Source organism: Oncorhynchus masou, chromosome 14 (genome assembly GCF_036934945.1).
Source record: "Oncorhynchus masou masou isolate Uvic2021 chromosome 14, UVic_Omas_1.1, whole genome shotgun sequence".
Classification (NCBI taxonomy): domain Eukaryota; kingdom Metazoa; phylum Chordata; class Actinopteri; order Salmoniformes; family Salmonidae; genus Oncorhynchus; species Oncorhynchus masou.
In genome coordinates this window covers 35,160,813-35,232,901 of record NC_088225.1, presented here as the reverse complement: position 1 = coordinate 35,232,901, position 72,089 = coordinate 35,160,813, and the positions used below count along the sequence as shown (strand labels likewise).

General features: G+C 42.7%; 2 protein-coding genes across 2 annotated transcripts in view; both read left to right on the top strand.

Moving 5' to 3' along the window:
* LOC135554797 (NACHT, LRR and PYD domains-containing protein 3-like) overlaps nucleotides 1-1,426 on the top strand; it is a 133,373-nt gene extending 131,947 nt beyond the window's left edge. Inside the window, exon 12 of the mRNA XM_064987235.1 lies at nucleotides 1-1,426. This exon is cut by the window's left edge and continues 479 nt beyond it. Coding sequence (XP_064843307.1) covers nucleotides 1-42 — 42 coding nt within the window. The 3' untranslated portion in view covers nucleotides 43-1,426.
* A 21,280-nt stretch (nucleotides 1,427-22,706) lies between these two features.
* LOC135554800 (NLR family CARD domain-containing protein 3-like) lies at nucleotides 22,707-64,200 on the top strand. The gene is made up of 11 exons (XM_064987237.1): nucleotides 22,707-22,790; nucleotides 23,336-23,434; nucleotides 44,909-45,007; nucleotides 48,186-48,302; nucleotides 56,698-56,782; nucleotides 56,912-57,140; nucleotides 57,515-59,285; nucleotides 59,549-59,722; nucleotides 61,868-62,041; nucleotides 62,399-62,445; nucleotides 63,558-64,200. Exons 2-11 carry the CDS (start codon nucleotides 23,352-23,354, stop codon nucleotides 64,085-64,087), a joined length of 3,309 nt encoding a protein of 1,102 aa, XP_064843309.1. The 5' UTR covers nucleotides 22,707-22,790; nucleotides 23,336-23,351; the 3' UTR covers nucleotides 64,088-64,200.
* The last annotated feature ends 7,889 nt before the right edge of the window (nucleotides 64,201-72,089 follow it).

The window sequence follows — 72,089 nt, the reverse complement described above, 5'->3', positions numbered from 1 at the left end:
CCAGGGTGTTGTGTTGATTACAACTCCTCAGTGTCCCTGTAAATAATAACCTGACACACACACACACTAGACAAAAACACACACACTGGACAAAGACACACACACTGGACACACACACACACAGGACAAATACTGGATTCACACACAGACATACACACACACACACTGGCTGGACACACACACTGGACACACTCCCTCTGTCAGTGATACACACATACACACTGGACACACAATGGATTCACACACACACTGGACAAACAAACACACACACACTGGACAAACAAACACACACACACTGGACAAACAAACACACACACAGTGGACACACACACACACAGGACAAATACACACACACACACACAGAACAAACACACACACTCTGGATACACACACACTGGACAAACAAACACTGGACAAATACACACACACAGGGCAAATACACACACACACACACACACACACACTGGACAAACACACACTGGACAAATACACACACACACAGTGGACACACACACACACACACACTGGACGAACACACACTGGACAAATACACACACACACAGTGGACACACACACACACACACACTGGACAAATATACACACACACAGGACACACACACACACTGGACAAATACACACACGCACACACACACACAGTGGACACACACACACACACACACACACACACACACACTGGACAAATACACACACACACAGGACACACACACACACGACACACACTGGACACACACACACACTGGACACACACACACACACACTGGACACACACACACACTGGACACACACACACACTGGACAAAAACACACACACACACACACACACACTAGACAAACACACACACTGGACACTGGACACACACACTGGACACACACACACACACTGGATTCACACACAGACATACACACACACACATACACTGGCTGGACACACACACACTGGATTCACACACACACACACTGGATTCACACACACACACACACACTGGACAAACAAACACACACTGGACAAACACACACACACACTGGACAAACACACACACACACACTGGACAAACACACACACACACACTGGACAAACAAACACACGCACACTGGACAAACAAACACACACACACACACACACACACACAGTGGACACACACACACACAGGACAAATACACACACACACACACAGAACAAACACACACACTCTGGATACACACACACACTGGACAAAAAAAACACTGGACAAAAACACACACACACACACAGTGGACACACACACAGGCCAAATACACACACACACACACACACACTGGACAAACACACAATAGACAAATACACAGGACAAATACACACACACACTGGACAAACACACACTGGACAAATACACACACACACACACAGTGGACACACACACACACACTGGACAAATATACACACACACAGGACACACACACACACACTGGACAAATACACACACACACACACACACACACACACACACACACACACACTGGACAAATACACACACACACAGGACACACACACACACTGGACACACACACACACTGGACACACACACACACTGGACACACACACACACTGGACACACACACACACACACTAGACAAACACACACACTGGACACTGGACACACACACTGGATTCACACACAGACATACACACACACACATACACTGGCTGGACACACACACACTGGATTCACACACACACACACTGGACAAACAAACACACACTGGACAAACAAACACACACTGGACAAACAAACACACACACACACTCGACAAACAAACACACACACTCGACAAACAAACACATACTGGACAAACACACACACACTGGACATACACACACAAACAGGACAAAAACACAAACTCTGGATACACACACACTGGACAAACACACACTGGACAAACACACACTGGACAAACACACACACACACACACACACACACACACACACACACAGTGGACACACAAACATAGGACAAATACACACACACACACACACACTCTGGACACACACACTCTGGACACACACACACACACTCTGGACACACACACACACACACTGGACACACACACACACTGGACACACACTCTGGACACACGCACACACTCTGGACACGCGCACACACACACTGGACAAACACACACTGGACAAATACACACACACACACACACAGTGGACACACACACACACAGTGGACACACACACACACAGTGGACACACACACACACACACACACAGTGGACACACACACACACACAGTGGACACACACACACACACACACAGTGGACACACACACACACACACAGTGGACACACACACACACACACAGTGGACACACACACACACACACACAGTGGATACAGTGGACACACACACAGTGGACACACACACACACACACACAGTGGACACAGTGGACACACACACAGTGGACACAGTGGACACACACACACAGGACACACACACACTCTGGACACACACACACTGTACAAATACACACACACACACACATAGTGAACACACACACACACTGGACACACGCACACATGACACACACTGGACACACACACACATGACACACACTGGACACACACACACATGACACACACTGAACACACACACAGTGGACACACACACACTGGACACACACACACACTGGACACACACTCTGGACACACACACAAATACTCTGGACACACACACTGGACACACACACACACACACTGGACAAACACACACTGGACAAATTCACAAACTCTGGACACACACACATACACAGTGGACAAATACACACACACACACTCTGGACACACACACACTCTGGACACACACACACACACTCTGGACACACACACACAATCTGGACACACACACACACACTCTGGACACACACACACACTCTGGACACACACACACACACTCTGGACCTACACACACACACGCTCTGGACACACACACACTCTGGACACACACACACTCTGGACACACACACACACACACACATGCGCGTCTTTCTATAGTTGTGAGGACCTCTTACAACAACACTGTTAAAATACCAATGTGATCATGTGTTGTCTTTAATGTTGAAAAACAAATTGTATAATTATATACAATTATATATGGACATACGCTCCATAGTTGCACAAGTATACAAGGATATATTGTTTTTTTTATTAATAAAACATCTATGAAACAAGTAAAGCTTGTTAATTGTGAAAACAGTTTGTTTATTGATTTTACGTTTCCTCTGTCAGGGTTTTCCTGTGGTGAAGTAGAGGAGGACCAAAACGCAGCGTGGTTATATTGACTCATGTTTAATTAAAACAGATAAACATGAACACTACAAAACAATAAACCTGGAAAACCAAAAACAGCCCTATTTCTTTTTATAAAAAATAATTTATTATCTTCAAAACCATTCATTCTTTACAACTCATAATTTACATACATACTCAAATAATGGTATTTTAATTAAACTAATTAAACTAAACATAAACCCCAAACAAAACCTCAGGGGAGCATCTTCCCTCCCCGTCACCCTACAAAACACCTTTCCCTATCTCCCCGTCCCTAATCTATCCTCTTACATACCTTAAGGGAACATTTCGACAATCACCGTATAGTTAGTGAGAAAGTCCCTATTGGAACTGTACGGTCCCTTACTAGACGTCCGAAAACATTTTAGAAATTCGGGGACGGCGTCGGGCCGAGCGGTAGGGCCAGACCTACCGGGAAGTCATCAAATGAACTTTGTCGGACATTCGGTTTTCGTTTAATAAAATAAACAAATTTTAGCCCATTTTTGCGCAATGCCGAAATATCCCACAAGAGGGCATAAGCAATCATATTGCTATTGGACAAAACATCACGAATCACGACGTGCCATATCTCGGAAACCGAAAATATTTCGAAGCCGAAACTTGGTGAGCGTAGGTTTGGCATTATGGGAAGATGGCCCCGAACAAGATGGCGTCTAGGCCTCAACGGTTTTTGAGTTATGGCCATATTTCTGGGATTAAAGGTCCAAAATGAAAATAGAGAAAAGATTTTTTCACTTCACGTCAAAGTCAAGGAGCCTCCGGTGTCAATAAAAAAAAATCGGCCATTTATCTATCGTCATTTACGAGAAATCGTACGTTGACCAGATCGTGATGTTCAGATATAGGTGTTTTTTTTTCAACGGTTACAGATCCAGTTGCAGGGTGTTCATACGAGTATTTTTAAAATGTGCTGCGGAGCTCTGCGACATTTCTGTGATTTTCTATGATTTTCTGAAATAACACACACTCACTAAACCCTCCGTAAATAACTCAGTTCTTAACGTAAAGACTTAAAACTCAGGATTCTGTAAAGGCATACCCCAATGAGGATATGAGTTTATTTATAGCTTCCTGTGCCAACCGGAAGTGCCATAATTGGTGTCTCAGGGGCTGTTTGGAAGGGTTAAAAAATCAGATCTGTCCAAAACTTCATATGTGTGATTAGACAACACCCATGAACTGTAAATCAGTCATTTTTCCCAACAGATGTCAAAGAAAAGCTCTCACACACACACACACAGCAAGGATGGAGTGACAAAGCGTGGTGTTTAAAGACACAGAGAGCAGGCAATGGCATAAACATAATCCCAAGGCAGGGCCGAGTCCAACGAGGTGCCCCGCTTGACCGTAGCTCACTCGGTCTGAGCGCAGCGACCATGAGAAAAATAGGCCCACAATGAAGCCTGCACCACAATGTTATTTGATTTTGGGTGACAGCGGCGGAACCGTTAGGTTTAGAAGGACAATTCAAACACAGGACTGTTCCTAAGGTCCTCCCGATCTGTGCAAGCCTAACCTTGACTGTGTGGCATTAACCTTTCACAGTTAAAAGAAGGTGTTTACAAAAAAACAGTGTGCATTGACTTCTCTCCCCATAGGAATACATTGCCTGCTCCCCTAAATACAACCTGGGGTCTTTATGGGTTATGAATGCTGTATGAACCTGTCTTCTATGACATTCCATCAGACCACTATGAGGTCTACCTGTGTCGATTCTAAGCTTCCTGGAGCAACCGGAAGTGGTTAAATTGACCCAAAAGTTATTTGGATGTACATCACCTCGAAAGGTGCCGAGGCCTCTGCATTATTCAACCCTGTGTAGATCAGTCAATTCTCAACTTAAAGACTTAAAACTCAGGATTCCCTAGGTTTCTATGTCAGTCAAGACATGTGTGTATTTATAGCTTCCTGTGCCAACCGGAAGTGCCATAATTGGTGACTCAGGGGCTGTTTGGAAGGGTTAAAAAAATCAGATCTGTCCAAAACTTCATATGTGTGATTAGACAACCCCCATGAACTGTAAATCAGTCATTTTTCCCAACAGATGTCAAAGAAAAGCTCTCACACACACACACAGCAAGGATGGAGTGACAAAGCGTGGTGTTTAAAGACACAGAGAGCAGGCAATGGCATAAACATAATCCCAAGGCCGTGCCGAGTCCAACGAGGTGCCCCTCTTGACCGTAGCTCGCTCGGTCTGAGCGCAGCGACCATGAGAAAAATAGGCCCACAATGATGCCTGCACCACAATGTCATTGGATTTTGGGTGACAGCGGCGGAACCGTTAGGTTTAGAAGGACAATTCAAACACAGGACTGTTCCTAAGGTCCTCCCGATCTGTGCAAGCCTAACCTTGACTGTGTGGCATTAACCTTTCACAGTTAAAAGAAGGTGTTTACAAAAAAACAGTGTGCATTGACTTCTCTCCCCATAGGAATACATTGCCTGCTCCCCTAAATACAACCTGGAGTCTATATGGGTTATGAATGCTGTATGAACCTGTCTTCTATGACATTCCATCAGACCACTATGAGGTCTACCTGTGTCGATTCTAAGCTTCCTGGAGCAACCGGAAGTGGTTAGATTGACCCAAAAGGTATTTGGATGTACATCACCTCGAAAGGTGCCGAGGCCTCTGCATTATTCAACCCTGTGTAGATCAGTCAATTCTCAACTTAAAGACTTAAAACTCAGGATTCCCTAGGTTTCTATGTCAGTCAAGACATGTGTGTATTTATAGCTTCCTGTGCCAACCGGAAGTGCCATAATTGGTGTCTCAGGGGCTGTTTGGAAGGGTTAAAAAATCAGATCTGTCCAAAACTTCATATGTGTGATTAGACAACCCCCATGAACTGTAAATCAGTCATTTTTCCCATAAAAATTCAAAGGAAAAATTAATCACACAGATACACAACTTGGATGGAGGGACGTATTGGGGTGTGTAGAGACTGACAGTGCCTCCAATAGTTAGCTTTGTTCGAGCTAAAAAGAACCGTCAGACCTAGAGTTCCGAAACTTTAGAATCCTGTTCTAGACCTCAGGTAGATAGTGCGTGGTGAGTTACGGCGCTCTAGGAGGTTCTCGGACCGAGAAACAGCGTCGAACATTTGCAATGACTTCAATTCATTTTGACCATTACGAAAATGGCGATATTTAGAAATGTCCCAGAGACACAAGACTAGGTGCATTGTGACCGTCTCGGCCCATAGAGACAGAACCCAACATCTCGGTCCGATAGCTCATTCAAGGACCCCGTAGCAAGGCATTGAAAAAGTGGATTTTCAGCACCAATTAGGCTTTTACTCGGACACCAAATGACCTATCGGGCCGAAACTCGGGATTCGGGGTCGCCTCACATAGGACTACACATAATGTCCGAACTGGCCCCGCAGCTAGAAAGTAACTATGTGTTTTATGGTTTTTTAATGTTTTGTACCGAAGGCCTTGTGAATTTTGGGCCAGCTCTGAAGTATGTTATACTTGGCTCCTAAATGAGTTGGGAAAAGTGGGTTTGGTGTCAGTTTGTATCAGTTTGGTGTCAGAATGATATCAAATTGACTGATGGACGGTGACTTGCAGGTGACTCTTGTCCATTAGCAATATGTTTAAGCGGTGAGGTACCATCACCAAAAGCGACATTCTGAAATCAACCCAAACGAGCGATGGAGAGGTACCAGTATCACTGCCCAGACATCCCTATGTCATCGGGCCAGTCAATTTGGCATTCCTGCATGATTTTTATGGCATGACAAATTGGTAATGGTGACTGCCCAGTTAACCATATGGCAAATGCACAGTGACTTTGAAAGAGTGAGAAAAATCACCAAATGGACATTCTGGAATCAACCCTAACGAGTGATGGAGAGGTACCAGAATCACTGCCAAGCCATCCCGACTTCATCGGGCCAGTCAATTTGGCATTCCTGCACAAATTTTCAGTGACTTTGCAAAAGTAAGGAACATTTGCAATATGTTTAACGGTGAGGTACCATCACCAAAAGCGACATTCTGAAATCAACCCAAACGAGCGATGGAGAGGTACCAGTATCACTGCCCAGACATCCCTATGTCATCGGGCCAGTCAATTTGGCATTCCTGCATGATTTTTATGGCATGACAAATTGGTGATGGTGACTGCCCAGTTAACCATATGGCAAATGCACAGTGACTTTGAAAGAGTGAGAAAAATCACCAAATGGACATTCTGAAATCAACCCAAACGAGCCATGGAGAGGTACCAGTATCACTGCCCAGCCATCCCGAGGTCATCGGGCCAGTCAATTTGGCATTCCTGCAAGAATTTTTAGTGACTTTGCAAAAGTAAGGAACATTTGCAATATGTTTTAACAGTGAGGTACCATCACCAAAAGCGACATTCTGAAATCAACCCAAACGAGCCATGGAGAGGTACCAGTATCACTGCCAAGCCATCCCGACTTCATCGGGCCAGTCAATTTGGCATTCCTGCAAAAATTTTCAGTGACTTTGTGACAAAAGTAAGGAACATTTGCAATATGTTTTAACAGTGAGGTACCATCACCAAAAGCGACATTCTGAAATCAACCCAAACGAGCCATGGAGAGGTACCAGTATCACTGCCCAGCCATCCCGAGGTCATCGGGCCAGTCAATTTGGCATTCCTGCAAAAATTTTCAGTGACTTTGCAAAAGTAAGGAACATTTGCAATATGTTTTAACAGTGAGGTACCATCACCAAAAGCGACATTCTGAAATCAACCCAAACGAGCCATGGAGAGGTACCAGTATCACTGCCCAGACATCCCTATGTCATCGGGCCAGTCAATTTGGCATTCCTGCATGATTTTTATGGCATGACAAATTGGTGATGGTGACTGCCCAGTTAACCATATGGCAAATGCACAGTGACTTTGCAAAAGTGAGAAAACATGACCAAATGGACATTCTGAAATCAACACAAACAATGGCATCACCATAGTGTCCAGACTATGCCGAGTCCAACGAGGTGCCCCGCTTGACCGTAGCTCGCTCGGTCTGAGCGCGGCGACCATGAGAAAAATAGGCCCAATATGAAGCCTTCACCAGTACGTCATTTGATTTTGGGTGACAGCGGCGGAACCGTTAGGTTTAGAAAGACAATTCAACCACAGGACTGTTCCTAAGGTCCTCCTGATCTGTCCAAGCCTATCCTTGACCGTGTGACATTAACCCTTCACAGTCAAAAGAAGGTGTTTACATAAAAACAGTGTTCATTGACTTCTCTCCCCATAGGAATATATTGGCTGCTCCACTAAATACAACCTGGAGTCTATATGGGTTATGAATGTTGTATGAACCTGTCTTTGGTACCAGTCCATCAGACCACTATAAGGTCTACCTGTGTCGATTCTAAGCTTCCTGGACCAACCGGAAGTGGTTCAAATCGCCCTAAAAGTGTATACCCATACACTGCCTGCAATTTGATGGACATAGTGCATTGAACCCTGTGTAAATCAGTCAGTTTTCATGGTAAAGACTTAAAACTCAGGATTCTCTAATGGAATAGCCCAATGAGGATGTATGTTGAGTTACAGCTTCCTGTGCCAACCGGAAGTGCCATAATTGGTGTCTCATGGGCTGTTTGGAGGGGTTAAAAATATCAGATCTGTCCAAAACTTCATATGTGTGATTAGACAACCCCCATGAACTGTAAGTCAGTCATTTTTCCCAACAGATGTCAAAGAAAAGCTCTCACACACACACACAGCAAGGATGGAGTGACAAAGCGTGGTGTTTAAAGACACAGAGAGCAGGCAATGGCATAAACATAATCCCAAGGCCGTGCCGAGTCCAACGAGGTGCCCCTCTTGACCGTAGCTCGCTCGGTCTGAGCGCAGCGACCATGAGAAAAATAGGCCCACAATGATGCCTGCACCACAATGTCATTGGATTTTGGGTGACAGCGGCGGAACCGTTAGGTTTAGAAGGACAATTCAAACACAGGACTGTTCCTAAGGTCCTCCCGATCTGTGCAAGCCAATAACCTTGACTGTGTGGCATTAACCTTTCACAGTTAAAAGAAGGTGTTTACAAAAAAACAGTGTGCATTGACTTCTCTCCCCATAGGAATACATTGCCTGCTCCCCTAAATACAACCTGGGGTCTTTATGGGTTATGAATGCTGTATGAACCTGTCTTCTATGACATTCCATCAGACCACTATGAGGTCTACCTGTGTCGATTCTAAGCTTCCTGGAGCAACCGGAAGTGGTTAGATTGACCCAAAAGGTATTTGGATGTACATCACCTCGAAAGGTGCCGAGGCCTCTGCATTATTCAACCCTGTGTAGATCAGTCAATTCTCAACTTAAAGACTTAAAACTCAGGATTCCCTAGGTTTCTATGTCAGTCAAGACATGTGTGTATTTATAGCTTCCTGTGCCAACCGGAAGTGCCATAATTGGTGACTCAGGGGCTGTTTGGAAGGGTTAAAAAAATCAGATCTGTCCAAAACTTCATATGTGTGATTAGACAACCCCCATGAACTGTAAATCAGTCATTTTTCCCAACAGATGTCAAAGAAAAGCTCTCACACACACACACAGCAAGGATGGAGTGACAAAGCGTGGTGTTTAAAGACACAGAGAGCAGGCAATGGCATAAACATAATCCCAAGGCCGTGCCGAGTCCAACGAGGTGCCCCTCTTGACCGTAGCTCGCTCGGTCTGAGCGCAGCGACCATGAGAAAAATAGGCCCACAATGATGCCTGCACCACAATGTCATTGGATTTTGGGTGACAGCGGCGGAACCGTTAGGTTTAGAAGGACAATTCAAACACAGGACTGTTCCTAAGGTCCTCCCGATCTGTGCAAGCCTAACCTTGACTGTGTGGCATTAACCTTTCACAGTTAAAAGAAGGTGTTTACAAAAAAACAGTGTGCATTGACTTCTCTCCCCATAGGAATACATTGCCTGCTCCCCTAAATACAACCTGGGGTCTTTATGGGTTATGAATGCTGTATGAACCTGTCTTCTATGACATTCCATCAGACCACTATGAGGTCTACCTGTGTCGATTCTAAGCTTCCTGGAGCAACCGGAAGTGGTTAGATTGACCCAAAAGGTATTTGGATGTACATCACCTCGAAAGGTGCCGAGGCCTCTGCATTATTCAACCCTGTGTAGATCAGTCAATTCTCAACTTAAAGACTTAAAACTCAGGATTCCCTAGGTTTCTATGTCAGTCAAGACATGTGTGTATTTATAGCTTCCTGTGCCAACCGGAAGTGCCATAATTGGTGTCTCAGGGGCTGTTTGGAAGGGTTAAAAAAATCAGATCTGTCCAAAACTTCATATGTGTGATTAGACAACCCCCATGAACTGTAAATCAGTCATTTTTCCCAACAGATGTCAAAGAAAAGCTCTCACACACACACACAGCAAGGATGGAGTGACAAAGCGTGGTGTTTAAAGACACAGAGAGCAGGCAATGGCATAAACATAATCCCAAGGCCGTGCCGAGTCCAACGAGGTGCCCCGCTTGACCGTAGCTCGCTCGGTCTGAGCGCAGCGACCATGAGAAAAATAGGCCCACAATGATGCCTGCACCACAATGTCATTGGATTTTGGGTGACAGCGGCGGAACCGTTAGGTTTAGAAGGACAATTCAAACACAGGACTGTTCCTAAGGTCCTCCCGATCTGTGCAAGCCTAACCTTGACTGTGTGGCATTAACCTTTCACAGTTAAAAGAAGGTGTTTACATAAAAACAGTGTGCATTGACTTCTCTCCCCATAGGAATACATTGCCTGCTCCCCTAAATACAACCTGGGGTCTTTATGGGTTATGAATGCTGTATGAACCTGTCTTCTATGACATTCCATCAGACCACTATGAGGTCTACCTGTGTCGATTCTAAGCTTCCTGGAGCAACCGGAAGTGGTTAAATTGACCCAAAAGGTATTTGGATGTACATCACCTCGAAAGGTGCCGAGGCCTCTGCATTATTCAACCCTGTGTAGATCAGTCAATTCTCAACTTAAAGACTTAAAACTCAGGATTCCCTAGGTTTCTATGTCAGTCAAGACATGTGTGTATTTATAGCTTCCTGTGCCAACCGGAAGTGCCATAATTGGTGACTCAGGGGCTGTTTGGAAGGGTTAAAAAAATCAGATCTGTCCAAAACTTCATATGTGTGATTAGACAACCCCCATGAACTGTAAATCAGTCATTTTTCCCATAAAAATTCAAAGGAAAAATAAATCACACAGATACACAACTTGGATGGAGGGACGTATTGGGGTGTGTAGAGACTGACAGTGTCTCCAATAGTTAGCTTTGTTCGAGCTAAAAAAGAACCGTCAGACCTAGAGTTCCGAAACTTTAGAATCCTGTTCTAGACCTCAGGTAGATAGTGCGTGGTGAGTTACGGTGCTCTAGAATGTTCTCGGACCGAGAAACAGCGTCGAACATTTGCAATGACTTCAATTCATTTTGACCATTACGAAAATGGCGACATTTAGAAATGTCCCAGAGACACAAGACTAGGTGCATTGTGACCGTCTCGGCCCATAGAGACAGAACCCAACATCTCGGTCCGATAGCTCATTCAAGGACCCCGTAGCAAGGCATGGAAAAAAGTGGATTTTCAGCACCAATTAGGCTTTTACTCGGACACCAAATGACCTATCGAGCCGAAACTCGGGATTCGGGGTCGCCTCACATAGGACTACACATAATGTCCGAACTGGCCCCGCAGCTAGAAAGTAACTATGTGTTTTATGGTTTTTTAATGTTTTGTACCGAAGGCCTTGTGAATTTTGGGCCAGCTCTGAAGTATGTTATACTTGGCTCCTAAATGAGTTGGGAAAAGTGGGTTTGGTGTCAGTTTGTATCAGTTTGGTGTCAGAATGATATCAAATTGACTGATGGACGGTGACTTGCAGGTGACTCTTGTCCATTAGCAATATGTTTAAGTGGTGAGGTACCATCACCAAAAGCGACATTCTGAAATCAACCCAAACGAGCGATGGAGAGGTACCAGTATCACTGCCCAGACATCCCTATGTCATCGGGCCAGTCAATTTGGCATTCCTGCATGATTTTTATGGCATGACAAATTGGTGATGGTGACTGCCCAGTTAACCATATGGCAAATGCACAGTGACTTTGCAAAAGTGAGAAAACATGACCAAATGGACATTCTGAAATCAACCCAAACGAGTGATGGAGAGGTACCAGAATCACTGCCAAGCCATCCCGAGGTCATCGGGCCAGTCAATTTGGCATTCCTGCAAAAATTTTCAGTGACTTTGCAAAAGTAAGGAACATTTGCAATATGTTTTAACAGTGAGGTACCATCACCAAAAGCGACATTCTGAAATCAACCCAAACGAGCCATGGAGAGGTACCAAAATCACTGCCCAGCCATCCTGAGGTCATCGGGCCAGTCAATTTGGCATTCCTGCATGATTTTTATGGCATGACAAATTGGTGATGGTGACTGCCCAGTTAACCATATGGCAAATGCACAGTGACTTTGAAAGAGTGAGAAAAATCACCAAATGGACATTCTGGAATCAACCCTAACGAGCGATGGAGAGGTACCAGAATCACTGCCAAGCCATCCCGACTTCATCGGGCCAGTCAATTTGGCATTCCTGCAAAAATTTTCAGTGACTTTGCAAAAGTAAGGAACATTTGCAATATGTTTAAGCGGTGAGGTACCATCACCAAAAGCGACATTCTGAAATCAGCCCAAACGAGCGATGGAGAGGTACCAGTATCACTGCCCAGCCATCCCGAGGTCATCGGGCCAGTCAATTTGGCATTCCTGCATGATTTTTATGGCATGACAAATTGGTGATGGTGAATGCCCAGTTAACCATATGGCAAATGCACAGTGACTTTGCAAAAGTGAGAAAAATCACCAAATGGACATTCTGGAATCAACCCTAACGAGCGATGGAGAGGTACCAGAATCACTGCCAAGCCATCCCGACTTCATCGGGCCAGTCAATTTGGCATTCCTGCAAAATTTTCAGTGACTTTGCAAAAGTAAGGAACATTTGCAATATGTTTTAACAGTGAGGTACCATCACCAAAAGCGACATTCTGAAATCAACCCAAACGAGCGATGGAGAGGTACCAGAATCACTGCCAAGCCATCCCGAGTTCATCGGGCCAGTCAATTTGGCATTCCTGCATGATTTTTATGGCATGACAAATTGGTGATGGTGAATGCCCAGTTAACCATATGGCAAATGCACAGTGACTTTGCAAAAGTGAGAAAAATCACCAAATGGACATTCTGGAATCAACCCTAACGAGCGATGGAGAGGTACCAGAATCACTGCCAAGCCATCCCGACTTCATCGGGCCAGTCAATTTGGCATTCCTGCAAAAATTTTCAGTGACTTTGCAAAAGTAAGGAACATTTGCAATATGTTTAAGCGGTGAGGTACCATCACCAAAAGCGACATTCTGAAATCAACCCAAACGAGCGATGGAGAGGTACCAAAATCACTGCCCAGCCATCCCTATGTCATCGGGCCAGTCAATTTGGCATTCCTGCAAAAATTTTCAGTGACTTTGCAAAAGTAAGGAACATTTGCAATATGTTTTAACAGTGAGGTACCATCACCAAAAGCGACATTCTGAAATCAACCCAAACGAGCGATGGAGAGGTACCAAAATCACTGCCCAGCCATCCTGAGGTCATCGGGCCAGTCAATTTGGCATTCCTGCATGATTTTTATGGCATGACAAATTGGTGATGGTGACTGCCCAGTTAACCATATGGCAAATGCACAGTGACTTTGCAAAAGTGAGAAAACATGACCAAATGGACATTCTGAAATCAACACAAACAATGGCATGACCATAGTGTCCAGACTGTGCCGAGTCCAACGAGGTGCCCCGCTTGACCGTAGCTCGCTCGGTCTGAGCGCGGCGACCATGAGAAAAATAGGCCCAATATGAAGCCTTCACCAGTACGTCATTTGATTTTGGGTGACAGCGGCGGAACCGTTAGGTTTAGAAAGACAATTCAACCACAGGACTGTTCCTAAGGTCCTCCTGATCTGTCCAAGCCTATCCTTGACCGTGTGACATTAACCCTTCACAGTCAAAAGAAGGTGTTTACATAAAAACAGTGTTCATTGACTTCTCTCCCCATAGGAATATATTGGCTGCTCCACTAAATACAACCTGGAGTCTATATGGGTTATGAATGTTGTATGAACCTGTCTTTGGTACCAGTCCATCAGACCACTATAAGGTCTACCTGTGTCGATTCTAAGCTTCCTGGACCAACCGGAAGTGGTCCAAATCGCCCTAAAAGTGTATACCCATACACTGCCTGCAATTTGATGGACATAGTGCATTGAACCCTGTGTAAATCAGTCAGTTTTCATGGTAAAGACTTAAAACTCAGGATTCTCTAATGGAATAGCCCAATGAGGATGTATGTTGAGTTACAGCTTCCTGTGCCAACCGGAAGTGCCATAATTGGTGTCTCATGGGCTGTTTGGAGGGGTTAAAAATATCAGATCTTTCCAAAACTTCATATATATGATTAGGCAACCCCATGAACTGTAAATCAGTCATTTTTCCCATAAAAATTCAAAGGAAAACTAAATCACACAGATACACAACATGGATGGAGGGACGTATCATTGGGGTGCGTAGAGACTGACAGTGCCTCCAATAGTTAGCTTTGAATGATATCAAATTGACTGATGGACAGTGACTTGCAGGTGACTCTTGTCCATTAGCAATATGTTTAAGCGGTGAGGTACCATCACCAAAAGCGACATTCTGAAATCAACCCAAACGAGCGATGGAGAGGTACCAGTATCACTGCCCAGCCATCCCGAGGTCATCGGGCCAGTCAATTTGGCATTCCTGCAAAAATTTTCAGTGACTTTGCAAAAGTAAGGAACATTTGCAATATGTTTTAACAGTGAGGTACCATCACCAAAAGCGACATTCTGAAATCAACCCAAACGAGCCATGGAGAGGTACCAGTATCACTGCCCAGCCATCCTGAGGTCATCGGGCCAGTCAATTTGGCATTCCTGCATGATTTTTATAGCATGACAAATTGGTGATGGTGACTGCCCAGTTAACCATATGGCAAATGCACAGTGACTTTGAAAGAGTGAGAAAAATCACCAAATGGACATTCTGAAATCAGCCCAAACGAGCGATGGAGAGGTACCAGTATCACTGCCCAGCCATTCCGAGGTCATCGGGCCAGTCAATTTGGCATTCCTGCAAGAATTTTTTGTGACTTTGCAAAAGTAAGGAACATTTGCAATATGTTTAAACAGGTGAGGTACCATCACCAAAAGCGACATTCTGAAATCAACCCAAACGAGCCATGGAGAGGTACCAGTATCACTGCCCAGCCATCCCGAGGTCATCGGGCCAGTCAATTTGGCATTCCTGCAAAATTTTCAGTGACTTTGAAAAAGTAAGGAACATTTGCAATATGTTTTAACAGTGAGGTACCATCACCAAAAGCGACATTCTGAAATCAACCCAAACGAGCCATGGAGAGGTACCAGTATCACTGCCCAGCCATCCCGAGGTCATCGGGCCAGTCAATTTGGCATTCCTGCAAAAATTTTCAGTGACTTTGAAAAAGTAAGGAACATTTGCAATATGTTTTAACAGTGAGGTACCATCACCAAAAGCGACATTCTGAAATCAACCCAAACGAGCCATGGAGAGGTACCAGTATCACTGCCCAGACATCCCTATGTCATCGGGCCAGTCAATTTGGCATTCCTGCATGATTTTTATGGCATGACAAATTGGTGATGGTGACTGCCCAGTTAACCATATGGCAAATGCACAGTGACTTTGCAAAAGTGAGAAAACATGACCAAATGGACATTCTGAAATCAACCCTAACGAGTGATGGAGAGGTACCAGAATCACTGCCAAGCCATCCCGAGTTCATCGGGCCAGTCAATTTGGCATTCCTGCAAAAATTTTCAGTGACTTTGCAAAAGTAAGGAACATTTGCAATATGTTTTAACAGTGAGGTACCATCACCAAAAGCGACATTCTGAAATCAACCCAAACGAGCCATGGAGAGGTACCAGTATCACTGCCCAGCCATCCCGAGGTCATCGGGCCAGTCAATTTGGCATTCCTGCAAAAATTTTCAGTGACTTTGCAAAAGTAAGGAACATTTGCAATATGTTTTAACAGTGAGGTACCATCACCAAAAGCGACATTCTGAAATCAACCCAAACGAGCCATGGAGAGGTACCAAAATCACTGCCCAGCCATCCTGAGGTCATCGGGCCAGTCAATTTGGCATTCCTGCATGATTTTTATAGCATGACAAATTGGTGATGGTGACTGCCCAGTTAACCATATGGCAAATGCACAGTGACTTTGAAAGAGTGAGAAAAATCACCAAATGGACATTCTGGAATCAACCCTAACGAGCGATGGAGAGGTACCATAATCACTGCCCAGACATCCCGAGGTCATCGGGCCAGTCAATTTGGCATTCCTGCAAAAATTTTCAGTGACTTTGAAAAAGTAAGGAACATTTGCAATATGTTTTAACAGTGAGGTACCATCACCAAAAGCGACATTCTGAAATCAACCCAAACGAGCCATGGAGAGGTACCAGTATCACTGCCCAGACATCCCTATGTCATCGGGCCAGTCAATTTGGCATTCCTGCATGATTTTTATGGCATGACAAATTGGTGATGGTGACTGCCCAGTTAACCATATGGCAAATGCACAGTGACTTTGAAAGAGTGAGAAAAATCACCAAATGGACATTCTGGAATCAACCCAAACGAGTGATGGAGAGGTACCAGAATCACTGCCAAGCCATCCCGAGTTCATCGGGCCAGTCAATTTGGCATTCCTGCACAAATTTTCAGTGACTTTGCAAAAGTAAGGAACATTTGCAATATGTTTTAACAGTGAGGTACCATCACCAAAAGCGACATTCTGAAATCAACCCAAACGAGCCATGGAGAGGTACCAGTATCACTGCCCAGCCATCCCGAGGTCATCGGGCCAGTCAATTTGGCATTCCTGCAAAAATTTTCAGTGACTTTGCAAAAGTAAGGAACATTTGCAATATGTTTTAACAGTGAGGTACCATCACCAAAAGCGACATTCTGAAATCAACCCAAACGAGCCATGGAGAGGTACCAGTATCACTGCCCAGACATCCCTATGTCATCGGGCCAGTCAATTTGGCATTCCTGCATGATTTTTATGGCATGACAAATTGGTGATGGTGACTGCCCAGTTAACCATATGGCAAATGCACAGTGACTTTGCAAAAGTGAGAAAAATCACCAAATGGACATTCTGGAATCGACCCTAACGAGTGATGGAGAGGTACCAGAATCACTGCCAAGCCATCCCGAGTTCATCGGGCCAGTCAATTTGGCATTCCTGCACAAATTTTCAGTGACTTTGCAAAAGTAAGGAACATTTGCAATATGTTTTAACAGTGAGGTACCATCACCAAAAGCGACATTCTGAAATCAACCCAAACGAGCCATGGAGAGGTACCAGTATCACTGCCCAGCCATCCCGAGGTCATCGGGCCAGTCAATTTGGCATTCCTGCAAAAATTTTCAGTGACTTTGCAAAAGTAAGGAACATTTGCAATATGTTTTAACAGTGAGGTACCATCACCAAAAGCGACATTCTGAAATCAACCCAAACGAGCCATGGAGAGGTACCAGTATCACTGCCCAGCCATCCCGAGGTCATCGGGCCAGTCAATTTGGCATTCCTGCATGATTTTTATAGCATGACAAATTGGTGATGGTGACTGCCCAGTTAACCATATGGCAAATGCACAGTGACTTTGAAAGAGTGAGAAAAATCACCAAATGGACATTCTGGAATCAACCCTAACGAGCGATGGAGAGGTACCAGAATCACTGCCAAGCCATCCCGACTTCATCGGGCCAGTCAATTTGGCATTCCTGCAAAATTTTCAGTGACTTTGCAAAAGTAAGGAACATTTGCAATATGTTTTAACAGTGAGGTACCATCACCAAAAGCGACATTCTGAAATCAACCCAAACGAGCGATGGAGAGGTACCAGAATCACTGCCCAGCCATCCCGAGTTCATCGGGCCAGTCAATTTGGCATTCCTGCATGGTTTTTATGGCATGACAAATTGGTGATGGTGAATGCCCAGTTAACCATATGGCAAATGCACAGTGACTTTGCAAAAGTGAGAAAACATAAACAAATGGACATGATGAAATCAACACCACGAGTGATTGAAAGGAACAACAATCACTGCCCGGCCATCCCGAGTTCATCAGGCCAGTCAATTTTGCATTTCTGAAGGATTTTTGAGCATGTCAAATTTCTTATGACATTTGGCCCCCACAAAACATATGCCTTATGCACAAGCAAAAAAAAACAAAACATTATGATAATAAAATATGACTAAAGTATTGTTCTTATACAGTTCTTATACGTGTGTAACTGACACAAAATTCGAAAAAATTTCGAAAAACGGTCCAGAAAGCACTTTTTTAGGGGTGTGTGAAGTTTTTTATGAAATTTAATAATTTTTGACTTTTGACTTCTGACTTCCTATGAAATCATATTGCAGATGGACAAAACACATGCAATATGCGCAAGTAAAAAAAAAAAAAAAATTATGATAATAAAATATGACTAAAGTATGTTGATACAGTTCTTATACGTGTGTAACTGACACAAAATGCGAAAAAATTTCGAAAAACGGTCCAGAAAGCACTTTTTTAGGGGTGTGTGAAGTTTTTTATGAAATTTAAGAATTTTTGACTTTTGACTTCTGACTTCCTATGAAATCATATTGCAAATGGACAAAACATATGCAATATGCGCAAGTAAAAAAATTAAAAAAATTATGTTAATAAAATTGGACAAAAGTATTTTCATACAGTTCTTATACATGTGTAATTGTCAAAAAAAGCGAAAGAATTTCGAAAAACGGTCCAGAAAGCACTTTTTTAAGGGGTGATACGTTTTTTTCAAAAAATTCGTTTTTTCAAAATTTGGCTTTTGGATGTTGACTTGGAGTCCAATACCAATATGAAAAACCATGGTGGAGTGCAATCGCCACCTGTTGGATTTTTGAAGTGTTACAACTGGCAATACCCATATGGCAATAGCAGTAAACTTTGCATGAATCAACGCCGCTTTGGGTGGTATTGGCCAATGTGTGCATGGTTTGGCCTATGCCAATAACTTGCCATTCATTTTTGTCCACTACGGGGGTGAAATCCCTTACTGAGTAAAGGAGGTCCTCAGTCCTGGTGACAGAGGCTGCTGCTGTAGCTACAGGACTACCTGTGTCTGTAGTTAAGGTATGTAAAGGAGGTCCTCAGTCCTGGTGACAGAGGCTGCTGCTGTAGCTACAGGACTACCTGTGTCTGTAGTTAAGGTATGAAAAGGAGGTCCTCAGTCCTGGTGACAGAGGCTGCTGCTGTAGCTACAGGACTACCTGTGTCTGTAGTTAAGGTATGTAAAGGAGGTCCTCAGTCCTGGTGACAGAGGCTGCTGCTGTAGTTACAGGACTACCTGTGTCTGTAGTTAAGGTATGTTAGCACCCTGCCCTAGTGTTCTGTGTACTCTTGTCGATTCCGGGTGACGCTCTTGTGGTATTCTGTTTTTTGTTTATTTTTTGTGAGTTTCTTTTGAGGCCTTTTTGTGCTTTTCCTACCACCTTTTGGATTTGCCATTTTTTGTATTTAAGGATTTTTCTTTATTAAATACACCGTCTTAAGTACTGCTGTGTCTGCCTCATCTTCTGGGTTCTGCTGACTATTCGTGGCTCAGTTGGTTAAGTGACTGTTTCTCACTCCGGAGACCCAGGTTCGAAACCGGGTCCTGACACAGAACAACATACTTGGAAATGAGTTCAACACGTTTTAATGTATTTTTAGTTTTAATCATGTTAATTTGTATCTCTCTCCGTATGGCAGATTCAGTAGGTTTCCATGGTCCATTAACCTAACAGCCTGGCAGGTCTACACAGTGAGAGGGGGGGGGGGGGTAGAGAGAGGGGGAGAGAGAGAGAGAGAAAAGGGTTTCTTTAACCAGTTTGGCTCATTGGACAGGTCAGAGTCTGTTTGTGAGAAATAGGGGAGTGTGGAGACGGAGAGAGGAGGGAAGAGAGACAGGGAGACACTACAGACATTATCACAATCTGCCACTAGAGGGAGACAAATTATTTTGTTAGTTTGTCATTCTTACATTCATGGTCACAAAACAATCCTGTCATTGTGGCAGAGAGAGAGAGAGAGAGAGAGAGAGAAGACTGGATGACACTCAGTCATCCTTTTTATGTCTCTATTTGCTTTGGTCAGGGTGTGATGTGGGGTGGGCATTCTATGTTTTGTTTTCTTTGTTTCTTTATTTCTATGTTTTGGCCGGGTATGGTTCTCAGTCAGGGACAGCTGTCTATGTTTGTCTCTGATTGGGAACCATACTTAGGTAGCCCTTTTCCCTCCTTTCAGTGTGGGAAGTTAACTTTGTTAGTGGCTCTTTGCCCTGTAAGCTTCACGGTTGTTTTTCAGTTGTTGTTTTGTTGGTGACATTTGTACGACAAATGGACGTTCACCACGCTGCACCTTCGTCTTCTACCAGCATCGGCCGTGACAAGTATGTAGGGATTAGGGTGTTATAGAGCTCTGGTCAAAGTAATGTACTATGTAGGGAATAGGGTGTTATAGAGCTCTGGTCTAAAGTAGTGCACTATGTAGGGAATAGGGTGTTATAGAGCTCTGGTCTAAAGTAGTGCACTATGTAGGGAATAGGGTGTTATAGAGCTCTGGACAAAGTAGTGTACTACTATTCCCCATAATGCACCACACAGCCCTATGGGCCCTGGTCAAAGTAGTGCACTATATAGGTAATAGGGTGCCACTTTGGGACAGAAACTCAGACTTGAATCACTGGTCCTGGAGACTGCTAGTTGTTCATACAGTGTTGTTTTTAATGATTAACCTTGAAATGCAGTGGTCTGAATCAGGGTCACAGAGTGTTTGTTGGAAGTCTTAAACAAATCTACTCTGAAACAAAGGTATCACCTCAAACACATGGTTCTGGGCTTAAAGAAAGAAGACACCTGTACCATGTCAGATATGGAGTTGAAATGGATTCCATGTTGAGTTGCATCCCAATATTACACTTTATATACATCACAGATGACTGAAATATAACACCATTTGGCAGAGAAACACCGGATTTTCGGCATAAAAACATTAATTATGAAATTATATAAAATATGAATAACATTCCACCATGAGGTCACTAGGTAATAATGATACAATATGAATAACATTCCATCATGAGGTCACTAGGTAATAATGATACAATATGAATAACATTCCACCATGAGGTCACTAGGTAATAATGATACAATATGAATAACATTCCACCATGAGGTCACTAGGTAATAATGATACAATATGAATAACATTCCACCATGAGGTCACTAGGTAATAATGATACAATATGAATAACATTCCACCATGAGGTCACTAGGTAATAATGATACAATATGAATAACATTCCACCATGAGGTCACTAGGTAATAATGATACAATATGAATAACATTCCACCATGAGGTCACTAGGTAATAATGATACAATATGAATAACATTCCACCATGAGGTCACTAGGTAATAATGATACAATATGAATAACATTCCACCATGAGGTCACTAGGTAATAATGATACAATATGAATAACATTCCACCATGAGGTCACTAGGTAATAATGATACAATATGAATAACATTCCACCATGAGGTCACTAGGTAATAATGATACAATATGAATAACATTCCACCATGAGGTCACTAGGTAATAATGATACAATATGAATAACATTCCACCATGAGGTCACTAGGTAATAATGATACAATATGAATAACATTCCATCATGAGGTCACTAGGTAATAATGATACAATATGAATAACATTCCACCATGAGGTCACTAGGTAATAATGGTACAATATGAATAACATTCCACCATGAGGTCACTAGGTAATAATGATACAATATGAATAACATTCCACCATGAGGTCACTAGGTAATAATGATACAATATGAATAACATTCCACCATGAGGTCACTAGGTAATAATGATACAATATGAATAACATTCCACCATGAGGTCACTAGGTCATCTGACTGTAGGATAGCAGTAGCTACACAGTGATGTTATTGTAAACCCAAGGCTTTTCTGGTAAACAGGTTAAACTGGGTTTCTGATGATGCTGACATGGGGTCAGAGCCACTAAACTTTAACAGAGCTGATGGAGTCCTAAATTAATCAGTAACAAAAATTACACAAAGTTTCTTGACATTGGGGAGGTGAATAAACTGTTCCCTTGGTTTCTTTCTCAACACAAAGGAAACTCTCACTGACTTGACATGTTCTGGTTTTGAATTCAGGCTACAAGGTAAGGATCCTACCAGGAATTATTCATGTAGGATGTTGGTAGAATGTTGAAGTTGAGATAGTAAGGATCCTACCAGGAATTATTCATGTAGGATGTTGGTAGAATGTTGAAGTTGGGATAGTAAGTATCCTACCAGGAGTTATTCATGTAGGATGTTGGTATAAAGTTGGTAGAAAGTTGAAGATACAGAGCCGCTTGTCATCAGCAAGGTGCTCTCTCAGCAGAATATTTCAATGACTTGACATGTTCTGGTTGTGAATTCAGGCTACAAGGTAAGACTTTTCCCAGGGATTATTATAAAGTGTGAAGATAAATTAAATGTATGGTGTAATTTTAGTTTAGTGAATGACAGTAAAACACTCAGATGTAACAGTCCATTTCACCTGGGACAGCTATGTGACAGTTCAATCATACAAAATGGCGCTAACTGGGCGTAGGCAATAAAATGAAAAAACATATTCATATATTCGTATATTGTGGATATTTTACAATTTGTATATTTATTCATGTATTATAGTTCAATGACATGTTGGATCTCTGTTTAGGGGTCATTGCTCGAAAATGAGTCTCTCTGGGGAGAGAGAGGAGGGGGGCCCTGCCTCTAAAATGAGTCTCTCTGGGGACCATGAAACCAACGTTAAGAGGTGAGAGTACAATTTTGTTTAGCAATTTATGAAGAGTTTATATCCATAATTTTTTCACACTTGTGTTTTTTCATCAGAAATGAAGTCTTCTGGGTACCTTCATGTGTAAAATATTACTGTTCTAAGATAGATTTTAGTGTCTGATATTTTTTCCTAAACGTCAACTGAGCGGCACAGAGACACCATTCAAATGTGTTCAGATTCATTACATCTTCAGCTGGAAACACTAAGTGTTGTTGTCCGTCTGTGACCAAGAGAAAGTGGTCTGAGTTCAATTCTATGAAATTATTTTGTTTTCTTTTTTCATTTTGGGGGCTGAACATCACAGCGAATATTGTTACATCACAGCGAATATTGTTACATCACAGCGAATATTGTTACATTACAAGGCGAATATTGTTACATCACAGTGAATATTGTTGCATCACAGCAAGATGAAACTAATATTGTTACATTCTCTAGATTCTCCTGTTTCATTTGATCTTTAGAGACCCACAGTGGAGGTGTCATAGTACCCATAACACCTAGCGGTCAAACAGGGAAATGGTTCCAATAGTTTTATAGAGCCCCACAGTGGAGGTGTTGTAGTACCCATAACACCTAGCGGTCAAACAGGGAAATTGTTCCAATAGTTTTTCCACCTTGCATTTTTCCCATAGGGAATTGTAGAAACACTTCAAATAAGGGCTGTGTAGGGTGGGGCGGCGCGGCGATTCTTGTGGGCAAATTTAGTCATTGAACTTTGTCATCAAAGTCTGGCCTTCTCTGGATTTATGGTGCTTTCAAGACAACTTGGAACTCTGATAAATGCATCATTCATCTTCAGGTCGGAGCTCTTGAAAAGGCCAGAGGCCCCGACTTAGAATTTATAGTTGGATGACGATTCAAGACCTATTTTCTCAATTGGAGCTAGTTTTTTTTACTGAGTTCCTAGTTGTCTTGAACTCACTGAAATCTGAGATTTCCACGTTTCCAGTTGTTTTGAACTCAGCAGAAGTCACAGCATGGCCAATGTATTCAACCTTTTCTGGTCCATGGTGTTGCAGGGGAATGTTTATAATTTTAAGCTTGGAAAAGACTTGGACCCCCTCTCACTGAATAGCAGACTAGTGATTGGAAAAGACTTGGACCCCCTCTCACTGAATAGCAGACTAGTGATTGGAAAAGACTTGGACCCCCTCTCACTGAATAGCAGACTAGTGATTGGAAAAGACTTGGACCCCTCTCACTGAATAGCAGACTAGTGATTGGAAAAGACTTGGACCCCCTCTAACTGAATAGCAGACTAGTGATTGGAAAAGACTTGGACCCCCTCTCACTGAATAGCAGACTAGTGATTGGAAAAGACGGACCCCCTCTAACTGAATAGCAGACTAGTGATTGGAAAAGACTTGGACCCCCTCTCACTGAATAGCAGGCTAGTGATTGGAAAAGACTTGGACCCCCTCTCACTGAATAGCAGACTAGTGATTGGAAAAGACTTGGACCCCCTCTAACTGAATAGCAGACTAGTGATTGGAAAAGACTTGGACCCCCTCTCACTGAATAGCAGACTAGTGATTGGAAAAGACTTGGACCCCCTCTCACTGAATAGCAGACTAGTGATTGGAAAAGACTTGGACCCCCTCTCACTGAATAGCAGACTAGTGATTGGAAAAGACTTGGACCCCCTCTCACTGAATAGCAGACTAGTGATTGGAAAAGACTTGGACCCCCTCTCACTGAATAGCAGACTAGTGATTGGAAAGACTTGTACCACACCCCCTCTCACTGAATAGCAGACTAGTGATTGGAAAAGACTTGGACCCCCTCTCACTGAATAGCAGACTAGTGATTGGAAAAGACTTGGACCCCCTCTCACTGAATAGCAGACTAGTGATTGGAAAAGACTTGGACCACACCCCCTCTCACTGAACAGCAGGCTAGTGATTGGAAAAGACTTGGACCACACCCCCTCTCACTGAATAGCAGACTAGTGATTGGAAAAGACTTGGACCCCCTCTCACTGAATAGTAGACTAGTGATTTGCTTTGCAACGGTTTTGAAAGTACGATGCTGATATGATCCAATCAAAGCCACGGTAGATATAACATGATGTTAATATGATCAGTCCAATCAAAGCTAATGTAGATATAACATGATGTTAATATGATCAGTCCAATCAAAGCTAATGTAGATATAACATGATGCTGATATGATCAGTCCAATCAAATCTACTGTAGATATAACATGATGTTGATATGATCAGTCCAATCAAAGCTAATGTAGATATAACATGATGTTAATATGATCCAATCAAAGCCACTGTAGATATAACATGATGTTGATATGATCAGTCCAATCAAAGCTAATGTAGATATAACATGATGCTGATATGATCAGTCCAATCAAAGCTACTGTAGATATAACATGATGCTGATATGATCAGTCCAATCAAAGCTACTGTAGATATAACATGATGCTGATATGATCCAATCAAAGCTACTGTAGATATAACATGATGTTGATATGATCAGTCCAATCAAATCTACTGTAGATATAACATGATGCTGATATGATCAGTCCAATCAAAGCTACTGTAGATATAACATGATGCTGATATGATCAGTCCAATCAAAGCTACTGTAGATATAACATGATGCTGATATGATCAGTCCAATCAAAGCTACTGTAGATATAACATGATGTTGATATGATCAGTCCAATCAAAGCTACTGTAGATATAACATGATGCTGATATGATCAGTCCAATCAAAGCTACTGTAGATATAACATGATGCTGATATGATCAGTCCAATCAAAGCTACTGTAGATATAACATGATGTTGATATGATCAGTCCAATCAAAGCCACGGTAGATATAGCATGATGTTGATATGATCAGTCCAATCAAAGCCACGGTAGATATAACATGATGTTGATATGATCAGTCCAATCAAAGCTACTGTAGATATAACATGATGTTGATATGATCCAATCAAAGCTACGGTAGATATAACATGATGTTGATATGATCCAATCAAAGCCACGGTAGATATAACATGATGTTGATATGATCAGTCCAATCAAAGCTACTGTAGATATAACATGATGTTGATATGATCCAATCAAAGCTACGGTAGATATAACATGATGCTGATATGATCAGTCCAATCAAAGCTACTGTAGATATAACATGATGCTGATATGATCAGTCCAATCAAAGCTACTGTAGATATAACATGATGCTGATATGATCCAATCAAAGCCACGGTAGATATAACGTGATGTTCATTTTATCTGTGGCCAATGACCTTGAGCCTTTTGGTTGGACACTACTAATGTAACTCTATGGCAGCACCCAATGGGCTTGAATTTTAGAGATCTCACTGTAGTTGTTGAGGTGACGTAGTGTCTCCATGAGTGACAGAACACTGAGCCAATCATGACTGACTACAGAACATTGCCAACCCCTATGCTCAGTATTTTCCTCTGGCTGCTCATTGCCTTCATTCATGCAGAGGCGGGCAGCCTGAAGGTCTCCTCATTGATTTAGCTGGAAAGGGGAGAAATGGTGCTTTACATTGGTATTCATATTACAGTTGACCTGGAAGTGTTATGTTTTTGGGCCGCTAAAATAAGGTCAATTGTACGGAACAGTGCAATATACAAATGTTTGTTAGCTATCTTTACACTTCCACTGTCTGGTTCTCCTCTCTTCACTAGATGGATGGTAACTTTAGTGTTTAACCTCTCTGTATCCAAGGACCAAACTTTTGAATATTATTTTCGGGGCTCTTCAAGTAGGCTGGACACCTTACATTTTTAACAATGTTTTTTTCTGATGAAAACTAGTTCATTGCATCTGCCATGGAGTCCAGTTCCATAATATTACCATATTTGCTTTGAAGTAATCGCACAGAGTGGGCTGAGGCGATCTTCGGGAATAACGATGGAGTTCGCTACAGTGTTGAGATATCGAAGTTTGTTGTTCAGACGAACGACCTGCTAGCGAGGCAAGCTAGTCGGTAACTTTAGTGTTTAACCCCTCTGTGTCCATGGACCAAACTTTTGAATATTATTTTCCGTCGCCTCAAGGGTTTAATTGTTTGTAAAACTTTAGTGGAGAGCTCTCAATTTTGGTTTTCGGTTTGCCTTCAGAAAGTATTCACACACCTTGAATTGTTCCACATTTTGTCGTGTCAAAGCCTGAATTTAAAATGGATTAATTCAGATGTTTTGGGGTCACTGTCCTACACACACAACACCCCATAATGTCAAAGTGGAATTATGTTTTATGAAGTCTTTACAAAATGTATTTAAAATGAAAAGCTGAAATGTCTTGAATCATTAAGTATTCAGCCCCTTTGTTATGGCCCCAAGTCTAAAAAGGTTCAGGAGGAGAAATGAGCTTAACAAGTCACACAATAATCAGCAGTGGTGCTGCAGTGGTGCCTGGGTAATATCACTGGGGAAGACATGGTACAACACATGTGTTGTGATAATAGTGGGTAATATCACTGGGGAAGACATGGTACAACACATGTGTTGTGATAATAGTGGGTAATATCACTTGGGAAGACATGTTACAACACATGTGTTGTGATAATAGTGGGTAATATCACTGGGGAAGACATGGTACAACACATGTGTTTGCTCTATAACGTGCTAGTTCATATGCTTTTCAACCATGATATATAAGCCTAAGGCCCAGACAATAAGAAGACACAGTGGCAGATTAAATTCAACCACACCTTTGTTTCATCACTGAATCAGAGAGTCTGTCCGGTGGAGTCCAGTAGATCTATATACAGCATGGAGTCCACAACACATACTGCATTTAACAGACAGTTACAACTAAAAGATACCAACAACTATTTAGTCTAATCAACGTAAGCTAAATATGTGGCAGTCCATGGTTCTGATTTATGTGTGTGTGTGTGTCAGCAGATTTGAAGACTTCTTGTTGTTGATGTTGAAATTCAACACACGGACACTCGATGTCAAACTTAAATGAATCATTTAGTTAACTGGAGAGGTTTAAACCACCTCAATGCACCACAGTAGAGAAGAGATAACACCCTGTCACAGTCACCTGCATGAACCAAAACAGAGTGAGAGAAGAGATGGCACCCTGTCACAGTCACCTGCATGAACCAAAACAGAGTGAGAGAAGAGATGGCACCCTGTCAGTCACCTGCATGAACCAAAACAGAGTGAGAGAAGAGATGGCACCCTGTCACAGTCACCTGCATGAACCAAAACAGAGTGAGAGAAGAGATGGCACCGTCAGTCACCTGCATGAACCAAAACAGAGTGAGAGAAGAGATGGCACCCTGTCAGTCACCTGCATGAACCAAAACAGAGTGAGAGAAGAGATGGCACCCTGTCAGTCACCTGCATGAACCAAAACAGAGTGAGAGAAGAGATGGCAACCTGTCACAGTCACCTGCATGAACCAAAACAGAGTGAGAGAAGAGATGGCACCCTGTCACAGTCACCTGCATGAACCAAAACAGAGTGAGAGAAGAGATGGCACCCTGTCACTGTCAACTGCATGAACCAAAACAGAGTGAGAGAAGAGATGGCACCCTGTCACAGTCACCTGCATGAACCAAAACAGAGTGAGAGAAGAGATGGCACCCTGTCACAGTCAACTGCATGAACCAAAACAGAGTGAGAGAAGAGATGGCACCCTGTCACAGTCACCTGCATGAACCAAAACAGAGTGAGAGAAGAGATGGCACCCTGTCACAGTCAACTGCATGAACCAAAACAGAGTGAGAGAAGAGATGGCACCCTGTCACTGTCAACTGCATGAACCAAAACAGAGTGAGAGAAGAGATGGCACCCTGTCACAGTCACCTGCATGAACCAAAACAGAGTGAGAGAAGAGATGGCACCCTGTCAGTCACCTGCATGAACCAAAACAGAGTGAGAGAAGAGATGGCACCCTGTCAGTCACCTGCATGAACCAAAACAGAGTGAGAGAAGAGATGGCACCCTGTCACAGTCACCTGCATGAACCAAAACAGAGTGAGAGAAGAGATGGCATCCTGTCAGTCACCTGCATGAACCAAAACAGAGTGAGAGAAGAGATGGCACCCTGTCAGTCACCTGCATGAACCAAAACAGAGTGAGAGAAGAGATGGCACCCTGTCAGTCACCTGCATGAACCAAAACAGAGTGAGAGAAGAGATGGCACCCTGTCACAGTCACCTGCATGAACCAAAACAGAGTGAGAGAAGAGATGGCACCCTGTCACAGTCACCTGCATGAACCAAAACAGAGTGAGAGAAGAGATGGCACCCTGTCAGTCACCTGCATGAACCAAAACAGAGTGAGAGAAGAGATGGCACCCTGTCAGTCACCTGCATGAACCAAAACAGAGTGAGAGAAGAGATGGCACCCTGTCAGTCACCTGCATGAACCAAAACAGAGTGAGAGAAGAGATGGCACCCTGTCAGTCACCTGCATGAACCAAAACAGAGTGAGAGAAGAGATGGCACCCTGTCAGTCACCTGCATGAACCAAAACAGAAGAGAAAGATGGCAGTCAGTCACCTGCATGTCAAAACAGAGTAATTTGATGGCACCCTTCAGTCACCTGCATGAACCAAAACAGAGTGAGAGAAGAGATGGCACCCTGTCACAGTCACCTGCATGAACCAAAACAGAGTGAGAGAAGAGAACACCTTTCAGTCACCTGCATGAACCAAAACAGAGTGAGAGAAGAGATGGCACCCTGTCAGTCACCTGCATGAACCAAAACAGAGTGAGAGAAGAGATTCTCTTCAGCAACAAAAGTTCAGAAGAACAAAACAGTCTATCACCCTGTCATACTGTTTAATTTGAATTTCAACTTTATTTAACCAGGTAGGCTAGTTGAGAACACCTTTATTTAACCAGGTAGGCTAGTTGAGAACACCTTTATTTATCCAGGTAGGCTAGTTGAGAACACCTTTATTTATCCAGGTAGGCTAGTTGAGAACACCTTTATTTAACCAGGTAGGCTAGTTGAGAACACCATTTAACCAGGTACAACTAGTTGAGAACACCTTTATTGAACCAGGTAGGCTAGTTGAGAACACCTTTATTGAACCAGGTAGGCTTGTTGAGAACACCTTTATTTAACCAGGTAGGCTAGTTGAGAACACCTTTATTTAACCAGGTAGGCTAGTTGAGAACACCTTTATTTAACCAAGTAGGCTAGTTGAGAACACCTTTATTTAACCAGGTAGGCTAGTTGAGAACAAGTTCTCATTTGCAACTGCGACCTGGCCAAGATAAAGCAAAGCAGTTCGACACAGACAACACAGAGTTACACATGGAATGAACCAACATACAAGCAATAATACAGTAGATCTATATACAGCATGTGTAAATGAGGCAGGATGAGAGAGGTAATACATACAGTAGATCTATATACAGCATGTGTAAATGAGGCAGGATAAGAGAGGTAATAAATACAGTAGATCTATATACAGCATGTGTAAATGAGGCAGGATGAGAGGTAATAAATACAGTAGATCTATATACAGCATGTGTAAATGAGGCAGGATAACAGAGGTTATAAATACAGTAGATATATATACAGCATGTGTAAATGAGGCAGGATGAGAGAGGTAATAAATACAGTAGATCTATATACAGCATGTGTAAATGAGGCAGGATGAGAGAGGTAATAAATACAGTAGATCTATATACAGCATGTGTAAATGAGGCAGGATGAGAGAGGTAATAAATACAGTAGATCTATATACAGCATGTGTAAATGAGGCAGGATGAGAGAGGTAATAAATACAGTAGATCTATATACAGCATGTGTAAATGAGGCAGGATGAGAGAGGTAATAAATACAGTAGATCTATATACAGCATGTGTAAATGAGGCAGGATGAGAGAGGTAATAAATACAGTAGATCTATATACAGCATGTGTAAATGAGGCAGGATGAGAGAGGTAATAAATACAGTAGATCTATATACAGCATGTGTAAATGAGGCAGGATGAGAGAGGTAATAAATACAGTAGATCTATATACAGCATGTGTAAATGAGGCAGGATGAGAGAGGTAATACATACAGTAGATCTATATACAGCATGTGTAAATGAGGCAGGATGAGAGAGGTAATAAATACAGTAGATCTATATACAGCATGTGTAAATGAGGCAGGATGAGAGAGGTAATACATACAGTAGATCTATATACAGCATGTGTAAATGAGGCAGGATGAGAGAGGTAATAAATACAGTAGATCTATATACAGCATGTGTAAATGAGGCAGGATGAGAGAGGTAATAAATACAGTAGATCTATATACAGCATGTGTAAATGAGGCAGGATGAGAGAGGTAATAAATACAGTAGATCTATATACAGCATGTGTAAATGAGGCAGGATGAGAGAGGTAATAAATACTGTGCATACCTTTATTTGATGTCCTCGGCTACTTGGGTAAAAAGCTTGGTTCGCAACGTTAGCTAGTTAACTATTAAACGTTAGCCATCTACATCTAGCTACATATTGAACTTCCATCCTCTCAGGTCAGGGGCGCAATGTATGAATTAATGATTAGATCAGAATCAGCTTGATAATCATTAGCCAGTACGGAGAATTAAGTAAAACCACAAGTCCAAATTCCCATCTCCATCTCCATGCCTCACAAAGAAGGGCACTTATTGGTAGATGGGAAAAACAAAAGCAGACATTGAATTTGCCTTTGAGCCTCTGGTGAAGTTGTTATTAATTACACTTTGGATGGTGAATCAATACACCCAGTCACTACAAAGATACAGGCGTCTTCCTAACTTAGTTGCCGGAGAGGAAGGAAACCACTCATTGATTTCAGCATGAGGCCAATGGTGACTTTAAAACAGTTACAGAGTTTAATGGCTGTGATAGGAGAACACTGAGGATGGATCAACAACAGTATAGTTACTCCTCAATACTAACCTCATTGACAGAGTGAAAAGAAGGAAGCCTGAACAGAATAAAAATATTCTAAAACATGCATCCTGTTTGTAACAAGCCACTAAAGCAAAACTGCAACAACATGTGTACAAAGCAGTTCACTTTATGTCCTGAATACAAAGTGTTATGTTTGGGGCAAATCCAATACAACCCCTAACTGACTGCCATTCTCCATATGTTCAAGCATTGTGGTGGCTGCATCATTTACATTGTAGTCATTCAGCAGACGCTCTGATGCAGAGGTGAGTCATTTAGCAGACTCTCTGATCCAGTAGTGAGTCATTTAGCAGACGCTCTGATGCAGAGGTGAGTCATTTAGCAGACTCTCTGATCCAGTAGTGAGTCATTTAGCAGACGCTCTGATGCAGAGGTGAGTCATTTAGCAGGCGCTCTGATGCAGTAGTGAGTCATTTAGCAGACGCTCTGATCCAGTAGTGAGTCATTTAGCAGACGCTCTGACCCAGTAGTGAGTCATTTAGCAGACGCTCTGATGCAGAGGTGAGTCATTTAGCAGGCGCTCTGATGCAGTGGTGAGTCATTTAGCAGACGCTCTGATCCAGTAGTGAGTCATTTAGCAGGCGCTCTGATGCAGAGGTGAGTCATTTACCAGACGCTCTGATCCAGTAGTGAGTCATTTAGCAGACGCTCTGATCCAGTAGTGAGTCATTTAGCAGACGCTCTGATCCAGTAGTGAGTCATTTAGCAGGTGCTCTGATGCAGAGGTGAGTCATTTAGCAGACGCTCTGATCCAGTAGTGAGTCATTTAGCAGGCGCTCTGATCCAGTAGTGAGTCATTTTTAGCAGGCGCTCTGATGCAGTAGTGAGTCATTTAGCAGGCGCTCTGATGCAGAGGTGAGTCATTTAGCAGACGCTCTGATCCAGTAGTGAGTCATTTAGCAGACGCTCTGATCCAGTAGTGGGGGACCTGATCCTAGTTCATAATGAATCAGATTACATGGGGAGGAGGACCTGATCCTAGATCATAATGAATCAGATTACATGGAGAGGAGGACCTGATCCTAGATCATAATGAATCAGATTACATGGAGAGGGGGACCTGATCCTAGATCATAATGAATCAGATTACATGGAGAGTGAGGACCTAGATCATAATGAATCAGATTACATGGAGAGGAATCGACCTGATCCTAGATCATAATGAATCAGATTACATGGAGAGGACCTGATCCTAGATCATAATGAATCAGATTACATGGAGAGGAGGACCTGATCCTAGATCATAATGAATCAGATTACATGGAGAGGGGACCTGATCCTAGATCATAATGAATCAGATTACATGGAGAGGATCCTAGATCATAATGAATCAGATTACATGGGACCTGATCCTAGATCATAATGAATCAGATTACATGGAGAGGGGACCTGATCCTAGATCATAATGAATCAGATTACATGGAGAGGGAGACCTGATCCTAGATCATAATGAATCAGATTACATGGAGAGGGGGACCTGATCCTAGATCATAATGAATCAGATTACATGGAGAGGGGGACCTGATCCTAGATCACAATGAATCAGATTACATGGAGAGGACCTGATCCTAGATCATAATGAATCAGATTACATGGAGAGGGAGACCTGATCCTAGATCATAATGAATCAGATTACATGGAGAGGGAGGACCTGATCCTAGATCATAATGAATCAGATTACATGGAGAGGACCTGATCCTAGATCATAATGAATCAGATTACATGGAGAGGAGGGACCTGATCCTAGATCATAATGAATCAGATTACATGGAGAGGGGGACCTGATCCTAGATCATAATGAATCAGATTGCATGGAGAGGGAGACCTGGTGGTGGAAACAGAACTCAGTTCCAGAATGTCTGTTGAAACTGTGACTCATATGGAACGTTAGAACAGTGGTGGAAACAGAACTCAGTTCCAGAATGTCTGTTGAAACTGTGACTCATATGGAACGTTAGAACAGTAGAACTCAGTTCCACAGTCTGTTGAAACTGTGACTGGAAACAGGTTCCAGAATGTCTGTTGAAACTGTGACTCATATGGAACTTAGTGGTGGAAACAGAACTCAGTTCCAGAATGTCTGTTGAAACTGTGACTCATATGGAACGTTAGAACAGTGGTGGAAACAGGTGGAACTCAGTCTGGAAACTGTGACTCATATGGAACGTTAGAACAGTGGTGGAAACAGAACTCAGTTCCAGAATGTCTGTTGAAACTGTGACTCATATGGAACGTTAGAACAGTGGTGGAAACAGAACTCAGTTCCAGAATGTCTGTTGAAACTGTGACTCATATGGAACGTTAGAACAGTGGTGGAAACAGAACTCAGTTCCAGAATGTCTGTTGAAACTGTGTCTCATATGGAACGTTAGAACAGTGGTGGAAACAGAACTCAGTTCCAGAATGTCTGTTGAAACTGTGTCTCATATGGAACGTTAGAACAGTGGTGGAAACAGAACTCAGTTCCAGAATGTCTGTTGAAACTGTGTCTCATATGGAACGTTAGAACAGTGGTGGAAACAGAACTCAGTTCCAGAATGTCTGTTGAAACTGTGTCTCATATGGAACGTTAGAACAGTGGTGGAAACAGAACTCAGTTCCAGAATGTCTGTTGAAACTGTGTCTCATATGGAACGTTAGAACAGTGGTGGAAACAGAACTCAGTTCCAGAATGTCTGTTGAAACTGTGTCTCATATGGAACGTTAGAACAGTGGTGGAAACAGAACTCAGTTCCAGAATGTCTGTTGAAACTGTGTCTCATATGGAACGTTAGAACAGTGGTGGAAACAGAACTCAGTTCCAGAATGTCTGTTGAAACTGTGTCTCATCAGAACAGTAAAACGTTCCAGAATGTCTGTTGAAAGTGTCTCATGGTGGAGAACAGTGGTGGGAACAGAACTCAGTTCCAGAATGTCTGTTGAAACTGTGTCTCATATGGAACGTTAGAACAGTGGTGGAAACAGAACTCCATCCTTTCCAGAATGTCTGTTGAAACTGTGTCTCATATGGAACGTTAGAACAGTGGTGGAAACAGAACTCAGTTCCAGAATGTCTGTTGAAACTGTGTCTCATATGGAACTTAGAACAGTGGTGGATACAACTCAGTTCCAGAATGTCTGTTGAAACTGTGTCTCATATGGAACGAGAACAGTGGTGGAAACAGAACTCAGTTCCAGAATGTTTGTTGAAACTGTGTCTCATATGGAACGTTAGAACAGTGGTGGAAACAGAACTCAGTTCCAGAATGTCTGTTGAAACTGTGTCTCATATGGAACGTTAGAACAGTGGTGGAAACAGAACTCAGTTCCAGAATGTCTGTTGAAACTGAACTCATTGTAGAACAGTGGTGGAAACAGAACTCAGTTCCAGAATGTCTGTTGAAACTGTGTCTCATATGGAACGTCCTACAGTCTCATAACAGTTGGAACAGTGGTGGAAACATCAGTGGAGAACAGTTCCAGAACTTGGTTTTGAGTTCCAACTTAAACTATGTCTCATATGGAACGTTAGAACAGTGGTGGAAACAGAACTCAGTTCCAGAATGTCTGTTGAAACTGTGTCTCATATGGAACGTTAGAACAGTGGTGGAAACAGAACTCAGTTCCAGAATGTCTGTTGAAACTGTGTCTCATATGGAACGTTAGAACAGTGGTGGAAACAGAACTCAGTTCCAGAATGTCTGTTGAAACTGTGTCTCATATGGAACGTTAGAACAGTGGTGGAAACAGAACTCAGTTCCAGAATGTCTGTTGAAACTGTGTCTCATATGGAACGTTAGAACAGTGGTGGAAACAGAACTCAGTTCCAGAATGTCTGTTGAAACTGTGTCTCATATGGAACGTTAGAACAGTGGTGGAAACAGAACTCAGTTCCAGAATGTCTGTTGAAACTGTGTCTCATATGGAACGTTAGAACAGTGGTGGAAACAGAACTCAGTTCCAGAATGTCTGTTGAAACTGTGTCTCATATGGAACGTTAGAACAGTGGTGGGAACAGAACTCAGTTCCAGAATGTCTGTTGAAACTGTGTCTCATATGGAACAGAACTCAGTTCCAGAATGTCTGTTGAAACTGTGTCTCATATGGAACGTTAGAACAGTGGTGGGAACAGAACTCAGTTCCAGAATGTCTGTTGAAACTGTGTCTCATATGAAACGTTAGAACAGTGGTGGAAACAGAACTCAGTTCCAGAATGTCTGTTGAAACTGTGTCTCATATGGAACGTTAGAACAGTGGTGGAAACAGAACTCAGTTCCAGAATGTCTGTTGAAACTGTGTCTCATATGGAACGTTAGAACAGTGGTGGAAACAGAACTCAGTTCCAGAATGTCTGTTGAAACTGTGTCTCATATGGAACGTTAGAACAGTGGTGGAAACAGAACTCAGTTCCAGAATGTCTGTTGAAACTGTGTCTCATATGGAACGTTAGAACAGTGGTGGAAACAGAACTCAGTTCCAGAATGTCTGTTGAAACTGTGTCTCATATGGAACGTTAGAACAGTGGTGGAAACAGAACTCAGTTCCAGAATGTCTGTTGAAACTGTGTCTCATATGGAACGTTAGAACAGTGGTGGAAACAGAACTCAGTTCCAGAATGTCTGTTGAAACTGTGTCTCATATGGAACGTTAGAACAGTGGTGGAAACAGAACTCAGTTCCAGAATGTCTGTTGAAACTGTGTCTCATATGGAACGTTAGAACAGTGGTGGAAACAGAACTCAGTTCCAGAATGTCTGTTGAAACTGTGTCTCATATGGAACGTTAGAACAGTGGTGGAAACAGAACTCAGTTCCAGAATGTCTGTTGAAACTGTGTCTCATATGGAACGTTAGAACAGTGGTGGAAACAGAACTCAGTTCCAGAATGTCTGTTGAAACTGTGTCTCATATGGAACGTTAGAACAGTGGTGGAAACAGAACTCAGTTCCAGAATGTCTGTTGAAACTGTGTCTCATATGGAACGTTAGAACAGTGGTGGAAACAGAACTCAGTTCCAGAATGTCTGTTGAAACTGTGTCTCATATGGAACGTTAGAACAGTGGTGGAAACAGAACTCAGTTCCAGAATGTCTGTTGAAACAGTTCCAGAATGTCTGTTGAAACTGTGTCTCATATGGAACGTTAGAACAGTGGTGGAAACAGAACTCAGTTCCAGAATGTCTGTTGAAACTGTGTCTCATATGGAACGTTAGAACAGTGGTGGAAACAGAACTCAGTTCCAGAATGTCTGTTGAAACTGTGTCTCATATGGAACGTTAGAACAGTGGTGGAAACAGAACTCAGTTCCAGAATGTCTGTTGAAACTGTGTCTCATATGGAACGTTAGAACAGTGGTGGAAACAGAACTCAGTTCCAGAATGTCTGTTGAAACTGTGTCTCATATGGAACGTTAGAACAGTGGTGGAAACAGAACTCAGTTCCAGAATGTCTGTTGAAACTGTGTCTCATATGGAACGTTAGAACAGTGGTGGAAACAGAACTCAGTTCCAGAATGTCTGTTGAAACTGTGTCTCATATGGAACGTTAGAACAGTGGTGGAAACAGAACTCAGTTCCAGAATGTCTGTTGAAACTGTGTCTCATATGGAACGTTAGAACAGTGGTGGAAACAGAACTCAGTTCCAGAATGTCTGTTGAAACTGTGTCTCATATGGAACGTTAGAACAGTGGTGGAAACAGAACTCAGTTCCAGAATGTCTGTTGAAACTGTGTCTCATATGGAACGTTAGAACAGTGGTGGAAACAGAACTCAGTTCCAGAATGTCTGTTGAAACTGTGTCTCATATGGAACGTTAGAACAGTGGTGGAAACAGAACTCAGTTCCAGAATGTCTGTTGAAACTGTGTCTCATATGGAACGTTAGAACAGTGGTGGAAACAGAACTCAGTTCCAGAATGTCTGTTGAAACTGTGTCTCATATGGAACGTTAGAACAGTGGTGGAAACAGAACTCAGTTCCAGAATGTCTGTTGAAACTGTGTCTCATATGGAACGTTAGAACAGTGGTGGAAACAGAACTCAGTTCCAGAATGTCTGTTGAAACTGTGTCTCATATGGAACGTTAGAACAGTGGTGGAAACAGAACTCAGTTCCAGAATGTCTGTTGAAACTGTGTCTCATATGGAACGTTAGAACAGTGGTGGAAACAGAACTCAGTTCCAGAATGTCTGTTGAAACTGTGTCTCATATGGAACGTTAGAACAGTGGTGGAAACAGAACTCAGTTCCAGAATGTCTGTTGAAACTGTGTCTCATATGGAACGTTAGAACAGTGGTGGAAACAGAACTCAGTTCCAGAATGTCTGTTGAAACTGTGTCTCATATGGAACGTTAGAACAGTGGTGGAAACAGAACTCAGTTCCAGAATGTCTGTTGAAACTGTGTCTCATATGGAACGTTAGAACAGTGGTGGAAACAGAACTCAGTTCCAGAATGTCTGTTGAAACTGTGTCTCATATGGAACGTTAGAACAGTGGTGGAAACAGAACTCAGTTCCAGAATGTCTGTTGAAACTGTGTCTCATATGGAACGTTAGAACAGTGGTGGAAACAGAACTCAGTTCCAGAATGTCTGTTGAAACTGTGTCTCATATGGAACGTTAGAACAGTGGTGGAAACAGAACTCAGTTCCAGAATGTCTGTTGAAACTGTGTCTCATATGGAACGTTAGAACAGTGGTGGAAACAGAACTCAGTTCCAGAATGTCTGTTGAAACTGTGTCTCATATGGAACGTTAGAACAGTGGTGGAAACAGAACTCAGTTCCAGAATGTCTGTTGAAACTGTGTCTCATATGGAACGTTAGAACAGTGGTGGAAACAGAACTCAGTTCCAGAATGTCTGTTGAAACTGTGTCTCATATGGAACGTTAGAACAGTGGTGGAAACAGAACTCAGTTCCAGAATGTCTGTTGAAACTGTGTCTCATATGGAACGTTAGAACAGTGGTGGAAACAGAACTCAGTTCCAGAATGTCTGTTGAAACTGTGTCTCATATGGAACGTTAGAACAGTGGTGGAAACAGAACTCAGTTCCAGAATGTCTGTTGAAACTGTGTCTCATATGGAAACAGTTAACAGAACAGTTCCAGAATGTCTGTTGAAACTGTGTCTCATATGGAACGTTAGAACAGTGGTGGAAACAGAACTCAGTTCCAGAAACAGAACTCAGTTCCAGAATGTCTGTTGAAACTGTGTCTCATATGGAACGTTAGAACAGTGGTGGAAACAGAACTCAGTTCCAGAATGTCTGTTGAAACTGTGTCTCATATGGAACGTTAGAACAGTGGTGGAAACAGAACTCAGTTCCAGAATGTCTGTTGAAACTGTGTCTCATATGGAACGTTAGAACAGTGGTGGAAACAGAACTCAGTTCCAGAATGTCTGTTGAAACTGTGTCTCATATGGAACGTTAGAACAGTGGTGGAAACAGAACTCAGTTCCAGAATGTCTGTTGAAACTGTGTCTCATATGGAACGTTAGAACAGTGGTGGAAACAGAACTCAGTTCCAGAATGTCTGTTGAAACTGTGTCTCATATGGAAACGTTAGAACAGTGGTGGAAACAGAACTCAGTTCCAGAATGTCTGTTGAAACTGTGTCTCATATGGAACGTTAGAACAGTGGTGGAAACAGAACTCAGTTCCAGAATGTCTGTTGAAACTGTGTCTCATATGGAACGTTAGAACAGTGGTGGAAACAGAACTCAGTTCCAGAATGTCTGTTGAAACTGTGTCTCATATGGAACGTTAGAACAGTGGTGGAAACAGAACTCAGTTCCAGAATGTCTGTTGAAACTGTGTCTCATATGGAACGTTAGAACAGTGGTGGAAACAGAACTCAGTTCCAGAATGTCTGTTGAAACTGTGTCTCATATGGAACGTTAGAACAGTGGTGGAAACAGAACTCAGTTCCAGAATGTCTGTTGAAACTGTGTCTCATATGGAACGTTAGAACAGTGGTGGAAACAGAACTCAGTTCCAGAATGTCTGTTGAAACTGTGTCTCATATGGAACGTTAGAACAGTGGTGGAAATAGAACTCAGTTCTCAAACTGGAGTAAAAGTAAAGATTCCTTCATAGAAAATGACTCAAGTAAAAGTCACCCAGTAAAATTATATTTCAGTAAAAGTGAAAGTATTTGGTTTGAAATATAATTAAGTATCAAAAGTAAATGTAATTGCTAAAATATACTTAAGCACCAAAAGTAAAACTAATGTTGTAATAATTAAAAATTTACAGATAGCCAGGGTCACATTCCAATACTCAGACATCATTTAAAAAGAAAGCATTTGTGTTTAGTGAGTCTGCCGGATAAGAGGCAGTAGAGATGACCAGGGATGTTCTCTGTTTAGTGAGTCCTCCAGATCAGAGGCAGTAGGGATGGCCAGGGATGTTCTCTGTTTAGTGAGTCCACCAGATCAGAGGCAGTAGGGATGACCAGGGTTGTTCTCTTGATAAGTGAGTGAATGTTTCTGTCCTGCTAAGCATTCAAAATGTGATGAGAACTTTTGGGTGTCAGGGAAAATGTACAGAGTAAAAAATACATCATTTTATGAAATGTAGTGAAGAAAAAGTAACAGTTGTTAAAAATATCAATATTAAAGTGAAGGACAGATTCCCCCCAAAAAACTACTTAAGTAGTACTTTATAGTATTTTACTGAAGTAGTACTTTAAAGTATTTTCCTGAAGTACTTTACACCACTGCATTAGAAGACAGATAAATGTGTTGATTTGAAGGAAAGACTCAGATTCTGGTTGGTCGGCTACGAACTATTATAAAGTTCAGTCGTCGTCAGACATTCAACAGTCACAGTAGGTTTGAGCTACAGTCTGATCACTAATCATGCCGACCAACCTGATGGTCTCTGTTGGAAATGTTGTGAAAAGAATCTGGCCTCGGCTACAAATATCTGACCTTACTCATCTCATATGTATATACTGTATTCTATACTATTTTACTGTATCTTAGTCTATGCATTACTCATCTCATATGTATATACTGTAATCTATACTATTCTACTGTATCTTAGTCTATGCATTACTCATCTCATATGTATATACTGTATTCTATACTATTCTACTGTATCTTAGTCTATGCATTACTCTTCTCATATGTAGATACTGTATTCTATACTATTCTACTGTATCTTAGTCTATGCTGCTCAGACATTGTGACCAATAACATTTGACTTGATTTAGATTACACTATATTATTTGATTTGATTTAGATTAGGCTATATATACAACATGACCAAAAGTATGTGGACACCTGCATTCCTATGGAGTTGGTCCCCCCTTTGCTGCAAGAACAGCCTCCACTCTTCTGGGAATGCTTTCCACTAGATGTTGGAACATTGCTGCGGGGACTTGCTTCCATTCAGCCACAAGAGCATTAGGGAGGTCGGGCACTGATGTTGGGTGATTATGCCTGGCTCGAAGTCAGCGTTCCAATTCATCCCAAAGGTGTTTGATGGGGTTGAGGCCAGGGCTCTGTGCATGTCAGTCAAGTTCTTCCACATCGATCTCGACAAGCCATTTCTGTATGGACGTCGCTTTGTGCACGGGGACATTGTCATGCTGAAACTGGAAAGGGCCTTCCCCAAACTGTTGCCACCAAGTTGGAAGCACAGAATTGTCTAGAATGTAATTTTATACTGTAGCGTTAAGATTTATCTTCACTAGAACTAAGGAAAAATAGCCCCAGACCATTATTACTCCTCCACCAAACTTTACAGTTGGCACTATGCATTCGGGCAGGTAGCGTTTTCGAGGCATCCGCCAAACCCAGATTAGTCTGTCGGGCTGCCAGATGGTGAAGTGTGATTCATCACTCCAAAGAACACGTTTCCACAGTCGAATGGCGGCGATCTTTACACCAATCAAGCCATTGCACATGGTTATCTTGTATGCAGCTGCTCGGCCATGGAAACCCATTTCATGAAGCTTCCGACGAAGTTATTTTGCTGACGTTGCAGTTTGGAACTTGGTATTGAGTGTTGCAACCGAGGACAGACCGTTTTTATGCGGTCCCGTTCTGTGAACTTGTGTGGCCTACCACTTCACGGTTGAGCTGTTGTTGCTCCTAGATGTTTCCACTTCACTTCACATCCTATTTCTTCACAGTTGAGCCGTTGTAGATGTAGATTGCATGGCGGTCTGCTCGATTTTATACACCTTTCCGCAATGGGTGTGACTGAAATAGCCGAATCCACTAATTTGAAGGGGTGTCCACATACTTTTTTATATATAGTGGACATTCTCTGTCCTGCTACTGGAAGGACTATAACATAATGTGAACTGATCTGAACAGGTTTAGACTGGTCATCTATGATATGTAGGTTATATACAGTACATTCTCTGTCCTGCTACTGGTAGGACTGTAACATTATGTGAACTGATCTGAACAGGTTTAGACTGGTCATCTATGACATGTAGGCTATAGCCGAGGTATAGACCTTGATCTGCATATCACTAACAACCCACTACTATACATTATAACCTAGCCTACTTTACATAATATAACATATCAATAACAACCCACTACTATACATTATAACCTAGTCTACTTTACATAATATAACATATCACTAACAACCCACTACTATACATTATAACCTAGTCTACTTTACATAATATAACATCTACATATCACTAACAACCCACTACTATACATTATAACCTAGTCTACTTTACATAATATAACATCTACATATCACTTGATGCAAAAAAAACTTTCTGAATTGATCAAAGATTTCCCCTCAGATCAATCATGTCCGTTTTAGCCCTTCTGTCTACATTCTCAGATACATTTAGAAAATAACAGATTGAAAGACAATAAATAGCCACTTTTAATGAATAAAAATAAGTGTGAGACATGGCCTTGTGTTGCTGTACTGTCTATAAATACCTTAACAAACAGTGACTTATTATTATTATTATTATTATTATTGTTGCTGTACTGTCTATAACTACCTTAACAAACAGTGACTTATTATTATTATTATTGTTGCTGTACTGTCTATAACTACCTTAACAAACAGTGACTTATTATTATTATTGTTATTGTTGTACTGTCTAGAACTACCTTAACAAACAGTGACTTATTATTATTATTGTTATTATTATTGTTGTTGCTGTACTGTCTATAACTACCTTAACAAACAGTGACTTATTATTATTATTATTATTATTATTGTTGTTGCTGTACTGTCTAGAACTACATTAACAAACAGTGACTTATTATTATTATTATTGTTGCTGTACTGTCTATAACTACCTTAACAAACAGTGACTTATTATTATTATTATTATTGTTGCTGTACTGTCTAGAACTACCTTAACAAACAGTGACTTATTATTATTATTATTGTTACTGTACTGTCTAGAACTACCTTAACAAACAGTGACTTATTATTATTATTATTATTGTTGTTGTTGTACTGTCTATAACTACCTTAACAAACAGTGACTTATTATTATTATTATTATTGTTGTTGTACTGTCTATAACTACCTTAACAAACAGTGACCTATTATTATTATTATTATTGTTGTTGCTGTACTGTCTATAACTACCTTAACAAACAGTGACTTATTATTATTATTATTATTATTGTTGTTGTACTGTCTATAACTGCCTTAACAAACAGTGACCTATTATTATTATTATTGTTGTTGTTGCTGTACTGTCTATAACTACCTTAACAAACAGTGACTTATTATTATTATTATTATTATTATTATTATTATTGTTGCTGTACTGTCTATAACTACCTTAACAAACAGTGACTTATTATTATTATTATTATTATTGTTGCTGTACTGTCTATAACTACCTTAACAAACAGTGACTTATTATTATTATTATTATTATTGTTGTTGTACTGTCTATAACTACCTTAACTAACAATGACCTATTATTATTATTATTATTGTTGCTGTGACTATAACTATTAACAAACAGTTATTATTATTATTATTATTATTATTGTTGCTGTACTGTCTATAACTACCTTAACAAACAGTGACTTATTATTATTATTATTATTATTGTTGCTGTACTGTCTATAACTACCTTAACAAACAGTGATTTATTATTATTATTATTATTGTTGCTGTACTGTCTATAACTACCTTAACAAACAGTGACTTATTATTATTATTATTATTATTATTGTTGCTGTACTGTCTATAACTACCTTAACAAACAGTGACTTATTATTATTATTATTATTGTTGCTGTACTGTCTATAACTACCTTAACAAACAGTGACTTATTATTATTATTATTATTATTGTTGTACTGTCTATAACTACCTTAACAAACTGTGACTTATAATTATTATTGACAGTTACCATGGAGATGAAATGTCACAGCTACATGTTCATGTGATTGCATTAAATCACCTGATTGTTTCTATATGTCTTTTGAAATGTTTTATTTCTCAAAAGAGATAATGAATATATGAGAACAATTGACATTCAGTAATTAGTTGTCACCATATTAACCACAACCAACATGTTGGATCTCTGTTTAGGGGTCAGTGCTCTAAAATGAGTCTCTCTGGGGAGAGAGAGGAGGGGGGCCCTGCCTCTAAAATGCATCTCTCTGGGGGACATGACACCAAAGCTAAGAGGTAAGATGACAATTTTATGAAGAATTTATTAAGTTTGTTTCCAAAATCAATAGCTATCTTAAGATGAATGCAATAACTGTAAATCGCTCTGGATAAGAGCATCTGCTAAATCAGGGGTTCTCAATCTGGGGTCTGTGGAGGTACTGCAGGGGTTCTCAATCCGGGGTCTGTGGAGGTACTGCAGGGGTTCTCAATCCGGGGTCTGTGGAGGTACTGTAGGGGTTCTCAATCCGGGGTCTGTGGAGGTACTGCAGGGGTTCTCAATCCGGGGTCTGTGGAGGTACTTCAGGGGTTCTCAATCCGGGGTCTGTGGAGGTACTGTAGGGGTTCTCAATCCGGGGTCTGTGGAGGTACTGCAGGGGTTCTCAATCCGGGGTCTGTGGAGGTACTGCAGGGGTTCCACGGAACCCTGACTGTACTCGTTGCAATGTTAGACATTTGATAGGATTTTCACATGACTCAAGCACTTGATCTGATATAATGGAATGTAATAATATAATGAACTCGTAATTATTGCCTAATATAATTGAATGCATTTTTTCTACCAATTCTGATGGTTGTTTACAAGCACAATTTTGACAATATTACCATTATATCAACACACTCTTCACACCCCTTTAACACTCTAAATATCTTTGGCATGGTAGGTATCAAGTCCCTTGCCAACAATGTTGCCTACAACGTTGCAACAATGTTCATTTTCATCAAACACATATTACGCCCCAAATACCTTCAAATGCCCAATTTATAACCAATTCCCATTTTGGTACTATTATTTATCAATGTGATGTTGCGCTCCAAATGGAGAACTTGAAATAACATGATGTAAACGTGTTTATTATTATACACTCTCAAATAACATGATGTAGATAATTAAATCATCAAAAGAAAAAAGTGTTTAGAAAACAATGTTCCTTATAGAGCCAAAAAGGCTTCTATCACTTCCTTAAAATATGGAATCACTAAAGTTCTATATATTTTTGGGTTCAGTGAACCTGTAGAGTTCTGACAACCAAAAGGTTAATGTTTTGAGGATGGGAACCCAGCAGCCTTCCAGTGGTCAGAACAAAGTCTGCCCATTTTTTTCCAGCACCCGGCCCGGGATTCGAACCAGCCACCTTTCTGTCACAGCTCCAACTCCAACCTGAGTTAATCTTCAGAAATAAGCATGAGTTAATCTGCCAAAATGAAGACAAAATACTTTACAGACATGGTGTCACTTGTTTACAAAAGTATTATACATGCTATGCAGTTATACGTAATTGTTAATAAGCACAAGTTAATCTGCCAAAATGAAGACAAAATGGTATTACTTGTTATACAGAAATATTATACATAAATCATTGCCAAAAGCACAAGACATACTGTTGCATGTAGGTCTATATTATTTATGGGTTGATCACATAGAAATATTAAAACATTATTTTTAACTACTCAAAGCAATTACATGTGGCGCAGGAACCACTGACTCACTGCATTATTCTATAGTATTATCAAGACACCTGCTGTTGTCACGTCTAAACAAGGTGGGTGGAATCAGGCGCACAGAGCAGATAGCGATAGTTTATTCTCCGGCGAACAAGAAACACGGTCAACCCAACACACACAGGGTGAACAATCCAACACAGGATAAAGACAGACCGGAGAATATAAACACAAGATACACCGACTGACATGAATACACAAATAAACAATCCCGCACAAAACAAGGGCGGGACAACCTACTACATATACAGACACTAATTAACTAAACAACACACAGGTGAAACCAATCAGACAAAACCAACAGATACACAAAAAGCGATCGGTAGTGGCTAGTAGGACGGTGACGACGACTGCCGAGCACCACCTGAACAGGCAGGAGAGCCAACCTCGGCGGAAGTCGTGACAGCTGTTAACTTTTAACTACTTAGGACAGCTCACCAGGTGTCCTAAATATCTGCCGACTCGGTGGGACTCGAGACTTCATGCATAGTTACCCACCCACTTATACCCATGAGTGTAAAATGCCTTTATTCTCAGCACTTAAACGACCAATGTTCTACTCTGAGACACTTTGTGGGTATGGTCCCTGATCTCAAAATATTGTTCTAAAAAAACCAGAATGTTTGTTTTACATAATAATAAAAAATGAATATTACTAATGTAACCCACTGTAAAGACTGGGTTTAGTTGATTGTGTTGCACTGCTCAAGTCAGCGTTCTGGAACTGTCCGCGTCCACGTTCGGTGTGGCGCCAAGCCGGTTACGCACAGAGTGGACTGAGATGATCTTGGGGAATAACGACGGACTTTGTTACAGTGTTGAGACACCGAAGTTTATTGTTCAATTTGCTTTTTTCTTTACGGTCAGGGACAGTGTGAGTGTAGCCAGATCCTTTTCACTCTCTGTCCTTGTTTCATTTTGCTGTTCACCGGATTCGTCATCATCATCGAGAGGAGGGACAGAAACGACCTGCTAGCTAGTCGGTACAGCTCGGTAAGCTAGCTAGCTACTCTACCAGCAGCATCCTAGTTACCATAGCTACCACTACTTCATCACCAGCTGTCTGCATTTCTTGTGGACTGATGTCTTTTATACTGATAACAAGTGCAAACAGGTGCCATCAATACAGGTAGCGAGTGGAGGACAGAGGAGCCTCTTAAAGAATAAGTTACAGGTCTGTGAGAGCCAGAAATCTTGCTTGTTTGTAGGTGACCAAATACTTATTTTCCACCATAATTTCCAAATAAATTCATTAAAAATCCTACAATGTGATTTTCTGGATTTTGTTTCCCTCATTTTGTCTGTCATAGTTGAAGTGTACCTATGATGAAAATGACAGGCCTCTCTCATCTTTTTAAGTGGGAGAACTTGCACAATTGGTGGCTGAATAAATACTTTTTTGCCCCACTGTATATATATATATTTATCAAAAAAACATGATTATATGTCTCTCTGAAATGACAACATCAATTGATAGATTGTTTTAACTAATAGATGTCTGCCATTGAACAATCGCCTGATTAGCTTGTGAAAAACACCAAACTCTTTCATCATTTCTTTAAACAATAACAGCTAATTTACCAACATTTCTGAAATGTGATATGTAGCGTTTTGGAATGAAACTCTTCTAATGTTTCCCAATCTGAGCTCAGAGTAGATGAGAGATGTAATGTTTGTCTCTGTTGTGTTGAAGTCAAATCAAGCAGGAGAGACCAGCCTTCCCTGTTCCCAGCTGTGTGTCCTTGAAGAGTGACCAGTCTATGGGTCAACCTATATGGTTTAGAGAGGGAGACTTTTCTACTGAACAAAGGTAAGAAGAACTCATGAACTCATGTTCAGTGAGTTAAACAACACTGTCTCTAGTCAAAATCAAATCAAATCAAATTGATTTATATAGCCCTTCGTACATCAGCTGATATCTCAAAGTGCTGTACAGAAACCCAGCCTAAAACCCCAAACAGCAAGCAATGCAGGTGTAGAAGCACGGTGGCTAGGAAAAACTCCCTAGAAAGGCCAAAACCTTGGAAGAAACCTAGAGAGGAACCAGGCTATGTGGGGTGGCCAGTCCTCTTCTGGCTGTGCCGGGTGGAGATTATAACAGAACATGGCCAAGATGTTCAAATGTTCATAAATGACCAGCATGGTCCAATAATAATAAGGCAGAACAGTTGAAACTGGAGCAGCAGCACAGCCAGGTGGACTGGGGACAGCAAGGAGTCATCATGTCAGGTAGTCCTGAGGCATGGTCCTAGGGCTCAGGTCCTCCGAGAGAGAGAAAGAACGGAGAGAAAGAGAGAATTAGAGAGAGCACACTTAAATTCACACAGGACACCGAATAGGACAGGAGAAGTACTCCAGATAAAACAAACTGACCCTAGCCCCCAGACACATAAACTACTGGAGCATAAATACTGGAGGCTGAGACAGGAGGGGTCAGGAGACACTGTGGCCCCATCCGAGGACACCCCCGGACAGGGCCAAACAGGAAGGATATAACCCCACCCACTTTGCCAAAGCACAGCCCCACACCACTGGAGGGATATCTTCAACCACCAACTTACCATCCTCAGACAGGGCCGAGTATAGCCCACAAAGATCTCCGCCACGGCACAACCCATGGGGGGGGGGGGGGCGCCAACCCAGACAGGATGATCACATCAATGACTCAACCCACTCAGGTGATGCACCCCTCCCAGGGACGGAATGAGAGAGCCCCAGTAAGCCAGTGACTCAGCCCCCGTAATAGGGTTAGAAGCAGAGAATCCCAGTGGAGAGAGGGGAACCGGCCAGGGGAGGGACAGCAAGGGCGGTTCGTTGCTCCAGAGCCTTTCTGTTCACCTTCCCACTCCTGGGCCAGACTCCACTCAATCATATGACCCACTGAAGAGATGAGTCTTCAGTAAAGACTTAAAGGTTGAGACCGAGTTTGCGTCTCTGACATGGGTAGGCAGACCGTTCCATAAAAATGGAGCTCTATAGGAGAATGCCCTGCCTCCAGCTGTTTGCTTAGAAATTCTAGGGACAATTAGGAGGCCTGCGTCTTGTGACCGTAGCGTACGTGTAGGTATGTACAGCAGGACCAAATCAGAGAGATTGGTAGGAGCAAGCCCATGTAATGCTTTGTAGGTTAGCAGTAAAACCTTGAAATCAGCCCTTGCTTTGACAGGAAGCCAGTGTAGGGAGGCTAGCACTGGAGTAATATGATCTAATCTTTTGGTTCTAGTCAGGATTCTAGCAGCCTTATTTAGCACTAACTGAAGCTTATTTAGTGCTTTATCCGGGTAGCTGGAAAGTAGAGAATTGCAGTAGTCTAACCTAGAAGTGACAAAAGCATGGATTAATTTTTCTGCATCATTTTTGGACAGAAAGTTTCTGATTTTTGCAATGTTACGTAGATGGAAAAAAGCTGTCCTTGAAATGGTCTTGATATGTTCTTTAAAAGAGAGATCAGGGTCCAGAGTAACGCCAAGGTCCTTCACAGTTTTATTTGAGACGACTGTACAACCATTAAGATTAATTGTCAGATTCAACAGAAGATCTCTTTGTTTCTTGGTACCTAGAACAAGCAACTCTGTTTTGTCCGAGTTTAAAAGTAGAAAGTTTGCAGCCATCCACTTCCTTATGTCTGAAACACATGCTTCTAGCGAGGGCAATTTTGGGGCTTCACCATGTTTCATTGAAATGTACAGCTGTGTGTCATCCACATAGCAGTGAAGGTTAACATTATGTTTTCGAATGACATCCCCAAGAGGTAAAATATATAGTGAAAACAATAGTGGTCGTAAAACGGAACCTTGAGGAACACCGAAATTTACAGTTGATTTGTCAGAGGACAAACCATTCACAGAGACAAACTGATATCTTTACATTTACATTTACATTTAAGTCATTTGGCAGACGCTCTTATCCAGAGCGACTTACAAACATTATGACATCCAGTGGAACAGCCACTTTACAATAGTGCATCTAAATCATTTAAGGGGGGGGTGAGAAGGATTACTTTATCCTATCCTAGGTATTCCTTAAAGAGGTGGGGTTTCAGGTGTCTCCGGAAGGTGGTGATTGACTCCGCTGTCCTGGCGTCGTGAGGGAGTTTGATCCACCATTGGGGGGCCAGAGCAGCGAACAGTTTTGACTGGGCTGAGCGGGAACTGTACTTCCTCAGTGGTAGGGAGGCGAGCAGGCCAGAGGGGGATGAACGCAGTGCCCTTGTTTGGGTGTAGGGCCTGATCAGAGCCTGGAGGTACTGCGGTGCCGTTCCCCTCACAGCTCCGTAGGCAAGCACCATGGTCTTGTAGCGGATGCGAGCTTCAACTGGAAGCCAGTGGAGAGAGCGGAGGAGCGGGGTGACGTGAGAGAACTTGGGAAGGTTGAACACCAGACGGGCTGCGGCGTTCTGGATGAGTTGTAGGGGTTTAATGGCACAGGCAGGGAGCCCAGCCAACAGCGAGTTGCAGTAATCCAGACGGGAGATGACAAGTGCCTGGATTAGGACCTGCGCCGCTTCCTGTGTGAGGCAGGGTCGTACTCTGCGGATGTTGTAGAGCATGAACCTACAGGAACGGGCCACCGCCTTGATGTTAGTTGAGAACGACATGCTGTTGTCCAGGATCACGCCAAGGTTCTTAGCGCTCTGGGAGGAGGACACAATGGAGTTGTCAACCGTGATGGCGAGATCATGGAACGGGCAGTCCTTCCCCGGGAGGAAGAGCAGCTCCGTCTTGCCGAGGTTCAGCTTGAGGTGGTGATCCGTCATCCACACTGATATGTCTGCCAGACATGCAGAGATGCGATTCGCCACCTGGTCATCAGAAGGGGGAAAGGAGAAGATTAATTGTGTGTCGTCTGCATAGCAATGATAGGAGAGACCATGTGAGGTTATGACAGAGCCAAGTGACTTGGTGTATAGCGAGAATAGGAGAGGGCCTAGAACAGAGCCCTGGGGGACACCAGTGGTGAGAGCGCGTGGCGAGGAGACAGATTCTCGCCACGCCACCTGGTAGGAGCGACCTGTCAGGTAGGACGCAATCCAAGCGTGGGCCGCGCCGGAGATGCCCAACTCGGAGAGGGTGGAGAGGAGGATCTGATGGTTCACAGTATCGAAGGCAGCCGATAGGTCTAGAAGGATGAGAGCAGAGGAGAGAGAGTTAGCTTTAGCAGTGCGGAGCGCCTCCGTGATACAGAGAAGAGCAGTCTCAGTTGAATGACTAGTCTTGAAACCTGACTGATTTGGATCAAGAAGGTCATTCTGAGAGAGATAGCGGGAGAGCTGGCCAAGGACGGCACGTTCAAGAGTTTTGGAGAGAAAAGAAAGAAGGGATACTGGTCTGTAGTTGTTGACATCGGAGGGATCGAGTGTAGGTTTTTTCAGAAGGGGTGCAACTCTCGCTCTCTTGAAGACGGAAGGGACGTAGCCAGCGGTCAGGGATGAGTTGATGAGCGAGGTGAGGTAAGGGAGAAGGTCTCCGGAAATGGTCTGGAGAAGAGAGGAGGGGATAGGGTCAAGCGGGCAGGTTGTTGGGCGGCCGGCCGTCACAAGAAGCGAGATTTCATCTGGAGAGAGAGTGGAGAAAGAGGTTAGAGCACAGGGTAGGGCAGTGTGAGCAGAACCAGCGGTGTCGTTTGACTTAGCAAACGAGGATCGGATGTCGTCGACCTTCTTTTCAAAATGGTTGACGAAGTCATCTGCAGCGAGGGAGGAGCGGGGGGGGAGGGGGAGGAGGATTCAGGAGGGAGGAGAAGGTGGCAAAGAGCTTCCTAGGGTTAGAGGCAGATGCTTGGAATTTAGAGTGGTAGAAAGTGGCTTTAGCAGCAGAGACAGAGGAGGAAAATGTAGAGAGGAGGGAGTGAAAGGATGCCAGGTCAGCAGGGAGGCGAGTTTTCCTCCATTTCCGCTCGGCTGCCCGGAGCCCTGTTCTGTGAGCTCGCAATGAGTCGTCGAGCCACGGAGCGGGAGGGGAGGACCGAGCCGGCCTGGAGGATAGGGGACATAGAGAGTCAAAGGATGCAGAAAGGGAAGAGAGGAGGGTTGAGGAGGCAGAATCAGGAGATAGGTTGGAGAAGGTATGAGCAGAGGGAAGAGATGATAGGATGGAAGAGGAGAGAGTAGCGGGGGAGAGAGAGCGAAGGTTGGGACGGCGCGATGCCATCCGAGTAGGGGCAGTGTGGGAAGTGTTGGATGAGAGCGAGAGGGAAAAGGATACAAGGTAGTGGTCGGAGACTTGGAGGGGAGTTGCAATGAGGTTAGGGGAAGAACAGCATCTAGTAAAGATGAGGTCGAGCGTATTGCCTGCCTTGTGAGTAGGGGGGAAGGTGAGAGGGTGAGGTCAAAAGAGGAGAGGAGTGGAAAGAAGGAGGCAGAGAGGAATGAGTCAAAGGTAGACGTGGGGAGGTTAAAGTCGCCCAGGACTGTGAGAGGTGAGCCGTCCTCAGGAAAGGAGCTTATCAAGGCATCAAGCTCATTGATGAACTCTCCGAGGGAACCTGGAGGGCGATAAATGATAAGGATGTTAAGCTTGAAAGGGCTGGTAACTGTGACAGCATGGAATTCAAAGGAGGCGATAGACAGATGGGTAAGGGGAGAAAGAGAGAATGACCACTTGGGAGAGATGAGGATCCCGGTGCCACCACCCCGCTGACCAGAAGCTCTCGGGGTGTGCGAGAACACGTGGGCGGACGAAGAGAGAGCAGTAGGAGAAGCAGTGTTATCTGTGGTGATCCATGTTTCCGTCAGTGCCAAGAAGTCGAGGGACTGGAGGGAGGCATAGGCTGAGATGAACTCTGCCTTGTTGGCCGCAGATCGGCAGTTCCAGAGGCTACCGGAGACCTGGAACTCCACGTGGGTCGTGCGCGCTGGGACCACCAGATTAGGGTGGCCGCGGCCACGCGGTGTGGAGCGTTTGTATGGTCTGTGCAGAGAGGAGAGAACAGGGATAGATAGACACATAGTTGACAAGCTACAGAAGAGGCTACGCTAATGCAGAGGAGATTGGAATGACAAGTGGACTACACGTCTCGAATGTTCAGAAAGTTAAGCTTACGTAGCAAGAATCTTATTGACTAAAATGATTGAAATGATACAGTACTGCTGGAGTAGGCTAGCTGGCAGTGGCTGCGTTGTTGACTTTGTAGGCTAGCTGGCAGTGGCTGCGTTGTTGACACTACACTAATCAAGTCGTTCCGTTGAGTGTAATAGTTTCTACAGTGCTGCTATTTGGGGCTAGCTGGCTAGCTAGCAGTGTTGATTACGTTACGTTACGTTAAAAGAACGACAATAGCTGGCTAGCTAACCTAGAAAATCACTCTAGACTACACAATTGTCTTTGAGACAAAGACGGCTATGTAGCTAGCTAGCTACGATCAAACAAATCAAACCGTTGTACTGTAATGAAGTGAAATGAAAATGTGATACTACCTGTGGAGCGAAGCGGAATGTTTACCGGGTTGTTGAAGTTCTATTCGGTAGACGTTGGCTAGCTGTTGGCTAGCTAGCTAGCAGTATCTCCTACGTTAAGGACGACAAATAGCTGGCTAGCTAACCTCGGTAAATTAAGATAATCACTCTAAGTCTACACACTCTAAACTACACAATTATCTTGGATACGAAGACAGCAAAGACAACTATGTAGCTAGCTAACACTACACTAATCAAGTCGTTCAGTTGAGTGTAATAGTTTCTACAGTGCTGGTAATCGGTAGACGGTGGACGTTAGCTAGTTGCTGGGCAGATAGCAGTGTAGACTACGTTAGGACGACGAAATACGATAATTACGCAATTATCTTTGATACAAAGACGGCTATGTAGCTAGCTAAGAAGAAATTGCTATGATTAGACAAATCAAACCGTTGTACTATAATGAAATGTAATGAAAAGTTATACTACCTGCGGACCGAAGTGTAGATGCGACCGCTCGCTCCAACCCGGAAGTAGTAAGCGATGTCTTTCCGACAGATAAGATCTGAACCAGGCCAGAACTTGTCTGTGTAGACCAATTTGGGTTTCCAATCACTCCAAAAGAATGTGGTGATCGATGGTATCAAAAGCAGCACTAAGGTCTAGGAGCACGAGGACAGATGCAGAGCCTTGGTCTGATGCCATTAAAAGGTAATTTACCACCTTCACAGGGCAGTCTCAGTGCTATGATGGGGTCTAAAACCAGACTGAAGCATTTCGTATACATTGTTTGTCTTCAGGAAGGCAGTGAGTTGCTGTGCAACAGCCTTTTCTAAAATTTTTGAGATGAATGGAAGATTCGATACAGGCCGATAGTTTTTTTATATTTTCTGGGTCAAGGTTTGGCTTTTTCAAGAGAGTCTTTTATTATTGCCACTTTTAGTGAGTTTGGTACACATCCGGTGGATAGAGAGCCTTTTATTATGTTCAACATAGGAGGGCCAAGCACAGGAAGCAGCTCTTTCAGTAGTTTAGTAATTTGCTTTCTAATAATCATGATCTTTTCCTCAAAGAAGTTCATGAATTTATCACTGCTAAAGTGAAAGCCATCCTCTCTTGGGGAATGCTGCTTTTTAGTTAGCTTTGCGACAGTATCAAAAAGGAATTTCAGTTCTTATTTTCCTCAATTAAGTTAGAAAAATTGGATGATCGAGCAGCAGTAAGGGCTCTTCGGTACTGCACGGTACTGTCTTTCCAAGCTAGACGGAAGACTTCCAGTTTGGTGTGACGCCATTTCCGTTCCAATTTTCTGGAAGCTTGCTTCAGAGCTCGGGTATTTTCTGTGTACCAGGGAGCTAGTTTCTTATGAGAAATGTTTTTAGATTTTAGGGTTGCAACTGCATCTCGGGTACTGCACAAGGTTAAATTGAGTTCCTCAGTTAGGTGGTTAACTGATGTGTTGTCTGTGAATTTATAGCACAACTTTTGATGATTCTTGGTTGGGGTCTGAGCAGATTATTTGTTGCAATTGCAAACGTAATAAAATGGTGGTCCGATAGTCCAGGATTATGAGGAAAAACATTAAGATCCACAACATTTATTCCATGGGACAAAACTAGGTCCAGAGTATGACTGTGACAGTGAGTGGATCCAGAGACATGTTGGACAAAACCCACTGAGTCGATGATGGCTCCGAAAGCCTTTTGGAGTGGGTCTGTGGACTTTTCCATGTGAATATTAAAGTCACCAAAGATTAGAATATTATCTGCTATGACTTCAAGGTCCGATAGGAATTCAGGGAACTCATTGAGGAACGCTGTATATGGCCCAGGAGGCCTGTAAACATTAGCTATAAAAAGTGATTGAGAAGGCTGCATAGATTTCATGACTAGAAGCTCACTAGTGTAGCCGGGAGGTGAGGACTCATTTAACACAGTAAATTCATGAGGCTTAAGCCATGTTTCAGTCAGGCCAATCATTATGATCAGTGATTAGTTCATTGACTATAATTGCCTTTTAAGTAAGGGGTCTAACATTAAGTAGACCTATTTTGAGATGTAAGGTATCATGATCTCTTTCAATAATGACAGGAATGGAGGAGGTCTTTATCCTAGTGAGATTGCTAAGGCGAACACCGCCATGTTTAGTTTTGCACAACCTAGGTCGAGGCACAGACACGGTCTCAATGGTGATAGCTGAGCTGACTACACTTGGTGGGGCGGCAGGGTAGCCTAGTGGTTAGAGCGTTGGACTAGTAACCGGAAGGTTGTGAGTTCAAACCCCAGAGCCGACAAGGTACAAATCTGTCGTTCTGCCCCTGAACAGGCAGTTAACCCACTGTTCCCAGGCCGTCATTGAAAATAAGAATGTGTTCTTAACTGACTTGCCTGGTTAAATAAAGGTAAAAATTAACTTGTAAGTCGCTCTGGATAAGAGCATCTGCTAAATGACTCAAATGTAATGTAAATGTACACTGACTGTGCTAGTGTCAGACTCCACTATGCTGGCAGGCTAGGGGAGTTAGAGCCCTGTCTATGTTGGTAGAAAAGATGAGAGCACCCCTCCAGCTAGGATGAAGTCCGTCACTCCTCAGGAGGTAATTCCTCCTCTCCCATTTTCCCATTTATTTTTGTTGTTTTCATAATCCATAGGCTAATCAATTTGTCCATTTCCATAGTCCTAAAACAATATTAAACAAACACAACATTCCCTCCCTGTGTGTGTGTGTGTGTGTGTGTGTGTGTGTGTGTGTGTGTGTGTGTGTGTGTGTACTCCCTGGATGAGGAGATGTAATCTCATGTTTTGTCCAAAGAAACCAACAGGAGAGATCAGAGTCAGAGATTCTCAGTGGTCGGTCTTCCCAGAGTCATCAAACAGACCTGGCCTCCATATTCAGTGTATGTGCTCCTGTTATGTACATTTGTTTTTGTTTACCTCAAGTAAAGTTGATCTGTCAATCATTCATTAATGTGTTAATGAGAAAGCATCTAGTCTCTTGCTTAACTTATTTACTTGATTTATTTCAGTTGCTTGAAGAGAAAATTATGACATTTGTGAAGAACGAGCTGAAGATTTTCAAGAGGATTCTTAGTCCAGAACTCCCAGAAGGCTTTGAGAGTCAGAAGCAGGATAAGGAAGTGGTGGATGCTGAAGATGAGAAGCAGGAGAGCAGTGCCAGAGAGGGGGCTCTGAAGATCACACTGCACATCCTGAGGAAAATGAACTTGAAGGAGCTTGCTGACACACTGGAGAAATGTAAGATCTGTCTGCCTCATGTTGAATGATGTCTAATAACATTTAAAAGCTGTAGCCAAAGTACAGCTAAAGTAGCTGTGTAACTCAATGATATTGAAGCAGCCTTAACACAACACCTAGTGACCTCATCAAGTAGCAGCAGGGATGTGTTGTGCTGATTAATTTAGAGAGAGAGAGAACATTTATAATACCATCAATAATACCAATAATAATATAATCAGTCACACCAGTCTGTAATGCATTATGAAAACATATACACATTTATACTGTCAGTTAAGAGAATCAATTATTATAATTTAAAACGTTATAACAGTCCTACAATACTGTAGACATTAAAACAGACGTAATATTAATATCCTCTGTGTTATTTCTAGATTCAGATGATCCTTCTGTGATTTGCCAAAGTGAACTCAAATCAAATCTAAAGAAGAAGTTTCAATGTGTATTTGAGGGAATCGCTAAACAAGGAAACCCAACACTTCTCAAAAAGATCCACACAGAGCTCTACATCACAGAGGGTGGAACAGGAGAGGTCAATAATGAACATGAGCTGAGACAGATTGAGACAACAATCAGGAAACAAGCAAGACCAGAGACTGCAATCAAATGTAACGACATCTTCAAACCCTTAACTGGACAAGACAAACCTATCAGAACTGTGCTGACAAAGGGAGTCGCTGGCATTGGAAAAACAGTCTCTGTGCAGAAGTTCATTCTGGACTGGGCTGAAGGAAAAGCAAATCAGGATGTCCAATTTGTATTTTCATTCCCTTTTCGGGAGCTGAATTTGATGAAAGAGGACAAATGCACTTTCATTGAACTTCTTAATCACTTCTCAATGGAAACCAAACAATCAAGAATCTCCAATTACGACAAGTACAAAGTTCTGTTCATCTTTGATGGTCTGGATGAGTGCCGACTGCCCCTAAACTTCCAGAAGAACAAGATCTGTTGGGACGTCACAGAGTCAACCTCAGTGGACGTTCTGCTGACAAATCTCATCAAGGGAAATCTGCTTCCCTCTGCTCTCATCTGGATAACCACCCGACCTGCAGCAGCCAATAAGATCCCTTCAGGGTGTGTTGACCAGGTGACAGAGGTACGAGGGTTCAATGACCCACAGAAGGAGGAGTACTTCAGGAAGAGATTCAGTGATGAGGAACTGGCCAGCAGAATCATCTCACACATAAAGACATCAAGGAGCCTCCACATCATGTGCCACATTCCAGTCTTCTGTTGGATTTCTGCAACAGTCCTTGAACACATGCTGAAACATAAGAGAGAAGAGATGCCCAAGACTCTGACTGAGATGTACACACACCTTGTGGTGTTTCACACCAAACAGAAGAATGAAAAGTATCTTGGGAAAGAAGAGACAGATCCACACTGGAATAAAGAGAGCATTCTGTCACTGGGAAAACTGGCTTTTCAACAGCTTGTGAAGGGCAGTCTGATTTTCTATGAAGAAGACCTGAAAGAGGCTGGTATTGATGTCATTGAAGCCTCAGTGTACTCAGGATTGTGCACACAGCTCTTTAAAGAGGAATGTGGGCTGTACCAGGACAAGGTGTACTGCTTTGTACATCTGAGCATTCAGGAGTTTCTGGCTGCTGTATATGTGTTCCTCTCATTCATCAACAACAATGAAAATCTAATGGACAAACTGCAAACAAACGACAATCCTGAAGTTACTTTCTACAAGAGTGCTGTGGATAAAGCCTTACAAAGTGAGACAGGAAACCTGGACCTTTTCCTCCGCTTCCTTCTGGGCCTCTCACTGGATTCCAATCAGAAGCACTTACGAGGTCTACTGACAAAGACAAGAAGCAGCTCACAGAGCCACGAAGAAACAATCAAGTACATCAAGGAGAAGATCAGGGAGAATCCCTCTCCAGAGAGGAGCATCAATCTGTTCCACTGTCTGAATGAACTGAATGACCATTCTCTAGTGGAGGAGATCCAAAGCTACCTGAGATCAGGAAGTCTCTCAGAAGCCAACCTGTCACCTGCACAGTGGTCAGCTCTGGTCTTTGTGTTGCTGACTTCAGAAAAGGAGCTGGATGTGTTTGACCTGAAGAAATACTCCAGATCAGAGGAAGGTCTTCTGAGGCTGCTGCCAGTGGTCAAAGCCTCCAGAGCCATTCTGTGAGTAAATAAAAGGACATTTAGAACTAATCATCAGGAAGAAATATTCAGTTTAGAGAAAAATATAATTTTATGTTGAATAACATATTGAATAAATGCATTGATTTTCACATTAGTATAACATTATGACCATACAATTCTATGAGACAGAAGATTAATCTATATGTTGTTTGGGAGAAAAAAACAAATGCATCTGCCATTGTCCTTCTAAACTTCTCGTTAATCAACAGTGTGTTTGTGAAGTCATGATGATCTCTTTGCAGGCTGTCAGACTGTGGATTCACAGAGGAAGGCTGTGCTTCTCTGGTCTCAGCTCTGTGGTCAAACCCCTCACACATGAGAGAGCTGGATCTGAGTAACAATGACCTGAAGGATTCAGGAGTGAAGCTGCTCTCTGCTGGACTGGGGAATCCCCACTGTAAACTGGAGACTCTGAGGTCAGTATTCCTGTAGTTGGTCAACAAGTGATAACTGTTCACCAGATCCACATGTGTTTACCAGGCACACATAGTCCACACCATATGTGTTTGGACAGTGAAGCTTACAGTTTTACATTAGGTGCTATTCTCCAGCATTTTGGATTTGAGATAGAATGTTTCATATTAGGCAGGAAACAGGAAGTGGTTAGAGTGTTTCGGTTGCTGGATCGAATCCCTGAGCTGAGAAGGTAAATTGCTGTTGTTCTGCTCCTGAACAGGCAGTTAACCCACTGTTCCTAGGCCGTCATTGAAAATAAGAATTTGTTCTTAACTGACTTGCCTAGTTAAATAAAGGTAAAACAATATATATCATATAAATTTGGTGAGATTACAGAATGTCACCTTTTCTTTGTTTTACCGTTTAGACATGAAAGCACTTTATAGTTACAAATTCAGTTATATTAAAGTATATTAAATATTCACTTATATTATATTAAAGTAGTCCTACGTTTGGCATTACATCAAGCTTGTGATTCTACAAACTTGTTGAATTAATTTGCAGTTTGTCTTGGTTGTGTTCTGGATGTTTTTCCTGATAGAAACTGAATGGTGAATAATGTCCTGTCATTTTGGAGTCACTTCACTTGTATTGTCAGTAAGAATAGAGGATGTTTCTGAACACTTCTACATTCATGTGGATGCTACTATGATGATGAATAATCAGGAATGAATCATGAATGATGATGAATGAGAAAGTTACAGAGGTACAAACATCATACCCCCTCTGTTATTGGTAATGGTGAGAGGTTAGCATGTTTTGTTGTAGCCTCTGTTATTGGTAATGGTGAGAGGTTAGCATGTTTTGTTGTAGCCTCTGTTATTGGTAATGGTGAGAGGTTAGCATGTTTTGTTGTAGCCTCTGTTATTGGTAATGGTGAGAGGTTAGCATGTTTTGTTGTAGCCTCTGTTATTGGTAATGGTGAGAGGTTAGCATGTTTTGTTGTAGCCTCTGTTATTGGTAATGGTGAGAGGTTAGCATGTTTTGTTGTAGCCTCTGTTATTGGTAATGGTGAGAGTTTAGCATGTTTTGTTGTAGCCTCTGTTATTGGTAATGATGAGAGTTTAGCATGTTTTGTTGTAGCCTCTGTTATTGGTAATAGTGAGAGGTTAGCATGTTTTGTTGAATCCTCTGTTATTGGTAATGGTGAGAGGTTAGCATGTTTTGTTGTAGCCTCTGTTATTGGTAATGGTGAGAAATTAGCATGTTTTGTTGTAGCCTCTGTTATTAGTAATGGTGAGAGGTTAGCATGTTTTGTTGTAGCCTCTGTTATTGGTAATGGTGAGAGGTTATTAAAATAACCTCAAATAAAAGGTGACATTATATTCTGACATCTCAAAAATAGATTTTTTAAAAATATAAAATAGACAAAAAGATATGGTGTGGACTGTATACTCAATACAATCTAAATCTGATTCCTCACTGTCTAAATAGATATGGTGTGGACTGTATAAAACAATCTAAATCTGATACCTCACTGTCTAAATAGATATGGTGTGGACTGTATACTCAATACAATCTAAATCTGATACCTCACTGTCTAAATAGATATGGTGTGGACTGTATACTCAATACAATCTAAATCTGATTCCTCACTGTCTAAATAGATATGGTGTGGACTGTATACTCAATACAATCTAAATCTGATTCCTCACTGTCTAAATAGATATGGTGTGGACTGTATACTCAATACAATCTAAATCTGATACCTCACTGTCTAAATAGATATGGTGTGGACTGTATACTCAATACAATCTAAATCTGATTCCTCACTGTCTAAATAGATATGGTGTGGACTGTATACTCAATACAATCTAAATCTGATACCTCACTGTCTAAATAGATATGGTGTGGACTGTATACTCAATACAATCTAAATCTGATACCTCACTGTCTGTCTCTTGTCTGATACTGCTTTATAAACTGGTCTGGTCAGTCTACTATAATATTTGTACTATACATTGTTTCTCTTTACAAGTAATACTTTGATTATTTTATATGATTTCAGGACACTGATATATCTGAATATGTTGAAAAATATACTGCCACTATTTTCACCACCAAAGAATATCAGTGCGGTTTTAATATGATTTGACTCTTTGCAGGCTGTCAGGCTGTCTAGTCACAGAGGAAGGCTGTGCTTCTCTGGTCTCAGCTCTGAGGTCAAACCCCTCACACCTGAGAGAGCTGGACCTGAGCTACAATCACCCAGGAGACTCAGGAGTCAGACTGCTCTCTGCTGGACTGGAGGATCCACACTGCAGACTGGAGAAACTCAAGTATGTAGAGGGTTTATGTCAATGTTCATTTCAGACATGTTTGACTTATCGGGCTAGTTAAGACAAACATTCTTACCAACACTTGGACAAAGCTGACTGAATGTGTGTGTGTCCAGTGTGTGTGTGTGTGTCCAGTGTGTGTTGGTCCAGTGTGTGTGTGTCCAGTGACAATCTCTCAATGACACACACACACACACACACACACTGGACACACACACAGACAAACATTTGCTAGATGTTGTAAGCTATATATCCGTGTGTGTGTGTGTGTGTGTGTGTGTGTGTGTGTGTGTGTGTGTGTGTGTGAGTTCAGGTGTATCACTCAATGACTGTCTGTTCTTCTGCTTACCGCTACAGTGTGGAACATGGTGGAGAGAACAGAATGAAACCTGGACTTAGAAAATGTGAGTGTTGACAGCTGTGAAGAATATGACTAAGAATAAGTCTTAATTCAAGTTAAGTCAAAGTCAAAGACCACCATTACTTAATTGGTCAAATTAAAGTGGGTTCGTGTTACGTAAGAAATGTGTCTTTGTGTTCAGGTGAGTGTGTGGTCAAATCAAATCACATGTATTTATATAGCCCTTCGTACATCAGCTGATATCTCAAAGTGCTGTACAGAAACCCAGCCTAAAACCCAAAACAGCAAGCAATGCAGGTGTAGAAGCACAGTGGTTAGGAAAAACTCCCTAGAAAGGCCAAAACCTAGGAAGAAACCTAGAGAGGAACCAGGCTATGTGGGGTGGTCCTCTTCTGGCTGTGCCGGATGGAGATTCTAACAGAACATGGCCAAGATGTTCAAATGTTCATAAATGACCAGCATGGTCCAATAATAATAAGGCAGAACAGTTGAAACTGGAGCAGCAGCACGGCCAGGTGGACTGGGGACAGCAAGGAGTCATCATGTCAGGTAGTCCTGAGGCATGGTCCTTGGGCTCAGGTCCTCCGAGAGAGAGAGAAAGAGAGAATTAGAGAGAGCACACTTAAATTCACACAGGACACCGGATAAGACAGGAGAAGTACTCCAGATAAAACAAACTGACCCTAGCCCCCCGACACATAAACTACTGGAGCATAAATACTGGAGGCTGAGACAGGAGGGGGTCAGGAGACACTGTGGCACCATCCGAGGACACCCCCGGACAGGGCCAAACAGGAAGGATATAACCCCACCCACTTTGCCAAAGCACAGCCCCACACCACTGGAGGGATATCTTCAACCACCAATTTACCATCCTGAGACAAGGCCGAGTATAGCCCAGTGTGGTCAGTGTGCCTGTGTGTGAGTGTGTGTGTGTGTGTGTGTGTGTGTGTGTGTGTGTGTAATTAATGGGAATAAGTGTGTTTTATATTACCATACAGAATAACATATGATCATTCAACAAGTCTCAAGTTACCTTAACTTCTCCTTTTGGTACCTAGAAACATCTACATTAAATGAATTAGTGAAAAGTGAGTTAACATTCTAATGTGAATGATGATGATTTCTAATATTGTGTCTGGTTTCATCCATCAGATGTCTGTGATCTCACACTGGACCCAAACACAGTAAACAGACACCTCTCTCTGTCTGAGGAGAACAGAAAGGTGACATGGAGGACAGAGGAGCAGCCGTATCCTGATCACCCAGAGAGATTTGAGGACTGTGGACAGGTGCTGTGTAGAGAGGGTCTGACTGGGCGCTGTTACTGGGAGGTAGAGTGGAGTGGGATAATGGGGGCTGTTATAGGAGTGACATATAAAGGAATCAACAGGAGAGGATGGGGTGATGACAGTAGGCTTGGATACAATGACATGTCCTGGAGTCTGTTCTGCTCTGACAACAGTTACTATGCCTGTCACAATAATAATCCCACTACCATAGACGTCCCCTCCTCCAGCTCCCACAGAGTAGGAGTGTATCTGGACTGGCCAGCCGGCACTCTGTCCTTCTATAGAATCTCCTCTGACACACTGACCCACCTGATCACATTCACCTCCACATTCACTGAGCCCCTCTATCCAGGGTTTAGGGTTTATGATGATGACTCCTCAGTGTCCCTGTAAATAATAACCTGACACACACACACACACACTGGACACACACCTACTGGACAAACTCACACACACACAACCACACTGGACACACACACACACACACACACACACACACACACACACACACACACACACACACACACACACACACACACACACACACAGGACACACACACACATACTGGACACACTGGACACACACACACTGGACACACACACTGGACAAACACACACTAGACAACCAAACACACACACACACTGGACAAAAACACACACTCACTAGACAAAAATACACACACACTGGACACACACAGTCTTGTATTTCTAACCAATTAGGACTCCTCATATTTACCTGTTGAGGACCCTGCTGTCCAGACATCATAGAAGTACAGAAATTACTCTCAAAAAAAAAAAAACATTATGAGGAAATCACCTAAAGTTGCTGACTTCTTGAAAACATGTTCACTTGTAATTTTACCTTCTACTTGAGACCACACATTGCAGATCAAATCTAATCAAATCGGTCAAATACACATGGTTAGCAGACGTTAATGTGAGTGTAGCGAATTGCTTGTGCTTCTAGTTCCTTCCGTGCCGTTCCGTAATATCTAACAAGTAATGTAACAATTTCACAACAACTACCTTTTACACACAAGTGTAAATTAATGAATATGTGCATATAAATTATATGGCCGAACAGCAGAGGCAAGATGCAGTAGATGGTATAGAGTACAGTATATACATATGAGATGAGTAATGTAGGGTATGTAAACATTATATAAAGTGGCATTGTTTAAGTGACTAGTGATACATTTATTACATCAAATGATTAATTATTAAAGTGGCTAGGGGTTGAGTCTGTATGTTGGCAGCAGCCACTCAGCCATCGAGAAAATGCCTCCTATGAAATCTATGAAATCTATCCAACTGCCTACGTTGTATCTAATGGAAGCCTAAAATAATTAACAAGTTTTAAATTCTCGATATTTGATGCATTCATTCTATTTTATGACTGAAAATATTGCATGTAGGATGCCACAATGATGCAACACGGATGGCAACTCAACGGCTGTAGTGTAGTTTTTCTGTAGTGTAGTTCTACTGTAGTGTAGTTATTCTGTCAAGGATTTCTTCTGTAGTGTAGTTCTACTGTAGTGTAGTTCTACTGTGGTGTAGTTTGTCCGTAGTGTAGTTTTTCCGTAGTGTAGTTCTACTGTAGTGTAGTTCTACTGTAGTGTAGTTCTACTGTAGTGTAGTTTTTCTGTAGTGTAGTTTTTCTGTAGTGTAGTTCTACTGTAGTGTATTTCTACTGTAGTGTAGTTCTACTGTAGTGTAGTTCTACTGTAGTGTAGTTCTACTGTAGTGTAGTTCTACTGTAGTGTTTTCTTCTGTAGTGTAGTTCTTCTGTAAAATATTTAAACCAGAACAACCATTTCACTAATGGAGTCAATATATCCAAGTAACAGATTAATAGTTTAGAAAAATATTTTTTATTTTTCTGTATCAAAGTCAGAAGGCTTTGTATTCTTGAGACCTAGTCTTTCCAAAAGTGAACAACCTGGAAAAACTTCCCCAGAACAGAGAGATGGAGGACATTCATCACAACTGTATCTGCAGAGTGTTGAGGTTAAACTAACAATCCCAACTGAATAACTACATAGAGAAGGATGTGAGAGGAGAATGTGCAATGCTGACATCAAGGCAGAATCAATCTGTATGGAATCTAAACCCAACAATCTGTTTGCAATGTAAACCTTCTAATAAAAGCAAAACCTATTAAATCAAGTTCCCTCCTCCAGGTAAAACAATGTAAAGTGTGGTCATCCTTCTGTGTTCAGAATGTCTTGATTTGTGTCCAATCCAAACTGAACCGTTCTGTTATCATCTATCCTGCCAGACTAGTTCAGATCTAATGTCTTGACTACAATCCAAACTGAACCGTTCTGTTATCATCTATCCTGACAGACTAGTTCAGATCTAATGTCTTGACTTGTGTCCAATCCAAACTGAACCGTTCTGTTATCATCTATCCTGACAGACTAGTTCAGATCTAATGTCTTGACTACAATCCAAACTGAACCGTTCTGTTATCATCTATCCTGACAGACTAGTTCAGATCTAATGTCTTGACTTGTGTCCAATCCAAACTGAACCGTTCTGTACTGGCATGGTTGGAAATACACTAACTGATGAAGACAGGATTGATCTGGACCAGCACAGTACCATATGTTGACACTACAGTGTGAAAATGCACTGACTGAAGGCAGAAGGAAACATGCTAACCGTGTGAGCCTCTCTCTTGTCCCAGCTTTCCCTTGGTCATTGGCTTGTTTGGCCCAATCTTCTCTCCTGGAAAACATCGGTGGAAAACATGTCATTTTCCAACAGGACCTTGTAGTTCAGAATAGGTCCATGTGTATGTGAGGTATAGACATACCTGTCAGATGTTCTTCATAGGAATTGTCTTCCTCTGATGATCCTGATGCCCCTGGGACATAATCATCTTCACTGTTTTCATTGCTGGTTACTGAGTCAACAGTCTTGTATCCAAGCAGAGCTTTGGTCAACTGTGTTGAAGAAAACAAGTATCTTGGATAACTAGACAGACGGAAATACACTAACATAATAACTAGACAGACGGAAATACACTAACATAATAACTAGACAGACGGAAATACACTAACATAATAACTAGACAGACGGAAATACACTAACATAATAACTAGACAGACGGAAATACACTAACATAATAACTAGACAGACGACACTCAAAGTATTTAGACATTCGTTTAGATTAGTTATGGTTCTGTGCTCCTCTACTTTAGATGTTGATTAGTTATGGCTCTGAGCTCCTCTACTTTAGATGTTGATTAGTTATGGTTCTGTGCTCCTCTACTTTAGATGTTGATTAGTTATGGCTTTAGATGTTGATTAGTTATGGCTCTGAGCTCCTCTACTTTAGATGTTGATTAGTTATGGCTCTGTGCTCCTCTACTTTAGATGTTGATTAGTTATGGCTCTGAGCTCCTCTAGATGTTGATTAGTTATGGCTTTAGATGTTGATTAGTTATGGCTCTGTGCTCCTCTACTTTACATGTTGATTAGTTATGGCTCTGAGCTCCTCTACTTTAGATGTTGATTAGTTATGGTTCTGTGCTCCTCTACTTTACATGTTGATTAGTTATGGCTCTGAGCTCCTCTACTTTAGATGTTGATTAGTTATGGCTCTGAGCTCCTCTACTTTAGATGTTGATTAGTTATGGCTCTGAGCTCCTCTACATTAGATGTTGATTAGTTATGGTTCTGTGCTCCTCTACATTAGATGTTGATTAGTTATGGTTCTGTGCTCCTCTACTTTACATGTTGATTAGTTATGGCTCTGAGCTCCTCTACTTTAGATGTTGATTAGTTATGGCTCTGAGCTCCTCTACTTTAGATGTTGATTAGTTATGGCTCTGAGCTCCTCTACATTAGATGTTGATTAGTTATGGTTCTGTGCTCCTCTACTTTACATGTTGATTAGTTATGGCTCTGAGCTCCTCTACTTTAGATGTTGATTAGTTATGGTTCTGTGCTCCTCTACTTTACATGTTGATTAGTTATGGCTCTGAGCTCCTCTACTTTAGATGTTGATTAGTTATGGCTCTGAGCTCCTCTACTTTACATGTTGATTAGTTATGGCTCTGAGCTCCTCTACTTTAGATGTTGATTAGTTATGGCTCTGAGCTGACTTTAGATGTTGATTAGTTATGGCTCTGAGCTCTACTTCTATGTTGATTAGTTATGGCATGTTGATTAGTTATGGCTCTGAGCTCCTCTACTTTAGATGTTGATTAGTTATGGCTCTGGCTCCTCTACTTTAGATGTTGATTAGTTATGGCTCTGAGCTCCTCTACTTTAGATGTTGATTAGTTATGGCTCTGAGCTCCTCTACTTTAGATGTTGATTAGTTATGGCTCTGAGCTCCTCTACTTTAGATGTTGATTAGTTATGGCTCTGTGCTCCTCTACTTTAGATGTTGATTAGTTATGGTTCTGTGCTCCTCTACTTTAGATGTTGATTAGTTATGGCTCTGAGCTCCTCTACTTTAGATGTTGATTAGTTATGGCTCTGAGCTCCTCTACTTTAGATGTTGATTAGTTATGGCTCTGTGCTCCTCTACTTTACATGTTGATTAGTTATGGCTCTGAGCTCCTCTACTTTAGATGTTGATTAGTTATGGCTCTGAGCTCCTCTACTTTAGATGTTGATTAGTTATGGCTCTGTGCTCCTCTACTTTAGATGTTGATTAGTTATGGCTCTGAGCTCCTCTACTTTAGATGTTGATTAGTTATGGCTCTCTCCTCTACTTTAGATGTTGATTAGTTATGGCTCTGAGCTCCTCTACTTTAGATGTTGATTAGTTATGGCTCTGTGCTCCTCTACTTTAGATGTTGATTAGTTATGGCTCTGAGCTCCTCTACTTTAGATGTTGATTAGTTATGGCTCTGTGCTCCTCTACTTTAGATGTTGATTAGTTATGGCTCTGAGCTCCTCTACTTAAGATGTTGATTAGTTATGGCTCTGAGCTCCTCTACTTTAGATGTTGATTAGTTATGGCTCTGTGCTCCTCTACTTTAGATGTTGATTAGTTATGGCTCTGTGCTCCTCTACTTTAGATGTTGATTAGTTATGGCTCTGAGCTCCTCTACTTTAGTTTACATTACATTTACATTTAAGTCATTTAGCAGACGCTCTTATCCAGAGCGACTTACAAATTGGTGAATTCACCTTCTGACATCCAGTGGAACAGCCACTTTACAATAGTGCATCTAAATCATTTAAGGGGGGGGGGTGAGAAGGATTACTTATCCTATCCTGTGTGGCTCAGTCGGTAGAGCATGGCGCTTGCAACGCCAAGCGTCGTGGGTTCGATTCCCGCTGGGGCCACCCATATGTAAAAGTAGTGGCCCCAGCCGACTTGTAAGTCGCTTTGGACAAAAGCGTCTGCTAAATGGGATATATTATTATATTATATATTATTCCTTGAAGAGGTGGGGTTTCAGGTGTCTCCGGAAGGTGGTGATTGACTCCGCTGTCCTGGCGTCGTGAGGGAGTTTGTTCCACCATTGGGGGGCCAGAGCAGCGAACAGTTTTGACTGGGCTGAGCGGGAACTGTACTTCCTCAGTGGTAGGGAGGCGAGCAGGCCAGAGGTGGATGAACGCAGTGCCCTTGTTTGGGTGTAGGGCCTGATCAGAGCCTGGAGGTACTGCGGTGCCGTTCCCCTCACAGCTCCGTAGGCAAGCACCATGGTCTTGTAGCGGATGCGAGCTTCAACTGGAAGCCAGTGGAGAGAGCGGAGGAGCGGGGTGATGTGAGAGAACTTGGGAAGGTTGAACAACAGACGGGCTGAGGCGTTCTGGATGAGTTGTAGGGGTTTAATGGCACAGGCAGGGAGCCCAGCCAACAGCGAGTTGCAGTAATCCAGACGGGAGATGACAAGTGCCTGGATTAGGACCTGCATCGCTTCCTGTGTGAGGCAGGGTCGTACTCTGCGGATGTTGTAGAGCATGAACCTACAGGAACGGGCCACCACCATGATGTTGGTTGAGAACGACAGGGTGTTGTCCAGGATCACGCCAAGGTTCTTAGCGCTCTGGGAGGAGGACACAATGGAGTTGTCAACCGTGATGGTGAGATCATGGAACGGGCAGTCCTTCCCCAGGAGGAAGAGCAGCTCCGTCTTGCCGAGGTTCAGCTTGAGGTGGTGATCCGTCATCCTCACTGATATGTCTGCCAGACATGCAGAGATGCTATTCGCCGCCTGGTCATCAGAAGGGGGAAAGGAGAAGATTAATTGTGTGTCGTCTGCATAGCAATGATAGGAGAGACCACGTGAGGTTATGACAGAGCCAAGTGACTTGGTGTATAGCGAGAATAGGAGAGGGCCTAGAACAGAGCCCTGGGGGACACCAGTGGTGAGAGCGCGTGGCGAGGAGACAGATTCTCGCCACGCCACCTGGTAGGAGCGACCTGTCAGGTAGGACGCAATCCAAGCGTGGGCCGCGCCGGAGATGCCCAACTCGGAGAGGGTGGAGAGGAGGATCTGATGGTTCACAGTATCGAAGGCAGCCAATAGGTCTAGAAGGATGAGAGCAGAGGAGAGAGAGTTAGCTTTAGCAGTGCGGAGCGCCTCCGTGATACAGAGAAGAGCAGTCTCAGTTGAATGACTAGTCTTGAAACCTGACTGATTTGGATCAAGAAGGTCATTCTGAGAGAGATAGCGGGAGAGCTGGCCAAGGACGGCACGTTCAAGAGTTTTGGAGAGAAAAGAAAGAAGGGATACTGGTCTGTAGTTGTTGACATCGGAGGGATCGAGTGTAGGTTTTTTCAGAAGGGGTGCAACTCTCGCTCTCTTGAAGACGGAAGGGACGTAGCCAGTGGTCAGGGATGAGTTGATGAGCGAGGTGAGGTAAGGGAGAAGGTCTCCGGAGATGGTCTGGTGAAGAGAGGAGGGGATAGGGTCAAGCGGGCAGGTTGTTGGGCGGCCGGCCGTCACAAGAAGCGAGATTTCATCTGGAGAGAGAGGGGAGAAAGAGGTCAGAGCACAGGGTAGGGCAGTGTGAGCAGAACCAGCGGTGTCGTTTGACTTAGCAAACGAGGATCGGATGTCGTCGACCTTCTTTTCAAAATGGTTGACGAAGTCATCTGCAGAGAGGGAGGAGGGGGGGGGGAGGATTCAGGAGGGAGGAGAAGGTGGCAAAGAGCTTCCTAGGGTTAGAGGCAGATGCTTGGAATTTAGAGTGGTAGAAAGTGGCTTTAGCAGCAGAGACAGAGGAGGAAAATGTAGAGAGGAGGGAGTGAAAGGATGCCAGGTCCGCAGGGAGGCGAGTTTTCCTCCATTTCCGCTCGGCTGCCCGGAGCTCTGTTCTGTGAGCTCGCAATGAGTCGTCGAGCCACGGAGCGGGAGGGGGAGGACCGAGCCGGCCTGGAGGATAGGGGACATAGAGAGTCAAAGGATGCAGAAAGGGAAGAGAGGAGGGTTGAGGAGGCAGAATCAGGAGATAGGTTGGAGAAGGTATGAGCAGAGGGAAGAGATGATAGGATGGAAGAGGAGAGAGTAGAGGGGGAGAGAGAGCGAAGGTTGGGACGGCGCGATACCATCCGAGTAGGGGCAGTGTGGGAAGTGTTGGATGAGAGCGAGAGGGAAAAGGATACAAGGTAGTGGTCGGAGACTTGGAGGGGAGTTGCAATGAGGTTAGTGGAAGAACAGCATCTAGTAAAGATGAGGTCGAGCGTATTGCCTGCCTTGTGAGTAGGGGGGAAGGTGAGAGGGTGAGGTCAAAAGAGGAGAGGAGTGGAAAGAAGGAGGCAGAGAGGAATGAGTCAAAGGTAGACGTGGGGAGGTTAAAGTCGCCCAGGACTGTGAGAGGTGAGCCGTCCTCAGGAAAGGAGCTTATCAAGGCATCAAGCTCATTGATGAACTCTCCGAGGGAACCTGGAGGGCGATAAATGATAAGGATGTTAAGCTTGAAAGGGCTGGTAACTGTGACGGCATGGAATTCAAAGGAGGCGATAGACAGATGGGTAAGGGGAGAAAGAGAGAATGACCACTTGGGAGAGATGAGGATCCCGGTGCCACCACCCCGCTGACCAGAACCTCTCGGGGTGTGCGAGAACACGTGGGCGGACGAAGAGAGAGCAGTAGGAGTAGCAGTGTTATCTGTGGTGATCCATGTTTCCGTCAGTGCCAAGAAGTCGAGGGACTGGAGGGAGGCATAGGCTGAGATGAACTCTGCCTTGTTGGCCGCAGATCGGCAGTTCCAGAGGCTACCGGAGACCTGGAACTCCACGTGGGTCGTGCGTGCTGGGACCACCAGATTAGGGTGGCCGCGGCCACGCGTTGTGGAGCGTTTGTATGGTCTGTGCAGAGAGGAGAGAACAGGGATAGATAGACACATAGTTGACAGGCTACAGAAGAGGCTACGCTAATGCAAAGGAGATTGGAATGACAAGTGGACTACACGTCTC

Excerpts from the sequence above, each read along its gene's own strand:
- LOC135554800 (XM_064987237.1), top strand. The coding sequence starts at position 23,352 with ATGAGTCTCTCTGGGGAGAGAGAGGAGGGGGGCCCTGCCTCTAAAATG. Across the intron at positions 23,435-44,908 it reads CATGAAACCAACGTTAAGAG|GGGTCAGTGCTCTAAAATGA; the intron begins GTGAGAGTACAA and ends ATCTCTGTTTAG. Across the intron at positions 62,042-62,398 it reads TGCAGACTGGAGAAACTCAA|TGTGGAACATGGTGGAGAGA; the intron begins GTATGTAGAGGG and ends TTACCGCTACAG.